Here is a 71,431-nt window from a genome sequence, read left to right on the forward strand (position 1 = left end):
TATTAAAATTTTCAAAAGCATTTTGCTAACTTCTATCAAAACATAACCTAAATTTATTAGGATTAGATAACATATATACTATCAACAAATGATTGGTTTAAGTGATTGGTCCTTGGACTCCTTAAGCACTTATTAAGGGTTTAAATTTTTATTAGTGTGTATAAAAAACCATTAATAAAAGGGGACAAATTCATCTATGAGTGCAAAAATCTTAGTAATCGATCGGGATACTTTTTTGCAATCTTGGTGATCAAGATATTAATATAAATAATATGTATACCATTGTAATTAGAATAAGTTATACTATTTAAACATTAAATTCATAATATTGTATTTTTTTAATCATATTGCAAATAATCCTTTGTTGAAAATCTTAATGATCATTTTTAAGGAGATTCTAATTATTTTTTGGCAAAATTACATTTTTCTTCACCTAGTAGTCTCTAATTTCAATTTTAGTTCTCTTTTAAATTTATTTATGAATTTAGTCCTCCGATTATGTCAAATTTTGTAAATATGATCATCAAGCCTAGATTTAAACGTTGACTATCACAAGAAAATATTGACGTCACACGTCACGTTCTGATCGAACATAAATAAGTGCGCCTAATTACTGACTCTAACATTCTTTTGTTTATCATCCAATCAGGACGTGATCGACACGTAATAATCAACGTTTTTTTCTTACAGTCAACATTCAAATCTGAACTTAGAGATCATATTTATAAGATTTGATATAATTGGGAGGTTAAATTCGTGAATAAATTAAATCAGACTAAAATCGAAATTAAATACAACCAGGAAATCAAAATTACAATTTTATCTTATTTTTTTCATACATGAAATTTAAATCTAAAATATTCATTAACGAATCTAAGCCTAGTTAACGACTCGTTGGTTCAAAATATTGTAGTTACCATATTAAGAATATTATCACAAAATCAATATTATACATAAAAATAAAATATTGTTCATTTACTAAATAAAGCTCCCGAAAATATGAAGCACCATTTGAGGGGTATCCCGTATCCATATCTTTAGTAGATCCAAATGGTAAGATAAACATAAATTAGTAAGGCAATTTAATTATTATTTAACTAACTTAAAGGATATGCTAACTTTGTTTAAGAAAAAGGATGCAAACTTCGATTTAGGTTTTGTTATTGTAGATCCAGGGTGTATATTAGTTTCGTATGAGCAACTTAAAGACAAGCGAAGACGAAAGCGATAGCTTAATTAGTCGTAACTTCTGTGTCGTGACTAGTGTCTTTTATTCTTTAAATTTCTAATAATATATACCTAAAATAATTGAGATGTACTATAAAATAGATCAGATATGCATTGGTTTATGCTTATCATTGCACATGTCACTTTCTTAATCAGTACGAACAGGAATGTCCATAGATAAAGTTGAAGGATGTCTAAATGTCAATATCTTACCCAACTTCATGATGTTATCTCACTTCTCTAGTGCACATATTTGCACCATCCATGCACTAAATATATGAAAGTTACCAATTGTCCAATAAAATCCATGTACAAATTCCAATCCAACTTTGACATAATCTGCCACTTCTTTTTCACGGTTTCTAATTATCTTGTAGAAGGGCATGTAAGTGTAATATTAAAAAAAAAACAGAGAAAGAAAGAACACAATTCTGCAATACCATGTATCTGGCCGGACTAACGTCCATCTCGATTCTCAAGTCTTTGAGATAAAGACAACGAGACAATCATACTAATTGCGTTGCTTTTGAAAATTATAATTTTATTTTCCAATGAAGTGATTGAATCTCTCCACTAAAACAGTCCAGGACCAGGTCTTTTCCATTCCATTATGTAAAAGATAAAGAATGGTATTCGTTGGGAGACAAGATCAAACAAACATATGGAGAATGACGAGTGGTTATTACTTGCCAAGTGGTGGCACCACTATATCTTAAAAAAAATAAAGTATAATAATAGAACACAAAAGAGATATAAGATGAATTAAATAATTAAAAGAAAAGAAGAAGAAAGATAAGATCGTGGATTTGATCTTCTAATCTGTTAATAAAATGTAGTCAATAAAAAAAAATAGAACACAAAACTCTTAACTCCAAATGAATGGATAATGTGATTGCGCTAACAGATTTGTTTGTCCGTGAGATTATTATAACCCATGACGTTTGTAGTTTTTTTTAACACTATGATTAGCTTAACATCTAAATCTTAGACAGTTGCTTCCTGCGCTTTCAAGTTGTTTTCTATAACTTTTTTAGAATATTTTTTTAATCTTTTGTTTGATCATTCCAAAACCAAAATCTGTAATAATTTCGGAATATAATTTTATATTCCAAAAATAAAAAAGGTTCATGAAATAATTTGAAGGTGTAAGAAACAACAGCCTAAATCTATACAAAATGAAATAATTTGAAGGTATAAGAAACAACAGCCTAAATAATTTGAAATATTTATATTATTTTAATTTTAATCTAACGAGATAATAAATAATTTTGAATTGATATAAAATTTTACATATTTGATCTATACAAAATGATCTTTCAATATAACGACAGTGAGTTTGATCATCTCTCCCTCTCTCTCTCTATCTATCTATCTAATTGCTTCCGTGTAGGCAATCCAGGAGAAAAATAAAATATAAGAAAGCAATTTTAGGGTGCAGGAAGTAACAGCCTTGCAAGGCACATGATAATATTGTCCACTTAAGTTTTTCTTACATAACACCAAATTTCCTTTTTTGTTATTATTTTCTTTCTTTTTTCTTCCTTTTTAATCAACCTATATTCATTTGCCCGTAAATTGCTAGAACATTAAGAATTATGAAGAAGAAAAAAAAATTAAACAATGGGCCGTAAGCATTACATAAAATAGAACAGATCCTTAAGACTTGAGTTTTAATAGCAAATAAAAAAATACATCATATTAGATTTCATAAAAAATTTAAACCATTGTCCCCAGATTCTGGCGAGGTTAGTTACTCGTGGTGGAAGTTCACTTCTAAGATTTTGGTGAAGATCGCAATGTCATTTTAACACTGTCGAATAGGTGTTTTGAGAAGAGAAGTGTTTAAATAAAAAGAGAAGCGGTTTTTTTTTATGTAAGCAAGAGCAGGAGATGCAAACAGCAATTGCCCTTGCATTCACCTCCCAACATAGAAAGTGAAATTTTTTATCATTAGAATTAGTTATTGGTTACTTTAAAAAACTGTGTTTATTTATTATTCTTTTTTATCTTAATCATTCAAAAAATAAGTGATTACGTTACACACTTTCATGCACTGACTAAAACATGTTTTCAGTACAAGACATAATGTCTAATTAAGAAGCAAGGAGTCTAATGCTCCAGCAAAACATTGAAAATATATAAAGAAAAAGAAAACAATTTAATTTTTTCCACCATCATCCTATTCATCTATAAGAGAAAAAAGTTAAGCAATTAAGAAATTACAAATTGGAAGGGGTACTTACAACTTATTTCTATAGATTTCCATAGGCTATGACCTCCCTGGTGTACACATAATCATCAAGCATCTGAATGTGAAGGTTAGGGACGACAAGAAGGTACAAAACACAAACAAAATGGATTTTTATCTTTGCATATTATTTCACCTCCTTTGCTTGTATCAATTGCTTCTAACATTTCCACCACCTCATGCATTTCTGGACGCTTCTCTGGTTTAGCATCCCAGCATTTTCGCATGATGTTTGATAAGGCACTTGGACAACTTCTTGGAATCTCTGGTCGTAAATGCTGTGTGCAAGAATACAAGAAAATATTATCATAAGCATTAAATTAGGAAAATATTTTATGTAGAGTGTTGTGTATATACGTAAACAGAATAAACAATTTCCGGAAAATATAAAGAAAAAAAATGATTGTCATAGATATACACGTGACATGTTGCAACAAGCAGATTATTAATTTACTGATATGTGATAGTAGAACTTGCATAAGTAAGTTAGGGGTATTCTATGACTAAAATGTTTTCAAATAAAAAAAAAATACATATTAATGCATAAAGTAATCATAATCACACAGAACCAGGAAAGAATTGAAGCTATAAAAGCGACCAAGGAACAGTTCAGATATATTCATGAAAGAAAATAATATTATGTGACTTTACAATCATTCTCAATTTCTCATTTCCAATGCATTTTTAATACACAAAAGAAATATGTAGTTCAAAAGATTTTCCTCCTAAAGAGTTTACCATAGGATGTATGTGTATGAACAAATGACTAAATCATGCAGAGTTTAGACAACACGGTGGGAATTTTAAATACTCAAAGATAGGGGAAGAATATGAGATGGGGCAGAAACAGTTCGTTTTATGAACTAACCTGATTAATAACTGCACGTGACACAGCAGCAAGGCTTAGCTTTGAATAAGGCCTATTACAGTAATAAATTTCCCACAAGCAAATGCCAAAGCTATAGACATCACATTTTCTGTTGTAAGGCTTGCCATTTAAAACCTACAAGAGCAAGATTAAAGAGAATTATATTTAAGTTATCAAAATAACACTTCCATATTCTGCCATTCTATTGAACTACATAACATCTAAAGCAAGTTTCAAAGCAATGATTAATTACCTCCGGTGCCATATATCCATAGGTTCCAGTTTCACCTGTCATCTCACTTTGATTTATAGCTTCTACACGAGCAACTCCAAAATCAGCTATTTTCAAATTTTGTTTGGCATCTAACAGCATATTGTCAGTTTTTACATCGCGATGAACAATTTTCTTTGAATGTAGATAACTAAGACTGCAATGGGAAAAAAAAGTTTCAGTTAGGGGGGAAAAGAGTATTAATATCAACAACTGCAAAGTTAAATTAATACAATGTGACTCACCTTCTAGAGAGGTCTAAAGCCAGCTGAATCACAACCTTATATGGAAGTTTGTTCTGCCTATTTTTAAACAAGTATTGTTTCAATGTTCCACCAGGAAGAAACTCAGCAATAACACAACATGCCTTGGAAGGAACAGAATTTTGACCACAGCTTGGTAAGGGAATCTTAAGATTTGAAGTGCCCATTGAAGCCCCAATGAACTGTTGGAGAAATGATGTGAAGAATTACAAACTTGTACTACCTTAAGAAAAACTAGGGAAAGAAGGGGGAAAACTAAGCGTGCTGCATGCAGATATTGCATGTAGTGGTCATGAATATGAATATTCAATACATGAGATGAGAGTGTAAAGACTATAAGCTTGTACTTTTGTGACATTTGGATGATCAAGTTTTTGCCATACAGTAACCTCCTGCCAAAATGATGCTCGTAAAGCAGCAATTTCAACAGCAGTGGCAACACCATCCTCACCCCAGTCCAAGACTTTCACTAAACAATTCAACAAGACGATAAAGTGAGAATTTCTTTAAACATAAAATGCTCTAAACCAAGACTGTTAAGTGTTTCATTTGCAGTAGCAGAAACATGATCTTGAATCAGTCAGAGCAATCTATTTTAACAAATGAAAATTAATAGTAAGTCATAAATTTTAATATATTAGATATATTATGATTTAAAATAAAAAAATTAAGTAGTATGTTCGAATATATAAAAACAGAAAAAACAAAATATAATTACTCAAAATATTTATTTATATTTTATTAAAGTGAGGGTTGCCTTTGCTCACCCTCAGTGTGGGAACAATATTTCAAATCAACGCGCACATATCACTTGAAGAAAAAAAAAAGAAGAATAAAAAGTTTTTTCTTATACAATGAAAGCTACAAAATTTCAATATAAGACTTCACACAAATCAGTATTGTTAAACAGCCGTTATGGCCCCGTCATGACAAAATGGTGTGGCGGATTTTTTGCCAACCGCCACAGGCAATTTGTGAAGAAAGGTTTGTCATGACAACGTCATAAGACGCAATGATGTGTTTATATGTGAGAATTTTGACCATTCATCATTGATAACACTGACACAAACTATCCAAATCTTTCGTCACTAAACCAAACCCAAAAACAATACCACAACATGCACAGAGCTTGAGAGAATAATAAGTACATTACTACATTCTAATCAGTATGAGAATGCAATACCTGCAACATCTTGATTGTCATAAGTACCCCTGTAGACAGTGCCATAGGCCCCATTAGCTACACAATATTGTAAATCCAATTTGGTCAAATCAATCTCCCATGACTCTTTATGCCTTTTTGCCTCAATGCTTTTGGAAAAAATCCTGTTGACGTGTTTTTCTAGCATGACATCCAAATTCATCAGATCAATTTTATCGGCTCTAAAATTCATATTTTTGCTGCTAAGGTTTTCACTACATATCATCTTTGAATTCGAAGGTACAGCTTCCAATCCCATCTTCGGTGTAACCCCACCTTCTGAATGCATCTCGATCCCCCCAAATTTGACAACCTCAAATTCCAAAAACGAATTTGCACAACTGGGACAATAATAAAATTAATTAGAAAAAAATACAATGTTAATTACGTCACTACATTCTTGATATTTGACAACCTCTAAATATTATAACTTTTACATTGCTCTGTTGCTCTGTTTGACAAAAACTAACAGATGGGGGGGTAAACATCGTACACTAACTAACAGAACAGAGGATAGCTACTGTTGCTAAATAATTCATGAACTAGCAAATTAACTTATAGCTGATAGCCAAATCAACAGTTAAAATAACTAATAAATATAAAATAATATAAAAATACATATTTATATGTTTTATATATAATTCTATTGATGTATACTATTTATTTTAAAATGTTTGTTATTTTAAAAACTAAAATATTGATTTTTAATTATATTTTTATATAATTTTATTAAATAAATAAAAATAAAGTGACATGAGAGTAAAAGGCACGGAAGAGATTTTTTGTTTTATAAGGGAGTAAATAGAAGAAAAATTTAATTAAAAAAATAGTTAGGGTAAACATGAGAGGAAAATAATAAATTATTTGCTATAAGTTCAAATGTTGCCTCAAATTACATCTAAAAAAAGAGAGAGATTATGATTAAAAACTTTTACTTAAGTAAGAAGAAGAGAATCTCTTATTAAAAAAAAAGCTAATCCAAGAGACAGTTTTATGAATAAGGTTGAGTCAAAACTTAATTCAAATTTTAAGATGATAAGTGTATCTGATCAAAATAATGTCTACAAGTAGAAGACCAATGATTAATCCAAAAATGTATTAAAGGGGAACAAATTTTCTTTTACATAATTATTTAAATATTTAAATTTTAATAAATAATTATTTAATGCTGTAAAAAATTAATAAATTATGAGTTTCACATAAGTATTTATTATTAATTTTATGTAAAATTAGACATAAAAATCACTACTAGAAGGAAATTAAGTAAACTATTCTTTTCTTCTAACATATACAAGAAGTCTTGAGGGAGGAAGGCTAAAAGCCGATGCTTGCTCCCTTGGATTCGTCACTGTAAAAAGATAATTCCCATTAGATAAACTAATTTTTGGGTTGAATCAATACTAAATTATACTATTTTTTAAAAATAAAAAATAAATGAAAACCGATAACAACTATTAAGGACACTCCCAGCAATCTATCCCGCATGATTCAAACCTAGAATTTTCTCCTCACCAACCACCTATTCTATTGACTATCCTAATTGTTAAAAGAAAAAAAAAAAACTGATTAAAGAAGAAACCAAAACTATCGATCGGAAATCAGTAAGACCCAATTCACACAACAACATGATCAAGACCTACAAGGTTACAACAAAGGAAATCAAGGTTTTAAGGGGACAAATAAAAAAAAAATGATTCATGCCAAAAATGTTACAAATCACAATGAAAAAAATGGAGTGGGATTTAAAACATGAAAGTTCCTATGATACCCGAAAAAGTTTAAGAATTTTGGAATAATTATTTGTTAGATTAATAATTAAATGAGTTTAAACACATTAAGAAAGAGATAAGAGAGACTGTACCTAAACTTTTACAATTTTGAAGATATTATTAAATTTCTCCCAAAACCCACTCGCATTCAATCAATGAATGTAGATCTCTTAAGACACAACACAAAAGAGATTGATAATACCGCTAAACAAAGAAGATGAAAAGAAACTATAGACAATAAATTCGCATTTTTAATGTGAAAAGAAAAGAGCATGAAGGGTAGGGTAGGGTACCTTGTAGCGCCAGGGTTGCTAAGAGTCAAAGGCTTTGGCTTTTGAAAGAAAAGTCAATGCGAGCAATGCAGAGGTAGTCATCGTCTCCAATTCAGTGTATGCCTATCGATAGAAAGAAAGAAAACACCAACTCTTGTGATATGCAACTAATAGAGAGAGAAAAAATAAAAAGAGAAACGCGTTCATATATCCCTTAAAATATGCCAGAGATCATAAGTTACAGTACTGTTAGTCTGTTACATATTCCGTTTTATAAGATATCAAATTTTTATCTTTTTTATATCCTACTCCCTTTTTAAAATTATCAAAAAAATGTATACACTACTATTTTACTTGAATACGCAATAGATCATTTATTTCCTTGGATTGGAATTTTCCTCTATAGTCTGCAATGTTCACACGAACTGTAGGAATAAGAGTGAACCATATGCCTATTAATTTATATTTAGTTATGTCCTTTTCTTTTGTGGAAGTCTTTTTTTCTACAAGGATTTTTTTTAATAACAATAAATTGGTTGGATTCTAGATTCCTAATCAAGCACTTTTTTCCATAAATGTTCTTCGAATTCAAAGATGTAGATATTTTGTTTTGTTTACAGTGACAAAATACCAGGGAGTTTCTACAATCTTATAAAATAAGGAAAATAACTAAGAGGAGAGTGAATTTCAACCGTAAAATACTGTTAGAATTGACTTTAATTAAAATAATTAATCATCAATAATATACTTTTCACCTCTCATATTCTCATTAAATAATAAATATAATATTAATATACTCTATAAATGACATGTGAATTTCATTAACCATTAATATTGGCTTCTTAACTCTTAACAGTAAAATTTGGGGAATTAACACATAAAAGTTAAAAGACAATATAGATAGGAATTTAATTCTAACTCAATTATTGGTTGACGTTGTTTTTTTTAACTATTATTATTGTTATTAAACATACAATGATTCTTCTTTTTTTTTAGTTGGAAATGATAAAAAAACAATTTTAAAAGAAAAATGATATGTTTAATAAATAAAAAGTAATAAAAGGAATATGAAGTTATCGAATCTTATATCATAAATCTGAATATTTATTTAAGTGGGAAATTTTTTAAGAATTATTTTGCAAGATAAACATGATTTTAATATTATTTTAATTACTCCCAATTTGAATTTAATTTAAATTTTTAATTTTAACACATCATAATAGATTCATAAATATAATAATAATTAATTTATCTTCGTTCAAATAACTTATTTCCTTAATTTTACCATAATTATTAGATATCTAGAGTGGGAACTAAAGAAAAGATGAGGTGACTTGATGAGAGTAATCTGTGAGCAGCTATGCAGATTTCAAGAGGATTTATATATTTAAGATAAATTAGGAATTCCAAATGCGTAAATCAAATTAGATTATTTTTATTATATTACAAAATGATATTTTAGTATATTATATATTTTCTCCCCTTGCAATTTGAAGTAAAGCACACATTGAATGACATATGGCATCATCTTCTCCCAAGAGAATACCAACAAAACTAAATCCAATGACGAGGATTGGGACGAGAAGAGGAAAACCAAAATTCGTGCAGTGAAAATAATTTTTTGGATGCATTCTGATTGAGGGTAAAGATGGTAGGAGAGAGTAAGAAAAAAGGGAGAAGAGGGTGAGGGAGAGAGAGAGAGTCAAGATGAAGAAATGGTTATTTTTATCTTCTCAATCTTTAGTACTTGGAACAAAAAATCATCCCATAAGTAAGTAACTAGGAATTGATTTTTTGTATTGTCCATCTTTATCTCATTTGTATTATTGCATGATAATTTTTTAAATTAAACATGGAACAGTTATATTTATCATTTCCTATACCATGCTTTTAAGCATGTCAAACGAATCTTTAGTTTGTTATTTATTGCATTTTATGTATTCATTTGGTAAAAATTATGATGAGTCAATATATGATTGATTTTGTCTGTGTAACTTTTTATGTATAATAAATATTTTTTTCCTATAATATCTTATTTTTTAGTAGGTGAGAAACAATTTTATTTTTTAGATTAAGATCAAAGCAAGAATTCCTCCTATAGCATTTTTTTCATACACAAAAATTTAAAAATTAAATCTAAGACCATTTGCTTGAGGGATTTTAATATGTTTCACTCGAATATCACGTGTTATTTATACATGAAAAGTATTAATAAAATACTTCCTCGCAATCTTTTTAGTGCGCTTATCATTGTTGAATAAAATTCATGATAAACCTATTAACAAAGGAATTAAAAAGTCATTGGTGACGAGTTTCATTAAAATGCAAATATATTAAATATCAAATATCAATACATTATATGTAATGTTAGAATATAATTAACAAAATTGATTCCATATTATATAGATACTAATATACTATATGTAATTCAGTTAACTACATTCTGTTTAAAAAAAAAATGTGCTTAACTAAATATATTGATGCAGCCTTTTTTTTCGTCTATTGATGCGGTTAAACAATTACAAAAAGAGAAGGAAAGAGTGGACCGGCCCACTTAGCAAGCAGAAACATTGACTGGGCTATTAATGTAATAATTAGCGTATAATTGGTTTTTGCTATTTACACTTTCTCTTTGTTAAAGACACTCTTCTTTCATGCAGGTTAACCTAATTTGAATATACATTAAGTCGTTAATAGTAAGAATTTGAATTAGCTAGACATGAAAAAACAAATTTTGTTGGAATTCTCTAGTCTTTAATCCTTGTTATTTATTATTCATGTGAAAGCTAAAATTCCCATGTACATATCCTATGACAAATTATCAAAAGTCCTAGAATCTACAACATGTCTGATTATTAAGGATTAAAGTAAAACACCTAGATTCGTAGTTGGTTTCTGATCAAAGTGTTCTTTGACAATCATTGAAAATCATGAACAGTCGATGAATAATGTAGTCGGCGACCTTATGGTTCTTTCTAAGTCTCTTTATCCCACAATAAAACCTTTGTAATTTTTCAAATGGGAAGAAGAAAAATTATGTACGACGACTCGTTATATTAGGAACTATAATCTTTTAATAACATGTTAACTTAATAGGATTCTCATCATTTTTTAATGGTCAACACTAACATCTACTTATTTAAACTCATCATATTATTAAGTAATCTAACGGTTTCACTTAACTTGACCATATAAAATAAAACTCACTTGTAATAAATAACTAATATAATTATTTTATAATATTAATCTATTGAAATACACCGATGTAATTGAGAGAATGAACACATTAAAATACATGTTCTTAGGAATGGAAAGTATATTCTTTAAATCCTTTGGTAACAAATCAGAAAAGCAAATTCAGAAGGAGACAGATTATCTTGAAAAGTTCATTAGTAACGTGACACTGAGAAAGGAAAGGACTCAAAACACACATAGGTTCACACATACCATAGTTCATAGAGAACTGTTACGTTACAACAATGTACCACTATGTTTTCTTTAGTTCTGACATTTTCCTCTTTAATATTCACCTTTCCTTTTGGCCACTTGCAAATTTTCAAGAGCATCGTCATAGAATATTATTGCATATAACAAAGTTAAAAAAGAAGTCTATGGTTTCAGAAGGAAAAATTGCACGCATCTAGTCAACTTTTCCTAGTTAATTTCAAAACAGACATCCTTTAAAATAAAAAAATAAAAACTGGTTTTGTAAGCCTTATTAGAATTAGACTGATTTAAGATTAGAATATATAATTAACTCACAAATTATATATAGATGCATTGCTAACCTCGAAACTTGATCATTTCTCTTTTGTCATCATCATGCCTATCGAGAAAGTCACCCTCTTTAGTAAAAACTAAAAGAAAAAGAAAGCAACACATTCAATGTTTAGCGATAAAAAAAAGAAGTTTAAGGCAGTTTATATATATTACTGTTGATATACTGAAAGAGAAAACAGGTAACTTTAACAGTGGTTCTTAACACTTTTCTTAGGAGAAGAAATCTCATGCAGACGCTACTGTTTCTAATTTCTATATATACAAACTAGCAACGACGTAAAGCTTAAAAAAATAATGAATTCCGATTTATTTTTCTTGTTTCTTTCAATAAAAAAAGTAAGAGAAAAATATGTTTTTCTGTGAAACCATGGCAAGATAAAGGTGCTCTAATGTCTTGAAAATACAATAATGTTTCACGGTGTATCCTATAAGCCCTAGTTATAGCTAGCTAATCCTTCCCTTAACCGCTATATGTAGACGCATTATTTGATTTTGTGGGCATCAAATTTCAATCATACAAGATTCATAACTCGTTATAAGCTATACCAATACGCATATATCAGTACAATTAAAGCGTCAGCAATGTTTGAGAGTTATATAAAAATTCATAGTGAATCTTAGAACAGCTTTAATCAAAGAAACTTTTCTTTTTCCTTCTCATTATTTACCCTCAATTAAAATAAATAAAAATCACATAGGAATCCGTTAAATCTCCTTTCCTTCGGTGTTGGGTAATCAATTCTTCTTCAAATAAAATTATTCACATCCACAAAAGATCACGAGGATACAATAAAAATTACACCGTGAGAAAAATAATAACAAATACAAGAATTAACGTGGTTTGACATTTCTTGCCTCGTTCACAGAATCGTCTTAAAAAATATTTCATTATCACAAAAATGATTACAATATTGTAACTCATACCAAACAATGTTTCGCTCTACAAACCTGAATACCCTAAGAAATGATAACACTTTTGTATAAAAACACATTTCTCTCAACAAAGTGACTTTGTTTGACAATCTCTCTTCTCACACACTCTCTCTTCATGTGTTATTTCTCCACCAATTGTATTTTCTATTTATAGTAAAAACTATCACCAATTATAATAAATAAGTTAATTTTTATATAGTAAAATGTAATCTTTCACTTTGCATTTAAGTCACTTAAACCTTAGTGATAAAAATCTAATTCCCAATATATATGCACCTTATCTTTTGACTTAAAACTCTACACTTTGACAATCAATCACTCTTATGTATATTATTAATATATATATATATAATTAAGATAAGAAATAACATTAAAGTTAGTGTTATATTTTGTTAGTGTTATATTTTTTTATGATATTAGTGTGAAAAATTTATTAATTCTTTACTAATAAAAAATTAAGTTAAAGCACTTATAGTGAGATTTTTTTCTAATCACTTTTTTTATTATTGACAAGATCTAAATTTAAAGACAACTCGACCCGTATCAACTATATATTAATAAGTTGGTATATGTTTTAAGTACTATTAGTTCTCCATCTTAGAAATATTAACATTTACATTGTAGCTTAACAATTCGTTGGGACGAAAAATGAAAAGGGAAGTGGTGATAAAAATGAAAAAGTAAGAATAAATAAAAAATGTGTTATTTGGGATAATAGAAATTAGAAAGAAAAAGGTGAAGAAATTTATCTCTATTTATTTAAATAAGAAAAGAGAGGATAACAATAAAAAAAAACTGTATAAAAAATTTAATGATTAAAAATATATTTTAAAAAAACTTTTTACACAATTATTAAAAGACAATTTGACATAAAACAAAAGTAAAGTAACACTAATTCCCCCCAAGTCGGTTCAAAATCATAAAAATTAAATTCATGTTTTTATCGTATATCTCCCCCCTCTACTTTTACTCAGGATTCTTTTTAACTGGAACAGGCAATTTATGCACATTCTAACCATTCGTGACAACAAACAATTTATACCATTGCAATTAAAACATTTTATCTTGGTATTGAAGCTCTTTGCCTTAGACTATGTGCGGAGAATACCAAAAACTTCATCTAATGATCTATATTTATTATTTTCATAATTATAATAGTTAAATATATATAACAATAATAAATTTGTCAAAAAAAAATAATTTATATTTATTATTCTCACCATAAAAATATTTCTGAATAGGAATATTATTATTATATATACGACAGGCTATGCGTGGAACAAATTATGCATCTATCCTCTTTCGAAATGTCCATGCACGAAACTTCTTTGAGAAACATACATGAAAAAAGACAAGAGAAGTAAGTGCAGTAAAACAAAATTAAATCTTCATCAAAATAATGGAATGGTTAGACACAAGTAATTAATATAATAAATTTAAAACTGAATCGTTTAAATAATACTTAAAAATTTTAATCCTTAAAATTTTTTTTACCGGATTTTAATTACTAATAGATTATATTCATATTCCCCATATCGAGATTTAATTAACTAGATTATCACTTCCCTATCTATCACAACCTAGGACACTTAACCCTTCTTGATCTTTGATATATTTTTCAATTAATTTATTTATTTATGAGGGCTTTGGTCTTTTTTTTTATTCATTAAGGTTTTTGGTCTTCCTTTTGGCTGTATCCATGTAAGAAACAGCATCCAGGAATCAAGAAGTGATGAACCCAAATAATCTCCATTATAATATTTAGTCAAATGCATTGTATTTTGTTAGTCCAGAGTCTCATCTTGACACTTCACCCGAAAACCTAACACTTGGCTTTTTTTTCTTTTTTTTTCCAAATAAAATATCACAAATCAGTGATTTTAGTTCAATATTTTATTATACAACCAAGATAACATGCGTTACATATACACTCGTATTTATACAGGTAGAGCCCAAGGGTTAAGCTCAACCTTGAACATTTGTCGGTCAATTTATCTACAAAAAGATCAAGAATCATGAAACCAGTGGTGGGAATGTGTAAAGTGCCAGCCATATAGCATGTGACAGAAAAAGTAGCCATGTTACTCAAATACAAGACACTATGATTTCACATGAACTTCACCTCACATAGAAACCAAATTAATCAAATTAAGAGACACACCACACCATGTTGGCATGCCTAACCCTTCACAAATTCATGATTTATTTCACCTTTTTTTTCTTCCATTAATTCAATGGGGTGGGATGAGTCACGTGACCAAACACGTCCCTTTAATGACTTTACTAGCTTAGGGTCTATTTGCCCTACTGAAGGAGGGTGACCCGTTTGTTTGGTAATGGTTTGGTATATGTTGGTACTCGAACTTTGAAAAGGAAGGAAGGTAACCGTGGATTCAGGGAAGACAGAGACACTTCACAAACATCTTAATTTTGCACCTCTTCCTCGCATAAATGTAGGTTTCATGGTGGTGATCATCAAGAGTATATGATTTGCCGCTTCTCCAATTGTTGGGGTTCAATTAATATATTGAGTCGTTATTTTTATCCTATGTTTGTTTTCTTTTAATTATGTTAGTTTATTTTATCTCAATTATTATTGATATGTTTGTTTTTATTTCAAAAAAAAAATTAATTATCATAATTAAAACATATTCCTCAATAGAAATTGTTAACAAAAATTGATTCTATCGATAAAAATAGACTTATCCCACAAGAATATTAGTTCAAATCTCGTTGTCGATGTAAAAATTTTATTACTATTATACATACGTATAGATCATCTAAGCACTTAATGAATTTTGAAATATGTCCTTGACTCTAATCAATCCTAAAAATGATTCACCTAAAATTTTAATAAAAAAAAAAGGTCTTTAATAGAATTTTAAAATACCTTCATAAATTTAAGTTTTTGATCCGGTCATAAGATTTATTCTCCATCCAACACTAAAATGCACTTAAAGTTTTTTGTTATCCTTTTAAAAATATGCATGAATTATTTATTTTCTTTTTATTTTATATATATTATCACTTACTTTATTCACGTCTATTGTCTTTATTATCTTTTTTTATATCTCTATAGTTATACATTCCAAAAATAGTATTTGTCATCATTTTCTTAGTATTTATGGAAGTCGTGAAATTAGTTTATGCACTTTATCATTTTTAATCATGTGATATACTAGTTTAATTTAAAATACAAATAAAATATTCTTATTAAACATTAATAAATTAAAAATCAATACTGAAAAAAATAGAACCCAATTTTAATAATATGTTAAAATTGTTCATGTAATACTTAAAATTAAGTGTTAAGTACAACCTCTAAACTAAGATTATTTTCATATCCTAACATATTACTATAAAAACTTGAAGTGAAAGCGCAATAAACACAACACTTTGGATTAGTTGTTAGATGGCCTTTTCAATTTTGCCCTGCGCCAAGGTAGCAGTCATTCCTTTCTTTCTATCTTTGCTTTGTTCAGATGGGTGACATCATCTTCGTTATCCAATCCAAACAGGCCGTGAAATTAAGGGGCTTTGTTCCAAGTTTTTTTCCAATAATTATGTAATTATGAATAAGAATAATGTGAGTTGACTTAAGTTTTTATATGAATTCTTCCTTCCTTATAGGTGTGTGTTTGTGTTTGAATCAATATTTCTAACATCACATTCTTCATTTAGTGGATAATTGTCGTCTTAGAGAGAATCTTTGACGCTTAAGAACTAATTGTTTGCGGTAAAACATGTACATTTATATAATGTATTTATCTGTATAAATTTATAATAGGGTTTAATTAGTATTTTTGTGTGGGTTTAATTAGTATTTAGTATTTTTTAAATAATTATTAAATTTAAATAGAAGAAATGTGAGAAGGGAAGTTAGTAACTTTTTAATTTTAATATTTTCGTGAGCAAGTAATATACACGTCATTTATCGTGAGAATAAAAAGGTCGGAAAATATGCAAATTAGTTTCTTGAAAAATAAGATATGTTTGTAATCTTTTAGAGAATATTAACTAGTTAACAAATATATTTAATTACGGAGTTAAAATTGAAAAAAAAAATGGAGCCACGTGGTGAACACAAAAGGAAAAAAATAAAAATTTAGAAGGTCATCTCCGATACAATGGCTTCCAAGTTACAATAGTTGCTTCAAATTAATCGTACCTATCTCTAATAAAAATCATTTATTATAAGTGAGTCTTCGTTGCCGAATTCTCGATGGCATAATAGGAATGGGATTATGCTGGATTTGATTTGGCAGAGAAACATGTTCATTTTTCACAATATTTTGTGGAGTGAGCTAGATGTGAATAGAAAATAGATCAATCTAGAGAGTGGAGTGAGTTTTGGGGATAAGCTTTCCAACTCTATTATGAAAATCAATCAATTTTCAGCTCATAGCATGATAAGATGAGTTTAAATGTTGATGGAGCTTGGTTTGTCCATGATCCCAAAGCTGCATGCGGAGGGATTCTGAGAGATCATGTGAAGGACAATTTCAAGGAGCTTTTGCATGCGGATTGGAAGTATATATGCTCTGTTGTGCAATCTGAATTATGGGTCATTTTTCATGGGATTAATTTGGCTAGGGAGCACGGGTTTTCATCCTTGGAAATCCACTCAGATTCAAAAGATGTTATTCGTATGGTTAAAGGCTTAAAGGATTTGCATGTCAGAGATAAGTGTACTGTGGATGCAACTAAGGCATGCATTGTGCCTCTTATGAATGTCCATTTTGTTCATGTGTTTAGAGTCCGTAATAAGGTGGCTGACCATTTGTTAAGTATGGTTTGTCCTTAGATCATGGTTTAGTTTCTTTTGTGGAGATACATTTTGTTTGCAGTATTTGCTATCCGAGCTGAGTTTCAAAGCTTGGTGAAATTGTGATGTTTGTTCTTGTTTTTTGGGCGTTTGCCCCTTTAATGCAGAAAAAGAAAACTATTTTTTTTTTTTTTACGAATTGTTATATGTTTTGTTATACATGTATCCCATCTCAAAAAATAAAAGAAAATTTAAATTAATATGATCTAATTAAATTTAAATAAAATAAAATATAAATTAATATGATCTAATTAAATTTAATTGGATTCAGTTAAAAATTAAGTTAAATCAAACTTAATGTAAACACTTACAATCCTATTAACTGTTCCTATTAACTGTTGTCCAAGAATTAAAAGAGAATTTTTTATAGGAAAATATAATTTTACGCATCCTATATAAAAAATACTTTTTATTTCCTTAATAAGAATCATATTAAAAGTATTGGTTAGTATTCATCAATTCTTATATAACATGACAATTAACACATTGGTTAAGAATTTATTTATTTATTATTAAGATACACAATATTATGTTTCTTATAATTTTTTTATATTCTCATATTATAATAAATATTTTTTTCTTGTTAATTATTTAATCAATATCTCAAGCACATTAACAAGATCCATGCATAATATAGGACAATGATATTTGTAAAGAAAGAAGTGTTCATATTACAGAATGTTATTACTTCTTAACACATTAAAGTGCCGACGCTCTTCCTTTTTATAAACACCTATCATGATCATTTAATGCGGCCACAACTATCATGTGATAAGGGGAATTTGATGCTTTTATGAGTTTCTATCACTGCGCACTAAACCAGAAAAAACCACTCTGCAAGCAGTGAGAATAAACAAATATATAATATACAATAACTAGTCCCGAAAGAAAATACTAAGAAATATGAAGAAAAGAGAGAAAAGAAAATAAGAAATGATGCGTTACAGTAGTGAAAAAAGAGAGAGAGGCAACATAATTTGAGGATATCCGTTTTATTTTTACTAAGTTGTCCAAGGGAGTGTTGTGTTTGTTTTATACTTTCATGGAATCCTTTAGATTCCTAACCTAGAGTTGAAAATATATTTTCATATCTAAATAAGGTAATCAAAATAATATATTTTTAGACATAACTTATTATTTCCAAAAATTTATATTATGTATATTTTTGTACATATTTCTATTTTTATATAAAGGGTGAGGACATGAGAATGTAAAAAATAATAATTTCTAATTTTTCTCTAATTTTAACTCAATTATTTGTTTAATACTTTTGTTTTTAAATTAAAACAAATCTAATAACATTCACATGCACTGCTGTTATTTTTATTGTATTTTTACGTATTTTTTATTTATCCTTTTATCTTTCTCCCTAGTACATCCATATTTTTTTTTTTACTTTACTTTCTATCTATTTCCTTTCCATTTTTTTAAAAAAATTTATTTTCAGGCTATTTATTTTCTATCTATAAGTAAATGTGGCAATAGGAATGAATAGAAGAGGGGTGGGGTGGGGTGGGGTCGGGGAGAGAAACTCGGTTCTCCCGCCTATCCAATTCTTGAATCCGCTAACCCCAACTCCTTCTTCCCTCATTTTTTCATTTTTCATTTTTCACACACAACACAACACTTTCGCATGTTTTGTTGATGTTTCCTCTCTCGCTCTCTGCAAACAATAATGGACACGCCAGATAGGAGCAAGATCAACACCCCTCTTTCCCAATTTGAGGTTTTCCTTCCTTCTTTGCATGCGCTTTCACCACTATTTCTTTATTCTTACTTTTCCTTTTTTAGGTTAAAAACGTTTTTTTTTTTTTAATTCATGCTCAAGTGCTTGTAAAACTCTCAGCTTCTGTGTTGTAGATCACTCCCCAACTTCAATTATTCAACCGCTTTTGTATTTCTAACCAATTTGGGGATTTTCTTTTTCTTTCTTTTTTGTTCGCTTGCTTTTGAGTATATGCCAGTAAAGAAAGCTAATTTTCTAACCCCAGATTCGACTGCTTCTGAAGTTTAAATTGTTTTTTTTCCTCTTCTTCTTCTTCCAAATCTGTTAAAAAAAAGTCCCATTTTGCCATTTTGGTCTTCATTTTAAGGGTTTTTCTTTTCTCCCTCTAAATCTTCTGCTTTGTGGTCAACGGTCAGTTCTCCTGTAGGTTTTGTGCTTGAAAATTTTCAGGTTTTCATTTTTGCCGTCATGCATCTATAACCTGCATTTTTTTTTTAAGTTATAATGAAAGCAATCCCTTTGTGATACGGTTTGTTAACCGATTAATTTGTAAACTATTTTCTGATTTGCCCTTGTCTTTCTTAATGCAAAATTAGATGAACTTTAATCAAGTTCCATGCATAAAATTTTCTTTTACTTCACCAGTTTGGCCGTATTTTTATGCAGGATTCGCCTGTGTTTAAGTATATCAGTAATCTATCTCCTATAGAGCCCGTTAAATCTGTTCACGTTACTCAGACATTCAACTCATATAGCTTTTCATCCCCTCCATCTGTTTTCACATCACCCCATGGCAACTGTCACAAGGAATCCAGATTCCTCAGGAGGTACCAGTGAAATCTTCTTCTTCTTTTTCCTGTTTATTGTTTTTGATGATTGTAACATTGGTCTCTATAGAATTGTAGATGTTTCAGTGACATGTTTTTGTATTGTTAATTTTTTAGGCATAACCTTTTGGAGACATCCAAACCTAAGGTTTCGTCTGAAGATGTAAATAATGTTTATTCATGTGAAGAGACTCCTGCAGATTCAGCTCAAGCATGTCATGAATCAAGTGAGCAACAGGAAAATACTGCTCAAAAGATTTCCGTTGCAGATGCCTCAATTGAGCCATGTAATGAAAATAAAAACCCAAATATCTCAATTGAGCTTCCACAAGTCTTAAAATATAATTTGGGTAGCCCAGGGTATGAACCTCTACTCTATGGTGATGAGGCTAATTCTCTTTTGGAATTGCCTGGCAATGGCAAGCCAGCATCAGATGTTGCTTCTGTTCCAGAAGGCTCTGAAAAAGATTCAATTGAGGGTGAAATGCATCTTCCGGGATTATGTCAGATTGAGGAGGCAAAAGTTGAAGGCCAAGATTGTGGTGTGGATAGTTTGATTACTGAAGCCTCTGATCTGTTAATGTTTAGTCCCCCAGAAGCTTTTAAGGGTTTAAATAAACAATTAAATCCTTCAATTGAGCTTAGCAATATTATGACTGTGATACCACAATTTGCCACCAATGATGGTCAACAAATGCACATTGGTAATGCAGTTGCTTCTGGTTCAGAACATGAAATTGAAGATCATCCTTCTGAATCAGCAGCTGCCACAGGCACAAGTCAGAGACAGGACAATCTTGGCAATCTTGCTTTGGTGACTAGCAATCCAAGTGAAAAGATGGATAATAAGGTAGGAACATGAAGTCTGTTTGACTTGCAGTGAATTGTGGGTATCAGAGCTTTTCATGATTTCTAGTTTACTTTCATATACACTATAACATGCTTAATTATACTTGTAACTTATTCCTGCATTGTTTATATATGAAACTTTTAATTCTAGGATAATGCTGTATGACTGTGGGTTGTTGTCAATCATTACTTTGAAAGCACATTGTATAAAAAATTGTATCATTATTATGATTTTTTCTGCATTTTGCATTCCCTAACAAATTTCATAGCAGAGTGTCACACAAATGTTTATAAATTTGTGATGAGACTTGAATATTTTTCTTTATCTCTACTTGTGTCATTGTGTTTACCATTGAACACATCAATCAATCTAAAAAGTACTTTTGTCTTTGTATTTAGCTTGTTTATGTGACACACCGTGGTATACGGAGACGCTGTCTAGATTTTGAAATGGCCAGTGTGCAAAGGAGGAACCCAGCTGATAATTCAAACACCAACTCAAGTACAGCAAAATCTGAGGAGAGGAATGTTAGTAATGAAAAGCAACTGCTTCCCACAAAACACAGTGGGGATTCACGGAGATGTGTTTTGCCAGGAATTGGTTTGCACTTGAATGCACTTGCAAGCTTAAAGGATTGCAAAAACATAAAAATTGACACATTGTCATCTGGAAGGCAACCTAATCTGCTCAGCTCTCCTTCATCTGTGCAACTCTCTCCAAGCCAAGAACATCAACTATCATTGGTACCTGCATCAGTGGAAAGAGATTTGGAGCCATTGGAGAATGAGGTTCAGCCTGGTGAAGATTGTACCCAGTCATTGGTATTGGTTCAGATGGCTGGTGAAGATTTCCAGCAGAATAGTCCGAAAAAGAAAAGGCAAGTACAATTGCTGATTATCTATTCTGCTTGATAATCTTCATTCCATTACATTTTAGCTTTTCCTTTCTTCGTTAGCCTAACTAAGCTGGATTTGCAGGCGCAAGTTGGAACCAGCTGGGGAAGGGGAGTCTTGCAAGCGTTGTAATTGTAAGAAATCAAAATGTTTGAAGCTGTAAGTTTAAAGAAACACTCCCCTTTTGTTTTGGGTTGGAATACTATCATATGTTGCAATGGCCTTTGATTTTTATAGTTTCTTTTACTAAACTGTTTTATTGTCTTTATGATTTCTTTTTTCGGAAAACAAGGAGTTTACTGTATCTACTTTTCTTCATGAAGTTATGAATTCTGGTTGTTGAAGATGTAAATGTAGACTGTCACTGAAGACTTATTTGTTGAATCAATTAAGTCAGGTAGATATGCATTTGCACTTAGAAATATAGTGTGCAACATTGCAATCCACTCAGCAAGGCATGCTGAACATTGCCTCATAAGCCTTTTTTCCGTGTTAAATCTAATCTGTAATCACTCAAGTGACTTCTTAGGACTTGGGAAGTATTAACAGCCTAAATTGGAGGGATAATAAGTTGTTAAAAGGATTAGTCGGTGTGCATACATACAATGATTGTTCTAGGAACTGCTATATATAATGGTCAGTCCTGGCAATTCGTGACTATGAATATTAACTGCTAGCTGGTAGTTAACTTGAAAATCTTGGTTATGGGATTTGGGAAGCTCCTTGTCGGTCCTGTCGTATAAAGACTGGCTAGAACATTTAAGGATTGACCTGGTTGATTTGGTTATGTGTTATGTAAATAATTTTGCCTTTGCGTAAGTGGTCAGGCTTTTAAATTGGGCTTCACCTGCCTCTTGAAATACAGAAATGCAACAGATAAACATTTAGCTGAGGAGTTGATCTGGTTTTGGGGAAGGAAAGTTCTTACAGATGACATCTGAGTCAAATGATTTTGAAATATTTTCTTTTGAATTAAAAATGTACATTTACTAAGTTTAGTCATCAAGGAAGGATAATTTTATTAGTAACTTTTTTGTGTTTGAGCTTATGTTGGTGCTGGTATGATTTTCCATAGCCATTTCCATCATGTTTAGTTTAAATTATAAATCTAGTTTAATGTGTAATCTCATGATATTCTCATATAATGTTATTTGGAAATATCCTTCAACCAGTCCCTTTGACTAAACCTTGAAAACAATGTCTGCTAAATTTTGTATACTCTAAATTTAAGATCACTTGCACCAAGTGAATTGGTGTTGGTTATCCATGTTATATTAGTCTTGCTTATGACTTATGAGGTACATGAATCTTCTCAATTTCCTTCAGCTTTGTGCATAATTTGTTCTCATACATGAAATCTTGAGAATAAATAAGGCTTTATTATCTTTTTAATTAATCTTTTTACCAGTTATTGTGAGTGCTTTGCTGCTGGAGTCTACTGCATAGAACCTTGTGCATGCCGCGATTGCTTCAATAAACCTATTCATGTTGAGACTGTTCTTCAAACTCGCCAGCAGATTGAGTCTCGTAATCCACTTGCATTTGCTCCTAAAGTCATACGAAGTTCTGATTCTGTATCTGAAATTGGGGTCAGCAAATTAATATTTAACTTTATTTTTCACTTTCTAATTTAAACCATGTTTTTTCATATATTAATTCTTTTTTTCTTGCAGGATGACCTTAACAAAACTCCAGCCTCAGCACGACACAAAAGAGGATGTAATTGCAAGAAATCAAGCTGCCTAAAGAAATATTGTGAATGCTATCAGGTTTTCTCCCCGCTCTTATATCATGCATGCCTCCAATTTCTCTTTTAACTTCATTTACAAACATTTTTTTATTTTTTTTGAAGGGTGGTGTTGGTTGCTCCGTAAGCTGTAGATGTGAAGGATGCAAGAACACATATGGTAGAAAGGATGGTAAGTCTCTGTCTTTTTAAAACCACCAACTTTGCTTTTTAAATCCCTATTTTCTATGTTACCCTTCTGAAAATTGTTTGCTGTTAGAGGGGACATTTTATTTATGGCAATTTCTATTCTATGTTCAGGTTCTGTTCCTTCTGGATTAGAAGCCGAACCTGAAGAAGAAACAGAAGCATGCGAAAAGGGTGTGGTGGAAAATGCTTCATGGAAAACTGAAACTCAGAATACCGAAGACCATCCCGACCAATCTCTTGCTACAACACCATTACCGCTTTCCAGGTTTAATATGCTGTGTTTTGGTCAGCTGAGATGATAAAATTAATGCCCATTATTGATCTTGGTTCATTTTATGTAACAGATCATTGCTTCCATTATCCTTTTCATCAAAGGGTAAGCCACCAAGATCTTTTGTTACTACCATCTCCAGTTCTGGATTGTTTGTGAGCCAAAAGCTTGGGAAATCAAATGCTCCGCGGTCTCAACATCAACCCAAATGTGTAAAGCCTTTGCAAACTGTTCCAGATGATGACTCTCCTGTCACCTGCATCAAAACTTCTTCTCCCAACGGCAAGAGGATCTCCTCTCCTAATTGTGACGTGGGATCATCACCTACTACTCGCAGAGGTGGGAGGAAGTTGATATTACAATCTATCTCTTCATTTCCTTCTCTCACCCCTCACCATTAGAATGAAGATCTTCTTCTTCGGCTTAAGTTAGCCTACCCCCACCCCTCTTCCCTTGGTTCACGTTTTCAGTTTGTTGCAGTTGGAGCTGTATGCTTAGGGTGAATGTACATGATTGAGTTTCGTTTTACTTTCGTAATATGTTTGTTCCGTTCATTTCATAATGTACAACTTCAGTTCAGTTGTATAATATCTATCTTAACTGATGGTTATCATCACTCCTAAGAGTACTTGGAGAATGATTTGTTATCAAGTCCCCATTAGTCATGTTGGACTATTCCTTTTTAATGTGTTACATGAAGTAAATGTGGTTGGTGCTGTGGAATTTAATGATGCTACGTTGGCAGTGAAATCGATCAAATTAAGCATATAATAGCTTTTCAATTAAAATTTCCTTTGTATTGGTAAATATTGCTCCTTCAGGGGAATAAAGTAGTTCCGAAATTTGTGAAAGATGGCATGTTACTAGCAACTTAGCACCACTTAATTGCTTGACTAGAGGTTACTTTGAGTAACCGCTAATCATTCTTAATTGCTTTTCTAATCAAGTAGTATTTTTTTCCTAGACGAATCAATGACTTGAGAAAAGACATCGGTTTCAGCTATAAGGAAGGATATGGGCGAGGTAAGAGGATACCTGAGACCATAATCCAATGACTTCTACTTCTTCATGACCACGATGAATAGGAGTAATAATAATAATAATCTTTAAAATACATTATTTTTTTATCACCTAATAAGAAAGTGTGAATGCTTCCTTTTCTGTTCGGTTTCATCAACAAAAATAATAAAAATGTAAGTAAATATAGGGGGAACACAAAATTACTCCCGTTCCTTTCCCTTGTTTACGTCCAAGAACAACGAGAGAACGAAAAACTAAATAAATACAACTTTTCATCTGTGCTTATTAAATAGGGAATAATCTTGATTTTCCTTCATTTCTAAACTCAGCAAAGTTGAAGGCATGGATAAATATTCAATATAAAGAAAATATTAGTTCATTCAACAAATATAATAGCTCGCTAGCTAGAGCATTTTGTCTTCCTCCTTTAAAGTTTAATTGGGACGTTCCGAAAATTCATTTAAATTTTAAATTATGATTTTTTTAGTTTTAATTTAATAAATTTCTAAAGGCTTTTATGTAATTACTTATATGTGAAAATACGTACAAGAAAAATGATTAATTCATCCACATATTATAAATTTTGTACCAACTCTTCATTTTTACCCTCACCCCTAACTCCCATCAACCCCTTGCATTGCACTGTCGTCCTCGTCTCCCATTGCCATCGCTACCCCCACCTCCACCTATTCTCAAAGTTGAAACCAGACCCTGCAACTTCATTTATAGTTTGACAAGACTAAGTTAGTTTATAGTTTATTTGATTACTTTGTTTGACCAAATAAGTATTTAATAAACTAACTTACTTCACTTGCTTATAACTTATATAGCGTGTTTGAGGTGGTGGTGTGCTGAAGGAAAATCGATCTCAATTTCACGATGAATAGGATGCAATTCATTGTTATTGTGGAAAAACTCCAATTTTTAATTACGTGGTTTTAATAGAGCCACCACATTTTAAAAGTTTTCCAAATGTTATATAATTTTCTTCAACTAGTTTAATTGTAACTTATAGATTATTAGTTTTTCCAACTTGCTTGTGGCTTATTAGCATATTACTTTTTTTTTTGCTATATTTATTCTTAATAGTTTAATACATTTTTACTTTTACCTTTTTTTTAATATTAGGTTAAAATTTCTTTTCACCTCTTCACCTAAAAGTTTCTTTTCATTATCATCTTATACCCAGAGCCTAGAGATTGACATTAATGTCTATTTCGTTAAAGTCTTTTTTTTATTATTATTATGTGTTCTTATTTGACTTATCATCCCTGCACTCCTTATTAGTATTGTTTTAGGGATATACCTTTCATTTCATTTTTTCAAAAGTTTTAAACTATTTGATGATCTCAAATGAACACTATTTGGTGGTTCTCTTAGTAAAGTAGATGAGTTTTAATTAAGATGATTATTTTTTTATTGTAAAATTTAATTTGTTTCTTTTCTTTCATTAATATTTTACTTCGCATTGATATCCAATACTTTTTATATGTTTGTGATAACTATTTTTTTTATATCATCATAAATATTTTTCACACTCTTTGATTATATATATCTACAATTGAATACGTATATAAGATTAATATTTACTTCAATATTGACATGAAACCTAAGTTTTCATGCTTGTTATCCCATTCTTCCATCATCAGGCTAACCCTAATAAATTTTTAATATTTTAAACATATATATTAATTTACTTTTATCACCATTAAGAATAGTTTTGCCTTAAATATTAAAGAAAACTATATTTTTCACATTTCAATTATATTTACCCTATTTCTTAATAAAAAAATATTTTCCCTACAATGCATAATATATACGTGTTAACCATTTTTATTCTTTAATTCAAAGTAGTAGCACTGTAACTCATCAAATTATAAGAGTTCAACTCAACTATCGATGAACCTTACCCAGTTACCCTACACATCGAAAATTTATTTCATGCTACACTTTTAGACAACCAAAGTAAAGTATTATCAGTACCACAAATAGAAAATGGAAAAGATAATGATACGCGTTAGCTGTTAGCACGTGAGGTGGTGATGAAAATAAATGGAAACATTGAGTCCCTTTTTGTTGTTAATTCATTCCTTTACAGTGTATGCCATTAATTTTTTAATACATGATAGAAAATGTTAGCATCATCGTCCCCAACATCCCCCTCCACTCTTTTCCCCTTTCCCCGAACTTTTAGCACGACAAATGCCCTGATGAATTGGCCAAGTAGATTTGATTTTGATGAGTTTATGGGAACTTTTCAGAATCTGAGGGAGGGAGATGGAGTGACCAAGCCTAGCACAACTAGTAAGAAACGAAAAAATAATATGATTTACATCTTTTTATGAAATAGCTAGGGATGGGACCATTGCGTCACCTTTCTATAATTCAAAGACAAATTGCACCTCTATATGGTTGGTGGGGGGGTTGTGTTAGCTAGTAAGTGAGTGTGAATTAAGAGAGCTAGGTAGATAAAGCTTTCCATGAGAAAATCAACATATATTATCTGTGTGTGTGGACTAATATGTACACGTCTCATTCATCTTTTTTTCACGACCAATAATGTTGGAGAGAGGGGGAAGAGTGGAGAAAAATCACATCATGTGGGTCGGTAATAATGATGTACAACCTCTGCAAGTGCTGTCTTAAAAGAATGGTAGGTTTGTTTGGGAGTAACATCTTAAAGAAAGAAAGAAGAGTGCTAGTATCAAATTTGTCTACTTTGCTCTCCATCCTCCAACCTATAGGAAGCCTATATGTTACATTGTTACTAATTAATTAATGTTAGCTTGTGTAGGAAATGAAGAGTTTAAATTTGTAAGTTTTATAACTTAAATAAATTAAAGTGATATCAACTATTTATCTAATTTATTCACCAAAAAAAATTTATTTATCTAAGTTTGGAAGGAAAGTAAGAGGAAAGAATAGCTCCCTCATATATATATATATATATATATATATATATATATATATATATATATATATATATATATGTATAATGCTATTGTAAAATTATTAAAACTTAACTTGTTGGTTTTTCTAATTAACAATTTATTTTAGAAGAATTAAATATGAAAAATATAAAAGAGTTCAAGAACAAGAATGGACAAATAATTGTTTTTCTTAGATATATATTTGATTGAAAAAGGAAAGGGATTATCTTAACCTTTTTGAGGGTTAAAAAAGGTAGAAGTCATCATAAACATGTTTTAAATTGTTGATATAATTCGATGATCCATGTTGACTTAGTGATAAAAGAATTTGAATAATTTGCATAAAATTTTAGGTTCAAATCTCATTATCTCTATCATGCACTCTAAATAAAAGTTATATCATCTCAATCTTATAACACACGTTTAGAATATGTATGTAATTTAATAACTAATAATTATTTAAATGGTATAATATAATTTAATTATTCGCAGACTCAAAATGAATTATTTCCTTTCTTTAACTTATCTCCCAAATTGATACAAAGAAAACTTCCTTTCGTTCTTTTCATTAATTCATTTAAGGGTGACGTAAGAAACTGTAAAAATATTTCAAACAAGTCAATGAGCTAGTGATATTTTCCTGTCCCCATTCTACCATTCATCCTAATCTAAATAAAAGACCTATTAATAATAAAAAATATATTTTTAAATAAAATTTTATTATTATTTAAAATTAATTATACTTCATAAAAAAATAATATATATTTTTCTGCAAAAATAAGAATACTACTTTTTCTGCAAAAATATTAAAAATTAAAAATCTAACGAGCCATGTGAATAGTTTGCCCCACACTTGTGCATGATTGTAAATAAAAAATAGTATATTTACACATTATTTTTCTTTGTTTTTCTTCACCTATATGATAATTATCTCTCGTATTTACAAATATTGTAGTATATATGCAATGTATGAATATAACTTATCAGAAATAAAGACACTAGGTCAAGATCCGCGTAGATAATTGCGCGTGTCATTCATTAAATTAACGATGTTTATCAAAGGACACATGGGGGGTGCCCACCTGTATTACGCTAGCAGAAAAATCACATGCAAAATGTTTGACTGTTCAAATCTCATCCCCAAAATAATTCAGTTTTTACATGTTATTTTTTTATAAAAAAATTTGGATTATTTGTGTGAGACTTTATCTTGAAAGACAAAACATCATACTTTATGTTTCATGATCATTTAAATATTAAATACTTAAAAAACATGACTTAATTAATAAAATATTCTTTTGTATAATAAAAATATATAATTTTTAAATGTTTCATTATATTTATATTGATTAAAATTTAAGTATTAGTAAAATAAATTAAGACAATTAAAAGCATATTTTAATTCAATAACTAATTAAGAAAGATATGAAACTAATTTCACATGTGTCACACAATGCAAAATACATACCTATGTGAGAAGAGAAGTTTGTAAAGAAATAATTTCAATTTTAAAATGATAATTTAATTTTATATTTAGAGATAGAAATAGGATTGTGTTCTATAACAATGTGTCTATTTCATTTTTTTCCTTAAAAATTCGAATTGTTATAATAAAGGGAATAAGATTTCTCATATATATGCAAATTGAAAATTAAGATGACTGAATTTATTTTTCTCCTCTCACCATTAATTTTTTCACAGCTTTTGTTATAACTTATTGTCTTCGTTTATAACAAATAAAATAGCTAATATAAAGGGGATATTAAAAACAATATAAGAGATTAAAATGAAGTACATTTTTATATATAAAAAATATGTATAATTTTTTAAAAACAAATTATGGAAGAAGGACCAGATCACCCACACTCGTCCCCTCTAAATCCGTCTATGTAAATAAACCTTTTTATGTACATGTGTTTAGTGCATGTCTATTTTCTAGCGTGCTTATATAAAACATGAATAACAAGATTATATATATAAATGAAAGTAACTCTGAATATTTGCTGAATAGAATGTTAAAATTATAGAAGGTATACAAAATAGGATAAACGTTGACCTTTGAAAAGTTACGATTTCCACCTGTTTTTTAATCGTCTGTCTTAACTATAATATACTTCATTTTTTTACTAATCATATTAATCTTAAATTGATTTATGTACCCAAAAGAAATATATTTGAAATTGATTTGGTTGATTTAGTAGCCTTCGTCGCGATACACAAAATATTTTCATTTAAAATGTTGATATTTGATCTTATTTAATTTCTAAACGACTAAAAATATTTATCATCGTAGACTCTAAAGTCAAACCCTCCTTAATATATAATATATCTTTTATTTATTTTTCTATTGTTTTGGGGGTTTAGTTCTCTAATTGCATTTATAATGATTTTAAATTCTGCCAAATCTCAATAATTATTGACGGCAAAAGGTTGGCTACCCCTCACCCCAATTGACCCACCACCAATAGTAGTACATTAGTACTTCCTTAAAGACACCTTCACTTTCTAACCAAACACCTTTTGGCTAGTATTATCTTGCGTGATCAAGTTCAATATTACTAATGAGGGAAGGATCTAATTATTAATTATTAATAATACACAATTAGGAATATATTTTATCTTGGAATATAAGTCAGAGTACTATATCTCCTATATAAACTTTGAAATTGAATATGTAATATTATACTACTCTACATATTATCTCAGTCATTTTCCGTGTGAAAGTGACATTACCTGTGCATGATGGAAAGGAGTAAGTATATAAAACAAGACAACTTTTTAATTAAATTACAAATATGATATTTGATTTGATGTGCTCTCCTTTTTTCTCACAATACCGCCCATATTGTCGGTTTTGTATGAAGTTTATGCACGAAGGTGGGGATGCTCGAACCAAGTTAACAATTATTCTATACTTTTAACAAAATCCAATTCAAGATGCATAAAACAGTAATCAATTTATAATTCTGTAATTTGTAGTACTCAACGGTACAGAAATTTAAAATTTTAATTTCCATTTACTTTTCAAACCCATATCATTAAAGACTTATGTTGTAATCACTTTGTTTTTAATCTGTTATCTTCAAAGGTCCGCTCATTGATTGAAAATAAGTGACTTTTAGCTGAACAAAAGAAATAATTTAAATTCCTCTATAAGAATTAAGATATAAACCTTCATAGTAAGAGTTAAATTACGATAACTATATTTATATTTAGTTGAATTGATTTATTTATTTTATTCTTTACTCCATGTATTGGATGCTTTAACTTAAGTGATTAAATAAATTGTTAATATAAAAAAAAGTGGTCAGAAAACTCATTATAAATTTGGTCAAAAGCTTAAGAAAATGTTAATTTTATGACCACAAGATTTTTTTTTATCACTGCTTTTAATAAAGTAAAACATATCAGTAGTAAAAAATTATAAAAGATAGTAGTATTAAAAACCCAAATCATATAATAAATATTATGTATTTTAAATATTTTTTAATCTCTCTTCATCATGATATTATGCATTTTATATCAACAACTATTATACACAGGTAGTAGTAATGTGTAGTAGTAATGTATGTCTCTTAGTGAAGTGATTAAGAATTTAAATTTTAATTAATAATTAAGTATAAAATAAAACGAAAAAAATATTAATTTTATGTTTGCTTGTAATCTCCAACCAAGATTATTCACAGCTTTCAATGGAATTACTTCATATTGATATTGATATTGTAGCTAAAGAAAAAATATTGCCTAATTTATTATATTATGTGTTTCTCTCTTTTTATTTTAAAAAATTGATTTATATACATTGACACTATCAAATAAACAGTTTCCTTAAAAAAAAAAAAATCAAATCAACAGTTATACATTCTGATAGAGAGGACAATTCACGGGTAGAAAAAGCACGAGAGAGTGGAGGGGAAAAAAGGAAGCGAGAAACGCGGGTAGAAAAAATAAAGGGTAAGTAAGGGTAGGTTAGTCATTTCAGTTTCCTCATTTAACTTATAATTTGAAAATAACGATGAAAGACAGGGAAAAACCTGAGGAATACGTTTCTGTTCCACAAACAATCAAAAAATAATTTACGTTTGACTGGAATATTATTATAGCATTTAAGTGCATAATCCCATAATTACTGTGGTCTGGCGAATTCACATTGCCCACAGATTCCCTATTTCAAAACAAGAAGAAGAAAGGAAATTGCCAAAAACCAAAATCCAGTAACTCTTTCTTTTTTCTTGTGTTGCCTTCTCTCTCTCTGAAAACTTGTCCTTTTTACAGTTAAGGACTCAGTGGAGTGTCAGAACCTGCATGCCCAGAATATAATGCCCATCTCCTAGAGAGAGAGAAAGTGCGACTTTGTGCCTTACAGACGTAGAGAGAGAAAATGGGGTAAGGTGTTCAGTGTTCTGTTTCTACCACATCTTCATACGAGGTTCTCACTCCCATTGCCAGATTCCATGTTTTTGGGGTGTGAGGGATGTGAAATGGATTAAAGTTCGGTGCTTTTTGTAGTTTTCTGGGTGCCCATTTGCATAGTTTTGTGTTTTCGTCTCATTTGTGTGGTCGGTGGAGTTGGGGTAGTTCATCAAGTTCGTTTCACTTGGCAAGTTCTTGATCTCGTAGGTGTTTCTGTAATTTTGCTGAGCTTATCCGTTGTTGTTTTTATCATGACATAACTCACGAGCGTGCAATGTCTTTGCTTCCTTTTGATGTCACTCACTGTTTGTTGCTTTTCCGTGTCTGTAGCCTCTTTTTTCTCTCTCTCCATGTTTGCTTCATCATGTCGTGGATACCATGGTTTAGTGGAAACAAATTTGATCAGTGATTATTTTGTGTTTGATTCTACCAAAGCTTGTGGTAAAGATTTTTTCTGCGGATTAACTGGTGCTTTTTGGTCATTTGGTGTACGAGTTTTTCTGTTCATCTTCAGGATCTGTTGGTTTGTTCTGCTAATTCCGTCCCCCAAAAAATGTAGAAAAATGAGATTTTTTTGGAATGCTTAGAAAAATGAGATTGTTGTTTAATGAATGTTCCGTATGTTCTTGGATTTGGAGAATGATGTTCTACAGTATTTAGGAGCGGGGTGTTACCACTGATTTTACTGTTCACCTGTTATTTAAAACTCTTTTTGGTATTTATTTATTTATGTTTTTGACAGTTGACGTGATTTTGAATTGTGGGCGTTGCTGGAGCAAGAAATTTAATAAACAACGAGGTTTTTGAGGTGTACCCAATTGAGCAGGTAATACAAGTAAAACATCCTTGTGGAAAGTGTATCCAATTTTCTTATAGATTAAACCGTAGAAGTAAAGTGGGACTTCATGAATATGAGCTATTCTTGTTCAATTAACTTTGTGATCATTTATTTGATGTCAGGTAAAATAAGAGGAGAAACGGACCTAAAGAGTCTGAAATTAGATCAACATTGGTGGTGGAATCTATAGTCTGGTCTGGATCCCATATCAAGCTTTTGCAAATTCAATCCAGCTTTACTGCTGTTCTTTGCTGGAGTTATGGGAACCTTGTTACATTCTGAGTCAAGGCGCTTATACTCTTGGTGGTGGGACAGCCACATTAGCCCAAAGAATTCAAAATGGCTCCAGGAGAACCTTACAGGTTTGCCTTTTTCCTCTATATCTTCAATTCAACGTCTACCATTGTGCTAGAAGAATCTGAATATATTTCTTAGCAGACTTTTTTCATAGAAAAATTGTAAACGTGTAAATTTCCATTTTGTTTTAGAAAACATTTGCTGGAACTGAGAATTTGAGATCACAATGGTGGTCCTACATTTCATTTTGCCATGCACACTAACCTGTGGCTCATTTTTCTTAAGAAAATTTTCATCAAAATACAGTGATTTACACTAACAAAATTCATAAAAATCCATGGTTCAGTAATCTTTAAGTGGTGTTATTAAGTGTTTATACTTTATGCAGACATGGATGCCAAAGTAAAAGCAATGATCAAGCTTATTGAAGAGGATGCAGACTCATTTGCAAGGAGGGCAGAGATGTACTATAAGAAGCGGCCAGAACTCATGAAATTAGTTGAGGAATTCTACCGAGCATATCGTGCATTAGCAGAGAGGTATGATCATGCGACAGGGGAGCTACGCCAGGCCCATAAAACCATGGCAGAAGCATTTCCCAACTTGCTGACTGATGATTCACCATGTAGTTCTTCAGGCACTGGACCTGAGCCACACACACCAGAAATGCCACATGGCTCACATCCAATTCGTGCATTATTGGACTCAGTTGACCTACAGAAAGATGCCTTTGGGTTTTCTTCAATCCAAAATACTTTAAAAATGAATGGAGAGAGTTTAGAAGAATCTGCAAATGGTCTAAGTCGAAAGGGTCTAAAGCAGCTAAATGAAATTTTTGGGTTCTCTCAATTATCAGCTGAAAAACAGAATGCGAAGGCCCAGATTCATGCTGATTCTGAGCATGCACAGAAAGCTGAAAGTGAAGTTCAAACCTTAAAGAAAGCACTGGAAGATATACAGTCTGACAAGGATTCTATCTTTCTTCAATATCAGAAGAGTTTGGAGAAGTTATGTGAAATAGAAAGAGAGCTAAATGAGGCCCAAAAAGATGCTGGAGGCCTTGATGAACGAGCAAGCAAAGCTGAAATCGAAATCAAAGTACTGAAAGAAGCCTTAGCAGAGCTTAAATATGAGAAGGATGCCGGTCTACTTCAGTACAAGCAGTGTGTGGAAAGGATAGCTAGTCTGGAGACTACGTTGTCTCTGGCCCAGATGGATGCAAAGGGAAATGATGAAAGGGCTGCTAAAGCGGAAACTGAAGCTAAAAATCTCAGAAAAGAACTTGCCACATTGGAGGCTGAGAAGGATGCTGCTCATCTTCAATATAAACAATGTCTTGAAAAGATATCTGTTTTGGAGGCTAAGATCACCCATGCTGAGGAGAATTCCAGGAAATTAAATGAGCAAATTGAAAGAACAGAGCTAGAAGTTAAATCATTGAAGAAAAATATTGCTGAGCTGAATGGAGAGAAAGAATCTGTAACTGTCTTGTACAAGCAGTGCTTGCAGAAAATATCTACTTTGGAGAGTGAAATTTTGCTTGCCCAAGAAATTTCTGAACGACTAAATAGAGAAATTGAGATTGGGGCTGAAAAACTAAAGACTGCTGAAAAACATTCTGATATGTTGGAGACATCAAATCGATCTCTTCAGCTAGAGGCTGATGTTCTATTGCAGAAGATTTCTTTGAAAGATGAAAAGCTTTTAGAGAAGCATACCGAGTTAGAGAGACTGCAGACTGTGATGCATGAGGAGCAGTCTCGTTTTCTTCAAATCGAGTCTACTCTGCATACTCTACAGAAGTCATACTCTCAATCACAAGAGGAGCAAAGATCTCTTGCTTTGGAACTTAAACATGGCCTTCAGCTATTGGAGGACTTACAGCTTTCCAAACAAGGTTTTAGGGAAGAAATGCAACAGATTGTGGAAGAAAACAGGACTTTGCATGAACTTAACTTCTCTTCCACTAGGTTATTAAAAAATCAGCAAACGGAAATTTCAGAGCTGAAGATGATCAAAGAGAAACTTGAACGAGAGTTTGCTGTAAAAGTTGAAGAAAGTAATCTCCTCCAACGGGAATCTCATCAAATAAAGGATGAAATCCAGGGCTTGAATAATAGATATCAGGCTATACTGGAAGAACTAGGTTCTGTAGGTTTGAATCCTAAATCTTTTGCACTATCTGTGAAGGATTTACAGAAGGAGAACACAACGCTAAAGGAGGCATGCAAAATGGAGCGAGATGAGAAAGAAGCTCTGCGTGAAAAGTCGAAGGATATAGATAAGCTTTTGAGCGAAAATGCCTTTATGGGATCTTCCCTGTCAAATTTGAATAATGAGCTGGGTGGATTAAGGGATACAGTGAAGAAATTTCAAGAATCCTGTGGTGTTCTGCAGGAAGAAAAATCCATTCTTGTCACTGAAAAATCATCTTTACTTTCTCAGTTACAAATTATCACTGAAAGTATGCAGAATCTATTGGAAAAGAATACCTTGCTGGAGAAGTCCCTTTCTGATGCAAAAATTGAGCTTGAAGGTTTAAGGGCTAAATCAAGTAGCTTGGAAGAATTTTGCAATTTACTGAATAATGAAAAGCACAATCTTCTGAATGAAAGAAGTGTCCTGGTATCTCAATTGGAGAGTGTTGAAGCAAAACTAGGTAATCTGGAAAAAAGGTTTACAAAGTTAGAAGAAAAATATTCTGATATGGAGAAAGACAAAGAAAGCCGAGTCAGTCAAGTAGAAGAACTCCATTCTTTGCTTTTGACCCAAAAAGAAAAGCATGCTAATCAAAAACATTCAAGTGAAGCCCGGATGGCCAATTTGGAGAATATTGTTCTTCGGTTACAGGAAGAACGCCGGTTGGGGAAGATAGAATTTGAAGAAGAACTTGATAAAGCTGTTAATGCTCAGGTTGAGATGTTTATTTTGCAAAAGTGTGTTGAAGACTTGGAGCAGAAGAACATGGGCTTATTAATTGAATGTCAAAAACACGTGGAGGCATCAAAATTTTCTGATGAAGTTATCTCTGAGTTGGAGAGTGAAAACCTTATGCAACAGATGGAGCTAGAGTTCTTGTTAGACGAAATCAGAAAGTTTAAAATGGGGATTCATCAAGTGCTTGCAGCTCTTCAGGTTGATTCAGGTGGGGGGCATGGCAAAGGGATCAAGCAAGAGGAAATGCCTATATCGCATATTTTGAATAATATTGAGGGCTTGAAAGGCTCTCTTGTGAAAACCCAAGAGGAGAAGCTGCAACTACTTGTAGAAAATTCTGTCCTCCTAACTGTACTTTCGCAACAAGAATTTGAGGGAGAAGAACTGGTGTCAGAGAAAAGGATCCTAGAGCAAGAGTTTGAAAATACAAGAGAGCAGCATGCAATGTTGCAGAAGGTTAAGCTTGAACTTCTGGAGATGAACAGGCAACTTAGGTCTGAAGTGACCAAGGGAGAAGAAAAGGAGAGTGAATTACGGTCCAAATTGGAAGCCCTTCATGTGGAGTTGATAGATTTGCAAAGAACCAATCTAGTGTTTGAGGAAGAAAACTGTAAGTTAGTTGAGGAGAAAAATTTACTACTTGGGAGTGTTTTGGAGCTCAAAGATGCAAAGTCTGCTGCTGAACAAGAGAATAGTGTAATCCTCCATGAGGCACTGGCTCTAAAAAACCTTAGTTTGGTTTATGAGTGCTTTTTCACTGAGAAGGTCTTGGAACAACGTGCACTTGCTGAACATCTCAGTGGTCTTCACTCTGTGAACAATGACCTTAAACGGGAGCTTGGTCTGTTAAGGGAGAAGTTTGAAGTGAAAGAAGCTCAGAATGTTTATTGGAAGGAGTCAGTTGAGAGGATGGACAAAGATCTGCATGAAGCCAAATCTGAAAATAACCATTTAAATTGTCAGGTTGAAAGTTCAGAGCATCTTCTTGTGAAGAAGAATGCAGAACTGTTAGAAATGGAGGAAAGGCTAAAGGCTGCAGAAATGTTGAGTGCAGAGTTTTGCAGAGATATTGAGAAATTGAAGATGGGAAAACAACAATCAAGATTGATCAATGAAAATCTTGAAAGGCAGATTCTTGAACTATCAGAAGGTTGCATGAGTCACAAAAAAGAAATTGAGCATCTTAACGAAGCAAACAGAAGTTTACTGTCAGAGATGAGATCCTTACGTCAAGAAGTTGAACAACAGAGGGCTAGGGAGGAAACATTGAGTTCAGAGCTTCTGGATAAAACAAACGAATTTGAACTTTGGGAGGCTGAGGCTGCTACATTCTATTTTGATCTTCAGATTTCGTCCATTAGTGAAGCATTATTGGAAAACAAGGTCACCGAGCTTACTGGAGTATGCATGAGACTTGAAGATGAAAGTGATGCAAAAAGCTTGGAGATTAAACAGATGACAGAAAGAGTCTGTCTACTGGAAAGTGAAATTGGAGGACTGAAAGGGCAGTTATCTGCATATAATCCAGTCATTAGTTCATTGAAAGAGGATTTTGCTTCTTTAGAACACACTGCCCTAGTTCGGATAAACAAAATGCCTGTTGAATGCAATCAAGAACAAAAGGTAATATTCCATTGACTTGTTATCCTGTACTTCAGTTTTGTTCTTTATTCTGTCTTATTAAATGAGGCAATGAGCATATGCAGGAAATATGAATTCTACTTATCCTTGTTTATCATGAATGTTTGTTTGTCCAGGATGCAGTAATTGAAACTTGTCTCCATGAAAATGGCTATCAAAGTTCAAGAGATAACAAAAGCACTTTGATACCAGATGGGGTTTCAGATTTGCTGAGTGTGAAGGCAAGGATTAGAGCGGTTGAAAAATCAATGGTGGAAGAAATCAAGAAGCTTGTGAAGGAAGACAATTTAACCACTAAAGCTAATCCAGGAGCTCTGACAAAGGCAACAAATGTGGAAGTTTCACCCTATGTGGAGAATTGCAACAGAAAAGAAGACAAGGTACCCAAGGATGAGAGCACACATGATGTCAACTCGTGGAGAACAAAAACTGAAAATGGGTCATTGATGAAAGATATTCCACTTGATCACATCTCAGACAATTCAGCCTCCAAAAGTTGCAGGAGAGAAAATAGTGGTACTGATGATCAGATGCTTGAATTATGGGAAACTGCCGAGCAAGATTGCTTTGCTAGTTCCATGATTAGTGAAGCAATGAAACAAAGTTCTGTTCCAACAGAGGATGTTATTGCATACCATCAGTCAGATCATTCAGGTAAATTCCAAAATACCTCTTCAGAATTGGATGTGGAAAAGGAATTGGGTGTTGACAGGCTTCAGTTGTCGAGAAGTATAAAAGAGAGAACTCAAGATGGCAAGAGGAGAAAGATACTGGAGAGGCTTTCTTCTGATGCGCAGAAACTGACCATTCTCAAGACAGCTGTGCAAGATTTGAAACAGAAAATGGAGACGAAGAGAAGCAAGAAGGGAGTCGAGACTGAATATGAAACAGTCAAAAGACAAATAGACGAAGTTGAGGGAGCTGTTGTCAAATTAGTAGATACTAATGATCAACTGACAAAGGATCTTGAAGAGAGCGCCCCATCTCTAAACAGGCAGACTTCAGCCGAGTTGGAAAAGAGTAGACACATCCAGAGAAAAAGAGTAACCGAGCAGGCGCGAAAAGGTTCTGAACAGATAGGAAGGTTGCAGTTTGAGGTGCAGAACATCCAATACACTTTGCTGAAATTGGCTGATGAAAAGAGCAAAGGGAAGAGCAGATTCACTGGAAAAACAGTGGTCTTGCTTAAGGACTTTATTCACAGTGGCAAGAGAAGTAGCAAAAAGCGCAACAAGGGGTTCTGTGGATGCTCAAGGCCTTCAACTAATGAGGACTAAGTGAGAAAATTTAGAATCATTTTGTTGTAAGTACCTTCTTTAATTGGTATGTGTCTAATCTTAGCATAATAATTTTAATTTTAGCTGTTAAAGATGCTGTTAGGCTTTATCTGATCACAGTAACTTATGTCAGATTTGTATGTTCTAGCTTTCAGAGGACATGTACTGAGCGACATTTTCGCTAAGGAGTTGCGCTGTCATGTTTGACAATGTTTAAGCTATGAAAGCACAGAGCAGAGAATAAAGCTTTTCACCCTTTCTTCAACATTTAATGTCTAGTGGGATAAATAGTTTTTTTCACTTTAAGGCAATCTAAATCAAGTTTTCACGGACTTATTCATGCTGACTGATTGAATCTTTATTAAAACGTTCACATTTTATCTTAATTACTTATGACATAGCCAGTGGTATTCACAAGAGAATAATCCCAATTTGGGTTTAAGTAGCCCTACTTTAGGGTTTATTTATTTATTTTTTAATTGTGAAGTCATGCATACAATTATGCAGTATTGTGATATCTAATGTGGGAACAAGCAATGTTAGGACTTTGGAAGGGGAAAAGTTTTTTTATTTATGAAATTCATGATTCTCTAGAATAATGAATAAAATTTGTTTGGTTGACCATTGAGAATCTTTAGATTAATTTTTTAGGAATAAAAAAGTTATGCATATTTTTATTGATTATTTTAATTATTTATCATATTATATAATTTAATAAAAATAATATGATATTTTTAGGGTGTTGTTAGGTGCACTCAGCACTTAAGGTGAAATGACGAAAATACTCTTGATCCGTAAGCTATTTAAGTTGAATCACCGTAAAAGGCTTACGGATCAATTTGATCCGTAAGCCTTTTACGGATCAACGTGATTCGTATCAACCTTACGGATCAACTTGATCCGTACGATTTAAGGACCACCCTCACACTCACTTATCACAAATGCGAAAAAAGTATAGGGACAGTTTTGGTATTTTAAAAAATGTTGGGTGCATCAGTAATAATGCTAGCTGCACCTAGCAACACCCATATTTTTAATGTAGAAAAAGAAAAATTAAACTGGAAAAAGTAAGATTGTTACTTTTCTCATGAATTTTTTTTAAAGAAATTGATTAAAAAATATTTTCGAGAAACATTATTTCTTGAGGAATATTTTTTAAAATTATATCAAACATGAGAAATTAAATATTTTAGCTTATAATTTCTAAAAAAAATAAAAAATATTTCTCTCCTCTCAAATTTTACCTTATTAAAAAAGAGAATAAAGATGTAGGCAATATTCTATGATTATTCATTAGTTACCTTTTACCTAGATTCCTTTTCCAGCGCATGGCTTATAAATCCAAGAATCATTTAGCAAGCTTATTTTACCCTGATTCCTTAAAATTAACTGCGTAAAGCTTCTTTTCTTAGTGGACATTATAAGAATTGTCTACAGAATGTTGCAGTTGCACAAGTTCGTAACTCATGCAGACCAATATTAATGGACTTTGTATTTGATAAATATAAATATAATAATGCAAATACTAAATATAATAGCATTTTTAGGCTATTTATTTATTATTGAAATAACAATATTGAAGGTAGGATTTGAATCCTATTTTGCGGTTGCACCAACGAGGAGAGAAAAACACAGGATTTAAGTGGAATTCACTTTTAGTTTTTTTTCTTTGATGAAGGTGTTGCTGCTAGAGAAATACAAGGTAGTTCAAGATAGGATATAGTAATCAGTGTGGTTTTTCAATTAGAAATAATATTTAGATTAATTTATTTTATATTTTAAATAACATAATTAATTTTTTAAGGGAGCATTTTAAATAATGTAGCTGTTTCTTAAAAATCAAACGAATCGGTACCTAAAGTTGGGAATTCTAGTTAGGCATATTCATCAGGCAGTTTGATTTTGTTTTTAAGACAAACTCATCTGAAAAAAAAAATAACAATTACAATTTAGTTTGGTTTGATTTGAATGTAATATTAAATATGAACCAAATAAAAAAAATATTTGGATCAGTTTAGCGATTTAAAAAAAATAATTTATTTTTGTATAACTTCAAAAATTATATTTTAATTTGATAATTAACAAAATAAATTGATCAATACAATGTACACTTTAATAACTAATTGAATCATGATCTACCTTTTGTTTTTTTGGTGTAAATCATTATGTACCTTTCAAAATGACATTTAATAACTATAAACAATGGAGCAACAAAAGATCACACGTGATCATTATTAAATTACAAACAGCATAAAAAAAAAAAGAAGTACGCTGCAAATCATTCATAGTAAATTAATTGTCAATGTAAAAAAACCATAAAAACATCTAGCTTAGTTTATTAAACAATATGTGCGAGGTTTTGTAAACTCTTGATATTTGAATTTGAATCTTATGAAAAAAATATCAAAAACTTATAAACTACCCAACACATAAAACCGAAATTAAGTTATATCTTAGGACAATGAGATTATATATTTGAGATAAAAAAAAAATCAATGAAATTATTATGTGTTGTTTGGTTTAATTTTCACACTAGGAATTGCAAACAAAGACAAATCTCAACAGAAAAAAGTGATTTTTTTAATCTATTTGTCTTATCAATTTACATTTTTTGATCGATTTAGTGATTTAAAATGATTTAGTTCGATTTTAAACACTCTTAATTCTAATTTGGTCAATATGTTGTGCATATAATTGAATATTTCAAATGATTAAAGTCTCACATTGGATGATTTTACATGTTTTCATGCCTTTATAAATTATCCTTTACTTGATTTATATTATAATTCCAGATCAATTCGTGGTTCGTAGTTTTGGTCTAAACAAAAACAAACTTCTCTATTCCAGTCAAGGTGAAACTATGTCGACTATGGCTCCCAATGGACGTGGCTTGTAAACAGTGTAGCCTTCTTAAAGGAGCACTTTAGTTTTAAATTAAAATTACATACACTCAGACATGATTTTCGTTATTAGTCAGTTTGTAGGCACTTCCACAATTAATAATTCCATCCCGCAAATAAATTGGAACACCTAGAACCTATTAATTCATAGTAAATAATGGCGGCTAGCAACTATATTGTAATTTAGTGCATAGTTTTTCTTGATCCCTCCCTACTCCAAGCATACCATTCCTCCACGTTAATTCCTTTATGTATTAATTTTTCAGTGCATAATAAGTAGGCCAAAGCTCAAAGCTTCTTCCCAAGCAACATACTCTATCTTGATGGAGGGAGCTGCTATATGTTCTACAGCAGACGCCAGAGAAGAGGGTGTTGATTTGACCCAAATCTCTCTTCGACCCATTAGTCTTGATGATCTTGATGATCTCATGTTGTGGACCACTGATGAAAAAGTTGCAAAGCATTGCACTTGGGAACCTTACACTAGCAAAGAGGGTGGCATCAACTTCATCCATAATATAGCAAGCAAAGCTCCATGGTTCAGAGCAATTTGCATCAATAATCGTGCAATTGGGTGTATTGATTTGTTCTCATCTGAGAGCCAGGGATTGCAACACATGCTGTGAAACAAGTGGTTAAAGCTGCATTCAGCGAGTTTCCACACTTGGAGAGGCTTCAGGCTTTAGTCGATGTGGAAAATGTGGCTTCTCAGAGGGTGCTGGAGAAGGCTGGTTTTCAAAGGGAGGGTGTTCTCAGGAAGTATGTGGTGATTAAAGGAAAAAGTAGAGATATGATTACGTTCAGTGTTCTTCCCAACGATCCTCTAAGTTGATTTGTTCTAAGCATGTCAACTTGGTAGATTTGGAATGTGTAGATGAATTGAATATTTGCATATATGCTACAAACCAGAATATGATCTTATGCTAGTTTGCACATTTCGACTATAATAGCGTAGTTGATTTTGAAGACGACATGATATCTTTCAAGTTAGTGTAATGAAATGTTAAATTAATGATCAGTTCAAAAGTAATTATAATTTCAAATCGCCAAATTACAGTGTAAAGGTAAAACTCTGCTTAGTCGAGAAATGTTAATGGCTTTTTCCCTGCCACTTGTTAACTTCATTAACTGAAATGAAAAAAGATTTCTAAGATCATGAAAAGTTTCACTCCCCATTTCACAAGTTCCCATAATATTTTAGTTACCATGCATCCCTCTTGACGTTATAAGCCTTCGGAGGGAGTGGCCTAATTTCAATTAACACAATAAGCACTTGGCAGATGAATTTGAAATCCACGAAACAAAATATACAAGTCGATAATGTAATAGAAAATACATAATAATATAATGTGATTATATAAGCAAGCAAATCTGATTTTGGGTTCTGAACAAAACCCAGATATATTACGCGCCAAAAATGTCTTCTGATTGTCTAAACAAAACTGTGTCACTCGGCTTACACAGAAACATTGGACAGAAGTTTGTAACTTAATTTTCAATGATAACGTAAGAAAAAGAAAACCTAGAACAAACTGAATGCATCATGAAATCAAGCTCCAACAATTTCAGTGGGTTCCTCTGCCACTATTTCATCAGCAGGTCTGTCTACCTTGGCACCAACATCCTCTGAGTAATCTCCATGAACCTACAAGGACCAAAAAGCAGAGGCATCAAACCAATCCACCAAACATGGGAGCACATCATTTATTTGTGAGACATGTTATTTGGAAAAGATTGACCAATCATCAGTTCAATAAAGGAAATGAAGATAATAGAAAGAAACAAAAGTGTGCTATATTTCTGTTCAAGTTTACATAATAACGCATCATAAGGAAATTGGTTTTATCTTTTAAACAGAACAATCATAGAATATACTAGAACTAAAAAAGAAACATCAGATGAAATTATGCGCCAGCTGATCCTTCTATTCAAGCAAAGAATGCATGAACCTAGTGCAACAATACGAATAACTAAGAGCATGTTTGGTTTACAATTAGCACAATTACCTAGCATGCAATAATAATTACTTCTTAAAATAACAAGCATTGGGTTATCTTCTAATGGAAAACCAAACTCAGACTGGGCAACCAAGTTTAGGTAACAGAAAATATTTTTCATGAGGCATGATTGAGAAAAAAATCAAAAGAACTTTATTATCAAAAAATTACCTCCATCAGTTTCCCAAGATCAAACTTAGGGGCTTTCAGGATCTTGACTTTACGAACAAACACATTCTGCAGAGGGTAAATACTAGATGTCGCCTTCTCAATCTCTTTTCCAATAATCTCAGGAATAAACTTGCGGACCAACTCCTTCAAATCACAGGATGTTGCCTGGTTGGTCATGATCTCCCTCATCTTCCTACGAATCTGAAAAGATAAAGGTGTAATTTTAATTACTAATATGCAATATTATATAAAAAAACACAACATACTTTACAGTTAAAAGCCACTAATTTCTTCTCGTTATTATATATATATGCACTTCATTTGGAGAAGTGCAACTAGGAGCATGTGTTAAGGATACCATGTTGACTTTGTACCACAAGTTTCTGAATGGAAAATTAACGAGATTGTTAGTAAACAGAAGTAGCATCTAACTACCAAACATTAGTCCACATACCTGTCTAATCTGGCTTGATTGTGCATAGCAGGTTCTCTTCACTTGGTTAGCTCTTCTCTTGGTAAATCCAATGCAAAACATCCTCAATGTGTAGTTATCAGTTGTCTTCACATCCACATGGGCTTCAATTAGAGTTTGCCATTTTCGCACCAATGACCTCAGCTTGTCAGTTGTGAAATCCATTCCCTAGAAATTCAAAGAATAAAACAAAAATTCAAAATTGATGAGTATAATAATGCAATACAATATTACAATCAAAAGAAGCTTCATGCATCACCCATCATACCCAGAAATTTGTCAGGACATTCTTCCCTTGCACATCTTCAGCTCTCAACCTAATCTTCTTGAATGCATGATCCTCATCCCCTTGAAGATCAGCCAAGGAGACCTCAAACACTCTATGTTTAAGTCCTTCAGAAGCAATCTGTCATTTGAAAGAACCAGTCTAAATAAGCATACAAAGTTCATATCACCAAATCACACACCATAAAACCCATGAAAATAGGCAACTTGGAAGATTCTTAAACCCTCGTTCTCCCATTGAAACAAAATGCATTAAGCACACACTTCAAAACAAATATTATTTTTTCCCATATAACATAGAGATCTGACGAGAACAGCAAACCTCAAAGAGGTAGCTACCATTCTGTTTAGCTTCTCTAAGTTCACTTAGTACATCAAAAACCAAAAAAATCAGTCATTCCAAGAAACGCATTAAAACAGAATAGAAACAAAGTCCCGTAGCAAAATGAAAGCAAGCATTTATAATAGATGCAATTCAAAAATCAGAACACAAGTCGAAGCTATATCAAAACAAATTTCTGATTTTGAAGACCCATACAACAGACCCACAACACAAAACCAATAAATTCACAATAAAAAAAGGAAAAATCCCAATTCTCTGTTGAATATTCGACAAACAATACCTTGGTACCCTGCGTACGAGAGACGAGGGTTTTGCCAACATTTTTCACTTGAAAAAGAGAAGGGGCCTTAATGTCATACCAATCCTTCTTGGCAAAGGGATCAGCTCTGCACATTCATACAAAAACCAACAAAACCACTGAATTTTGAATGATAACGCAAAAACACAAATGAAACAGAATAAAGGGGAATAGAAACGGAAGATACTAACGCCTTCTTCTTGCCACCCTTTTTCCCTTTGGAGATGCGCTTGTTCTTTCCGACGGCCATGGCTCACTGTTTGTTTGCGGTGCGAATAACAGCAGCTGCGGATGATGACAGCAACAATGGCACCCAAAAAACCCCAAACCCTAACCTCTTATATACCTCTCTCTCTTTATCTTCCGTGTGAATAATTTAGGGTTTTTCTGATTCCAACATTGCATGGGCCTGGACCTCGGCCCTAAATCATGGACCTCATCAGAAGATTGTAAGGTCCGTTTAGGAAAGCCTATTTTAAATTAAATTTATTGTTCTAAAGATCACTTTCTGACCCAAAAGTAAAAAAAGTTACACACGGAAAGTAATCATTCGCAGTTATAAGGTACATAAATTTTTCAAAAAAAAAGGGTACACAAATTGTTTGTAATTTTTAGGGTTTCAGTTTTGCTGTAATACAAATTTCAATAGCCACCACAAAGCAAATTAGAAGACACAAATCTCCGTGGAAAACACTTTGCTTTGCTACAATGGATTTAAAAATAAAAAGTCCCTGAGCAATCTTTGTGTTATGCTGAAATCATTGGACCCCACAACAAACGCAAGAATGTTGCTTCCTACAGTTTTACTATTGTTTTCTCAGACGTCCCATTTGCATTCTGGACTGGATTTTATAAAATGCAACCGGACGCACCGAGAAAACAATTGTAAAAGTGCAAGAAAGTTTTAGCCCAAACACAAGTCAGAGTCCAATCATGCTTAAGCCCAACATCACGAACATTGTAATTTCCATCAGGCCCGAAAACATTACTCTACCGGAGATTCTATTTGCACCTCTTTTTATTTATCTTATATCCAAATAGTAATATTTTTCACTAAATTACAATTTTGTTCTCCTCCTATTTCCAAAAAACAACCACTAAGATAATTAGATTTATTATTTAATTTTTTTAAATACTATTTTAAAACTATCATTTATTAAGTATTATTAATTTTTTTAGTTATAAAATTTATAAATTAAAATAAAATATTTAATAATTAAATATATTTAATATTTAATTTTACATGTATTTATTTTTATTATAAATTTTATTTTAAGATAAATTAATCAATTATTATATATAAAAATTTTTTCTTATCTGATTATAGTTTTAAAAAATTACATAAACTAATATATATATTATTTAGAAAAATATCTTATGAAATTTTTACAAAACGAAAATTTAAAATAATGTTTAAATAATCTAAAAAAATTAAAAATGTATTGCTTTTTATGATTAAAATATTTTTTTATTATTTATATATAAAAATAAATTTACATTATTTTTATAAATTATATAAAATAATTTATATAAATAATTTACATATTAGTTTATGTAATTTTTTATTTAAATAATTTATATTAAAAAACTTATATACTAAATAATTTTTTATAGTTAAAATGAAAATATTAACATGTAATTTTCCTAAGTATTAAATATTAAATTTTTATTAATTTATATAATTAGAATAAAAATAATTGACATATTGAAATAAATTTATGTAATTTGTATAATTTACATATTAATTGATGTAATTATATTGATTTATATAATTATAGTAAAAATAATATGTATATTAAAATAAATTTATAAAAAAAAATTTGTAAAAAAATTATATATTAATTTATGAAATTTAATTATAAACTGGTAAAATAAAAATAAAATATGTAAATTATTCAAAATAAAATTATATAAAATTGTATAAAATATAATTTAGAGAATTTATATATTTAATATTTTTCAATTTTTAATTTTTTATAATTAAAAAAAAAATTAGTATTTAGTGACTAATGATACATAGAAAATAGTATTTTTAAAATTAAATAAATAAAATAAGTGTCTTAGTGATTTATTATATTATTTTTGTAGACTAAATGTATGATTTAGAAATAAAAAGAATAAAAATTAAAAAATTAAAATTATAGAGGAATTAAAATTACCATTTAGTCTTTTGTTTTGTTTGATTTCCATTTTATCATTTCATAAATTAAATGGGTCTTTCTTCCCAAAATCTGTTGATTCAAACATGGCTTATTGGTTTTAAAGGCCAACAACTGCCAAACAAAAAGCATTTATTATGTGAAAATTTCAAATTGACTAAATTAACCACGTTCTAGTCAAATCATCACTCTCGGTTTGAACCGAAATGAAAATGAAAATAAAAAATAAAAACAAAAGAGAAAATAAATAGAATTTTAGTTTATTTATATAAGAGAAATATATAAAAATTAAATTAATAAAAGGAGAAGAAGCAAATTTTTTCTCAAATAAAAAAAATGCTCTGATAAATAAAGAATAAAAAAGTAAGAATAAGACATAGAGTAAGAGATATACTTGCTGATAAAAAAAGAAAGAGCAAGAGATATACTTGAAAATGAAAAGGCGTTAATTTTTCAAAAGTAGCCTTTTCAATAAACTAATTTTATTACAAGTGTAAAAATAAATAATTTAAAAATAAAAATGTTAATAATATTGCAAACTTCTAAAATGATAAATAAATAATAAAAAATTATTCTGAAGCATTATTTAAAAAAATAATAACAAATTATAACTTTCTAATTAAATCTCCAGCCACATGACATGCAGTCACTTATTTGTAAACGTCAACAATATATAGTAAAACTTTACAAAACTGGATTAGTATATTCTCAATCAGTTCTATTACATCACTTTTGATCATTATAGGAAATAACTTAATTACATTCGTATTCATTATCTTTATATCTTTATTAACTCTTAAAAATGTAGTAATGGATTCAAACTTCAAATAGCCCGGGGTAAGTATAAAACTATAATATAATAAGAGTAGCAAGAATAACATATTCCTGAAAAACACAAAAAGGAAGAAAGTGACTTATTATGCATTTCTAATTAAGGGGAAAACAAGGTTTAGAAATATTAGTGTTGGTCTGAGTATTTGGCTGACCAAGTTTTAGAATTATTTGACGATCGAGATTGAATTCAAATTATGTCATATTTGAATTAGTTCGCTTAACTATATATAAAAGAAACATTGAGAATTACTAGTGGTAAACTGATAAGGACTCCCCATCCGACATTTATAAGATAGAGATAAATCATTGTTATTGACTAGGCAAGGGATGAATTTGTTTTGAATAGCAAAGCAATAAGCTATTTAGTACAAAGAAATCTTGCATGAAAATTATGATGAAAGATATATATAGCCACTTGCTATTAACAAACATAACCGGTAAAGTAAAAAAAAAAAAAAAAAAGTAAGAAAGTAACAGAACTCTGACCTAGTTTCTTCGTCGAACTTCTTTCTTTTAAAATTTGCATACTATAAATCAATTTCCACACAGCAAAAGTACTCGTAGTTTTTTACCTCTAAAATGATGGTTTGGAGATCCCAATCACGAATATCCGATCCTCCTCACATCGTTTTCAACAAATTTCCCTTGATATTTATTATTACATCAATGAACAAACATGAAAAAGGTAACAATCGAATTCAACTTTTCCTTCCCACTTATGCAGAAAAATTAGATACTACTGATAGTCCTTTTTCTTTTAAGAAAATATTTTCGTTAATAACTAGAGAATATATATGTCACGACCCATAACATCCCAAATGTTCTCAAACCAAACCAAACCTCTTTTAAAAAATATTTTCGTTAGTAACTAGAGAATATTTTCAAATGAATAGTGGAAATAGCTCATTTCCACACTTTTTTTTTTATTATTTTTACAAGGTAAACTTATGACCAAAAATGAAAACTAATTGTAATCATAATCACCAAGCTAATCTTCACATCCCCAAAAAATAAAGAAACAAACTCATCAGCAAAAACTAAATTAAATATTACAAACTTATGTTTCTCATGGCTCCTCAGGGATAGTGGTGGTAAGATGCTGGTGGTGGCGGTGGCGGTGGTGGAGGCGGAGGCGGAGGGGGAGGTGGAGGTGAAGGGGGTGGTGGCGGCGGCGATGCACAACCAAAGGCACTACAATGAACAGGATGTGCATAAAAAGCCTTACACTCATCAGGTGACTTTTGCAACGGCCTATAAGGAATACAATTCTTGGTATCATCCTTCTCCTTCAACTTGAGACATACTGGAGACTCACTGCAGAAGTAGTTATAAGAGTACGTGAAATTCTCCAACCTCGGCAACATGCAAACACTCTCAGGAATCTCACCAGACAACATGTTATGCGCCACATTCAGCTGCTCCAACCTCTTCATTCTTCCCAAAGACTCAGGCAATTCTCCAACCAACTTGTTGAAGCTCACATCAAACACAGTCACCTTGTCCAAATCCCCTATCTCACTAGGCAAACACCCCGTTAAGCCACTGTTGGTGATGATAATCTCGTTAAGGGTACCTTTCATTTTAACCAAACTCAAAGGAAGACACCCTTTTAGGTCATTGTTTGCAAACACAACAACAGAGACAGGACTGTTCCCCAAGTTCTCGGGCAAAGAGAATTGGAAATTGTTGTTATTGATGAAGAGTGCATCGAGTTTGACGTCGAAGAGGCGCGAGGGAACGTTGCCGTGGAAGTTGTTGAATCTGATATCCAAGTATTTTAAGTTAGGGATGCAAAGAACAACCTCGGGGAATGGTCCCGAGAATTGGTTGTTGCTGATGTCAAGTTCATGGAGGAGGTGGAGTTTGTCGAAGCTGTTGGGAAGAGAACCACAGAAGCGATTGGAGTTTATGTGAAAAAGTGATAGGTCAGTTAAGAGGCCAAGTTCTTCTGGCAATGAACCAGATATGGTGGCATGGTTTAGGTCAACTCCAGCAACTGTGTAGATGTGAGGGTCATCTAGGGCAGGTGCACAGTATATGCCAGTGTAGTTGCAAACATTGGGGCCACACCAGTTTAAGGTGAAGTTTTTGGGGTCTGAGGTGATTTTGTATTTCCATGCTTGGAGTGCTGTGTAAGCTTTGGTGAGTCTTGGGTTTAATGGGGGAAGAGGGGAAGAAGGGTCTTGTTGTGAAGGGTTGATGATGGAGATGAGAAAGGCAAGGAATAGTACAATATTAAGATAATGGCCTTCTCTATTGGGAGAATGAGAGGCCATTAATAATGATGATGCGTTTTATTTGTTTTTGTTGTTGTTGTTGTTTACTAGTGATTCTATGTCATGGGATGGAGCTTGGATTTATATATATATACATCAAGGTGTAAGGGAAATTTCGGAAGTTTGGTGAGATGCAAATTGACGTTACTCTCATAAAATAATGGGACATTGTTTTGGTTGGACATTTACACGGACTACTACATGACATCTAAATTCTAAACTGCTTTTGATAATTATGACTTTTATTTTGAAATCGATAATGGCTAGTATAACTTAGACATAAACATTGTTGCTTTCTATAATTTAATTTCTAATTCAATCTCCCCCTAGCTATTTCTAGGTACATTATTTTCTTACTTTTATGTTAAAAAAAAGTTTGTTTCCTAATGCTTACAATTTATTTTATATTCAACTCGATCAAGTTAGTCCTAAATTAGGTTCAAAAGGCGGCATATTCATCATTGACAAAAATCCTGTTCAGTTTAATTCTTCAAAAAAGATTCAAAAGGCTTTTGTGCTAGTTTCTCCCTCTTTCATGAAAGTTCTCAAATTGAATTTAAATTTTAGCTATACGAATGGTTTCAGGACGTGTCTTTATTTTTTTAAGCTCTTTTTTATATGATTTTTTTAGTTTTTTTTATATTAATTAGTAATTTTAGTTCTTGAAAAATTAGTAAACAGTTTATTTTAATCATTAGTTATATCAAGTTTTGTCCTTTTTTTTTATCGTGATCCATTTTTACTTTTATGTAACTTATGTTTGTCCTTGTTTTTCATTTTTTTTTTAAATTTATTAGATGAGCAGAATTCATAAATTATTATAAATCTTTTGATATTATTTTTTATTTCCCATATAAAAAATAAATATTATTATGACTTTTTCAATGCACCCACATATATTAGTATGATTATGATCCAAGTTCGTTTCAGCAAAAAACTATAATCCTAGTTCAAGATGCTAGAATCAAAGTATTACTTGTTCCTTTCTTATTCTGTATACACTTTTTTTTTAATAGTATATCATGGCAAATTGGCAATGAACTGGCATGCATTGTAAAATATAGCAAGTACTGATGTTTGCTGGTGGATGGAAGGAATTTGGTGGCTGATCTCACCCAAAACACGGTTTTTACCATGTTTATTCCCTTTGACTATAAAACTAGCCATTAATAAATTGAATCTCCGCTTGCATTGTATTGACCTAGCAAATGGGCCGGGCATATTTCCACATTGGCTGTGAGATAAACTATTTGCTAAGAAATTTCCGGATTAAGTTATATTATAATTATATAATCAATTTATTGTTATGTTATCTGGAGTAATCCATTAAAGTGTAAACAATTTAGTTTAGATTCTAAATTCAAAGCCCATAAGTACAACAACAACTTGCTGCTGTAAAAAAAAAATGAACAACATGCTTCCCAAAAGCAATCGATAGTGATTAATTATATTCCTGTTATTATAAATAAATAGGCCTATGAGGCTAAGAAAATATATGTAAAGGATAACTAAACTTAAAATTAAAGAAGCGCTCTATCTAATAAATATTTCTTATATAGTACTGATCTTAAAAATGTCATTTTGTTTTTCCATTTAAATAAAGAAAAGAATTTAACTTTTTCAAGGTGAGAAGAAAATTGAGTAAATAAAGTTCTCACATTCTCACGTTACACATAATCTCATTCATTTTAGAAAAATCAAATAAAAAAGGTTTTTTTTGCGTTATAAATGACATTCTTAATTAATGGTCATTATTTTGTGCATATGAAAAACATCTGATAGAAACCCCGCATGATACAGTGAATGTGTACCGAAAGTCAACAAATGTTTATGCTGTGTCTGAAAGCAAAACTATGAGGTTGATAGGTTAGAACTGATTAGATCGTTTTTACGTTCAATTAGCACTCTCCAATTCCATGTCCCTATTGTTCAAGTACCTTTCAGTCTTTTCATTTCTTCCTTCAGCAAGTTAGAGTTAGAGTAATATATACTTGCTAATTGCTACATTTGTTGCCTTGTTATATTCAATGTGACCACTTCATGTAATTCAAGTGACATAAATAGAGGTGTCGTTTACTAAAATTTTGTATAGCTCAATTTATTTCAAAATCATAGTGAAACTAATGAAATCAAGTCTTCATAATGAGTTAGACTTAAGACGGTAGAGTATGTAATAAGATACAATATCCGAATAAAATTTAGCTACATGGTCTATTATAGCATGCTTGAAATTTAAGGGGGGAAAACTAATCTATAAGGAAATCATTTTCTCGTGATATGAAACCCGTTTAATTAATTTTATCCCACTTGTAATATGAAACTTATCATAAAGGATATAGAGAGCCACTCAAAGTCAAACAACACAAGATAGCCAAGGAAGGTATCATATCACTTCTCATCGTTTTATTTTATTAAAAATCAAGGGCTCAGAAGAAAAAAGATAAACACTAATAATGAACCAACTATACATCAGTACATCATACTGACATTTATATAATAATTTGTACAATAGGAAGATTGCACTGCTATATACGTATGTTTGTTTGTTTTTTTGCTACAGGGGAAACGGAACGACAAAGCTAAGGCACTACAACCCGAGGAAAAGAGACACTCCGGGCATGCTATATACATATGTTAAATTGCCGTCCATATATAATCTCAAAATAATATTTTTCTTAAATATATTTTTATCATTAAAAATGTCACCTTTTTAATCCCTATAAAAAATTATTTTCTTAAGTTCTTGTATTTTTAATGTGATTTTTGTCACTCTCCAGGACCCATTTTTTAAGTGTATGATAACAAAAGAGGCCAGAGTATAAAGCGTAACCATGTTATTGTTTAGTGATACTTAGATATCATGGTAGACTATATATATAAAGTATTTGTATTTTTTTGCAAAATACAAGAGATAATTACAAGGGCACAATAAAAAAGATGGTGTATAGTGCCGTAGGTTTTCTAGAATGTTGCTTCCCCGAAGTCAATGTACCATAACAGAACGACTTAGACTAAGTAAAACACAGACAGCACGATGTCAGCTATATCACTAAGTCTTCGTATTAAAAATTTCCAATTAAAAACATGACAATAAACAATTTATAAGTGAAAGAATTTTATAAAATCATGATAAACGGGTATGGAAGTTTGAGGCAGATTGATATATCATATATGGGTTCGGTAAACATAAATAAAGTAGTCGTTGTCCAATCGAGTAGGTGAAAAATTGAATGGGAAAAGCGAAAACTAAGTCTAAGATGGGAAGTGAATACCGTAGGATGAAAAGGCTTCGATAATTTCCATTGTTAACTTTTTTTTCTTTTGACAATTTTTATACATTATTAGTTGGTAGATAGCATAAGAATCTTTCAACTCACTTTTATTTTTATACACGAGAATTGCCATCAAAATCTTTAGAGCATAGTATATATAAAGTTATACACTTTTTTTTTTGACGATTAAAGTTATAAACTTATACTGCACTCTATTAACAACTACATAGCGTTTTTCTTATATAACTAAGTAAGAAAAGATGCTCCTACCCCTAGAATAATCTAACATATATAATTGATGGGCCACAAGGGATGGCTTTAGGCGATAGAATGGATCTGCTTTGGAATGGTCACAAGATTATAGTTTCTTGTTCTTTGATTCGAGACAATGAAAGGGATAGGAAGAGCACTTCAGATCAGCAAGAAACATAACATTTTGTAATGTTTCCATTCATGCGTTTCATGCCACCTGCCATTATATACGTGATTCCAGATTTTCTAAAACCTTAGAAAACTGGATTGAGGTGTAGTTCATGCAGTGTGAGTGTAAATTTTAACTGAATAGCTATTTATAATAATCTTAATATGATCCATACCGATACGGTCTCGAGTAATAGAAGGAAAACATCAAAAAAGAATTTTAAATTATTAAGATAAAATTAAAGTCTATGGAACTTAAACGATTATCTAATATTAGAATGTTATTAAAAAATATGAAATTAACGGGAACGACCATTTGATAATTCATGCAATTTTTTTATAATGAAAATCCCTCAACTCCAGAGGATGTCCTCATATAAGTTGTAACTAATTTTTTACTACACTGCATATTCTTCGATCTGCAACAAAGACATTGCAGAATTTAGACGAGTCAGCGGCTTTTTTGTTAAACATGTGGCTAAATGTTTTGACTTTTTTTTATGTTTTAGAACAGATTGAGAATCCAAGCACATGACTTGAGCAAGGGAAGGTTAGGCAAGTGTTTTGACTATTGAGTCTTTTTACACTTGTTACACCACCTGCCTCGTAATTTCGATTTTGATTACATTTTCCCGTTTGTCTAATGTGTAAATAGATTTGACTGAGTTTCTTACATGCATTTCTTGAAGATGACGTGCTCATATAATTTATTCCATGAACTTGTGATGTACATGTAAATTAGACATTTACATTTGATTCAACTGTAAAGCTGCTTGTTGCCACAACCTATACTAATGTAAGATAAATCCATTTTTTATCAGTGGTCTTAGAGACTCTGATTCTCAATCAGCAATTTTCATGACTTCATCAAGCATGTTGGTAACTTGGTACCACTTGTATCAACTATCAATGCAATTAATGGCTGAGAAGTTGTTGTGTATTTATTAGGAGTTTCCCACCGCTATGCAGAGTGAAAATTAAAATAGAGGACAATCTGGTTCATTGCCATTGATATGCCAAAGTTAGTGCGGTAAATCAACATGGAAATTAGTTACTACATAACTATCTGGGTTTTAAAGACCAATGTATTAGCATTCGACGGCCTTTATGAATTGTTATTACGAGCATCATTACTCCCATTGGTAATATCTCACTTGGTAAAATTTATACAGACCAAAAGCCGTTACAGTGTTTTTATTACAAAGCAATCCACAAACATGGCAGACAACGAATAGAAGAAGAAACTCTACAATCATTGGACTTTAATAAATCCCTGGCAACAACTCTATATTGTAAAAGCAGAGTTATTATTTTGTTTTGAAATCTAAAAAGGAGAAAAACTCAGCAAACTGAAATTCTCAACTCTAGATTTTGGTGTTCTTGCAAAGTGGCTACTATTTGGTGTAGCACAAGGTGCACTCTCAGTAGTCAGTACCCATCTCCACGTGACTGCAGTCAAAGCAATCAACGAAAAAACATTGTCAGATCCAATAAACAATAATGTTACTAATTAAGTGATATGAAGACTATACACACATATATACTATTAAACAATAAACATGTTTACTCTTAATTATTGTTCTTGTTCATCTCTAGTATTCAATTTTTTTTATAAGAATTTATGCATGAGAGATGGTAAGTACTCACGCCATATGCAACAAGAGATCTGCAATAATTAGTGTTAGTGAGCACTGTACTTGTAGAGCCACACTCACTATCTTTGAGTGAAACTGCGGATCTATCGAGCTTTATTGACCAAGGATAATGGTAGTTATGGACAGTGGCACCCACATGTGAAGATGATCTCTGCATCCTCATTGGCCTTGGGACATTTCTTCCCTCAACTGAAGCTCTTCGCCGGCTTGGTTGCCTCTCGAATGAATCCGGTCTTTGTTTTGGTGCACTGTGTGACCTGACTTTAGCCCTTGATGATTCGGTGTTAGCCATGTAATTTGGAAACAAAGGGTAGTCATAGGACATGGATTCTGCATAAGCTGGCCTATGGAAAGCAAAAGGGTGCTTTGAATCTTCTGATCTTGACACTGCAGAGTAGAACTGAGGGTGAGGGCTGCTTTGTGCTGTGCTGAAACAGTCATCAAAATGACCACTGCAGGCTCTTGGACTCGACTCTGTCAATGCTGATGGAGCCGGTGATACCTTGTACTTTTCTTCTTTTGTGTAGGAACCATTTGTTGAATAATGTGTGGAAAATCTATTGTCATATTGTTCTTGATGTCCATGATGATACACACTGCTGCTTCTGGAGTTAACTTTTGATTCACAAACATCCATCTCTACAATCTTGATGTTGTCTTCCAAGCCTCTGTCCATTTCCTAGAAGCACAAAACCCATATTCCATATCAATGACATCATAACAACATTTGCTAGAGTGCTTTAAAATATAACTAAAAATGATATTTATTAATTTCTTTATCATGCTGAAAGATACTGCAAATAAACAAAAGATTTCACATCATCATGTATATTGTATATCACATCAATTCTGGAAATTTCATTTTCAACAATCATGCTACTATAAAAAAAGATAGCAGTTATGAAACTGACATTATATATATGCCTGAGCAAATCATCTTCGGCAGCATTTCTGTGCTTTTGATTGGCCTTTCCTTCTGACCCCATTTGGATCCTCTGAGCACGAGCTCTGGCTTGTGCTGTCACCAAAGCCTGCATGCATCTCAGTGTTGCCTTGGCCTGTTTTCTCACCAAGTGACCCCTTACTAGTGCCTGCAACTTCACTAATCCTCTTAGAGCACACAATGCTTTTTTTGCCTGTCATAGAAACATTGACACATATCATTTGACATACTCAAATATCAATACCATTCATTCCCTTGAGAATGAAAGACAAAACCAGATTCCCTAGAAAGTGAAATACCAAGTGAGAGCGAAAGGCAGATTGGATTTTAATGGCAGCAGCCTCTTCAATACTTTTGGATGTTGCATTGGAAGTAGAAGTCAAACGGATCACAGCAGCTACAGCCTGAGCAGCTGCCACTGCAGCATCAGCTGCTGCTGCAGTGGCTGCAGCCACAGCCATGACATGCTTCCTCTGCTCATTCTGAATATCAGTGTCAGTTTGCACTGTCTGTGAAGCAGTCACATTTGTTTCTACAAAATTCAATTCCTTGGAAGTTGTTGTTGGTGTGGTTGTGGCAGTAGTGGCAGTGGCTGAGGCTGATGATCTTCTAAAACTCCATCTCTTTTTCTCCTTTGGGGTTGAGGAAGTTGGAGTGGTTGAGTTTTCTGTTCCATTTGAAGAAGAATTCAGCTTGATTGTAGATTTCTCCTTTTCCTTGTCTTTCTTACCTGTTGTCAACAAGTTTCTAAGCCATTTGCCTGTCTTCCCCATCTCTTTCAAACACCACCTAGTAAGCTAATATTGGATACTAGCAAGTAGCAACAACTTAAAAGAAAGTAACAGAAAATGATTTGTATGTAGATCTCTTCATGTCTACATTTGTTAAGTTGCTTTCAACACTATGGCCCCCCTTATTAAAAATAGATAACGCTATTTGACAGCCTAAACTCACTGTCTCATCACATCTTTTCCGTACTAAATATTATCCACCATCTTTGAGAATATGTTACTTTTGGGGGTCTCTCTCTATGCCATGTAGTAACAAGGCCTGGTAGTGTAAAATTTTTTTTTTATTTGGTAACCATGTTATTGGTACAAAATATCCACCGATTTTGCGGATGACTAATCTATGTTGGGAACCTGGCTGGTCACTTTTATTGGAATTCTCCTCTCCCAACCACATTTTTTCCGTCCCACTCGAAGCCAAGATTTTGCTTAAGGGGACCAAATTCAGGACTACTTAGACCAACTTGTTGGTACCTGGTTGTGTGAAATAAAGCAAAGAGGAAGCTCCCCGTATAAGCCACTTGCCACAGTCTGGAGCACTAAGTAACTGTTACAGATTAAGATAACAAGATTCCTTACCCTCCAAAGTCTAAAGTGGAAAAGAATTTTCAGTTCCCATGCTGTCCCTATAGGTATGTAACCCTCTTCAGTGGCTATCAAGGGTGTTTTGGTGATTTCAGTGTCGGTTAATATGGAACGAGATGGATCAGAAACCATGTGATAATAGATCAAGAACATGTAGCATCCGTGTAAAATACTCATATATGGGTAGGAGAGTGTCCAGTTGAGGGTCATGAACTAAAGAAAGTTAAAAGACCTTACAGGATCCAATAATAAATGATTGAGTAGGGGTTCTGAGGATGTGCACGTGCCCATCTTATCCGTGTAGTTAAGACAGAAATAAATATTCTGGTGTTTGCTTTTGTTAACCACTTTTTCTACTTAATTCTATTTTGTTTGTTCTTTTCCCGGTTGGTCCTGCCCAATTTTGTGTACTGATACCAAGCCCTTGCGAGAAGTCATCTACCTTTTACATTTCCTATAACCAAAGGCTACATGGGTTCAAGAGCTTTTATGGTATATGTTGAGCAGAATGTGTTCATGGTTCCCTGCAAGATTGTTTAATGAACTTGGATAATTGCATAAATGAACTTAAACAAGCACTGTAACAGATTTTAAGTCGTCAAATCAAATTATTTTACAATTTCAGATTATGTGTGGGCCACTGACACCAACGTTTATTAAGCAGCTGAATTGGTTGGCTTAGGCGGTGACTAAATGTAGTGATGTGTTTGATCCATGTGTCAAAACTCTGTTAAGTAAGGAAGTATACCCTTACAGCTTATAATGGGTGGATTTTTCATATTGAGAAATTGATATAAGAAAGTGAAAATTCCATGTTGTGTTGTACAGAGATGAGGCATTATCCGCATCTTACTTGGCTAATGACATATATGCAGTAAATGAATGAATAAAATTATGATTAATGTTTGATAAATTTCATGCAAATAATGCATTCCAACAAAAGGTAACCAGTGGTTGCTTAATGCTTATACAAATACGTGAATATGAAATTAATAGGGCTATGCCCCATCTTACCCATCATAGACCGGTGATTTGCATGGTTTTCAATGACATCTTTTCATAAACAAACAACGAGTTGGCAGTCACATGGCATGCTTATATGCTCCCCATTTGTCTAGGTGTTCTGTTAGGGGAAACACCGCCTTGGGATTTGGCTCATTTCCTTCTATAATTCTCTACTTGATTCCTTAATCATCGTTTAGTTGAACAAATAAATTCACCTATGACTTTATCTATCCTTAATCCTTGAAAATTGCGAAGGACAATTGATAGGGCAGATATTTATTTAAAACAATCAAAAGATATAGATGAAATCAGAAAACTGAATTTCCTATCCAAACCCATCCCTAGTAGTTGTACATTGTTCAAATAGAGTAATATGGAAATGACGATATGAGTAACTCTAACTGAAACAAGGTAAAAGTACGGAGTAATACCAGTAACTCCAGCAACTATGGTCCTAGGTTATTTAACTTAATCGAACATCATATTAATAATTTATAAGAAGGAGGAGGAGACAAAAACATAGCACAATAATTTGATTGGTGATAAGTTAGTGAAGAAGGTTGTCTTTTATGGTTAAAATATTAATCGATAATGATTCAACGAATCCAACCCAAAACCATAAAGTGATGCACTTGATCTGTTGATCGTAGGACAGCAATGATGTATTTTCTTGGAAAGTTCTTACATTATCTAATGAAGGAAAAGATATAAATTTCCGGAGTTGACATAAAACATGTAAAGACACGTTTACAACATCAATATCTAAAAAAATTTAATTAATATGATCTTTGATGCAGGAGATCCTCTAGGTGGGGCCTATAGGAGTGTCTATAGTTTTCAGTTCTCTTCTACCTTGATTGCTCCACATGTGGAATACAGTCCACATCCCTTCAAAGACATTCTGTTATTCATCACGTAATACTTGATTAATAACAAAATGGAAGAAAACACAAATTAGAAGCTTGTTTCTTACATGGTTTAGTACATGTTTTGATTAAAATTTGCAAATTTAAGCTCGAATGAACTTCATTTTGTATATTGAATTTGCAAAAGCAAATTTCTTTCCTTCCATTTCAAACTGAGTCTTAAGGCAAAATTAAGGCAAAGCTTAATCTACAATAGGATCCAACTGAAAATCAAACAAAGGGCTTTTTCAATTTTACTTTCTCAATTGAAAACCAAGCATAGCCTTAGAGTACAAAATTATGAGGTAGAAGCATTGAAGAGAATATCTTAATGGTTCTAGTGCTGTTCACATGGATTTCAAAGGATATAGCAGTGCATGGGAAAGAGCTTTAATTGGAGATAGATCCTTTGATTCCTTTAAACTTTTGGCTTATATTTATGGTTCTTGTACTACTGCCAGCGCATGCTTCACCTTTTTGTTATTCTTTCCCCACGAGAAACTACCAAGTAATGTGCTTCATTGATAAACTTTGTCAAAAGGGGGGAGGATAAAGAACAGGAAGAAATAAAAAACAGAAAATAACAGTTTGTTGTTTAGACCTGTCACCTACCTAACTTGACTGTGACAAAGTTTTAGATAAAAATTGGAGAAGTATAACCAAAGAAACTATGATTGTCTTCTTGGCTCTAAGCAAAACAAAAATGAAAACATTAGTACTTCAGAATGGTGAGATGTCAATATCTTGAATTCCTTTTTTGTTGTCAATGCTCTCAGATTATGTTGGATTCACTCCATTTATGAAACTGTTTTTCAATTTAGAGTAGGCATGTTAAACCTTAGCTTTGGCCTCTATAAATGGAGTTCCATTTCTAGCAATACTAATACGGTCTCTTACGGAGTTATTAGTTATATTCAAAACCTCTGAGACATTTTGTGGTCTATGTGCACTCTGAGACATTGTATAATCAAGCAACCTTGGACAATATTATCGGAGTAAAAATTTTGGTGTTTAAGTTATATTACAAATATTGGTATTAGGAGGATATAGATTTTAGAGTCCCGGTGTGGGACTTTGTAATGTGCAACCAAAACGTATTGTAATTCATTTGGCAGGACTCAAGCAACTTCTCATAACTTGGATATGATAATATTGTCTAAAGTTTGATTCTCCATCTCAACATCTATCCAAGAAATTATTATTTAGTTTGAGACTACATGGTTCTAACTAATCTTTACAGAGAGTGAATAATATATCACGTAAAAATTAGTCGGAAATTCGTTGTTTCAGATCATGTAATAATCTACTGTGCATATGTTTGTGAATGCTATGATGATACACTTGCATATAAGAAGTCAAGGTTGCTTGATTAGCTATATGTAGGATACTCTACTGTGCTCACAATGGGTTGAGAGCACAGTAAGCAAACTGCACTTCTAGTAAGCGAACAAAAGTTCGAATAGAAAAAAAACTAGCGCACTAAAGATAAGCCTCGTTTAAAGCCTACCAATCTATGACCACATTGTAGCAACCTTGATGGGCCAGTGAAATAGAACTCCACAGCTTTCATTTTCTTCATGCCTCAATAGCTGTCACGATCTAACAGTTGGGAAATACTATTGGCCCCTACACTAATTACTGTCTACCCCCAACTTTAAAATTCCCCACCCCTCTCTCTTCCCCTTCCTAGCAACTCTTTCCCTTTCTTCTTCTTCATCTTCGTCCCAAACTCGTGTCCCTTCTCCTTCTCCTTCTTCCTTCCTCCTCCCCAACCCAACCCAAACAAACATTTTCCTTCTCCTCCTCAACCCTTCCGTTCTCTCTTTCCGCGTGTCCCCTTAGATCTGGTATTTTTTTGGGGTTTTGTATTCAACAAAATCGTAATTCTGTTACTTTTCTTTTTGTTTTTGCACACCATAAAAGAAATGATTTTGTTTTGATTATTAAATTTTTATTATTATTTTAATAAATAATGTTTTTTTATTTTTTGTTATTTTTTATCAACAGTTCAATTGTTTTCCCTTTAATTTTAGATGGTGAGGACCAAACATGCTTTATACGTGGATGGGTGTGATCCCTCTCATGAGGGCCCGAGCCCCTCACATGAAGGGGATGATGATGGAGAGAGGCATCGAAGGCTAACTGTGTCAGCACACAGTCGACAACATCCGTCAACAAAGCCAAAACCATAGGCAGAGGCACGTCCATCTGACAAGATCATTAGACCTCCATTTTGGAGGAGGTCCAGTTGATTTATCATTGATTCGATCTTACAAGGACCACTATGTTGGTCATGTATGGATCCGACAGTCACGACCAGAGATGAAGTTGGTTAGCCACGGTGGCCAGGTTTTACCACTTCCCATTGAGCCAACAGTGGGGGTTTATATGTTGTGGTCGGGATTATCATCCCTAGTTACAGCGTAGTACCCTACCACAAACAAGAGCTTCGTGAATGCCCTTATGGAGAGGTGTCACCAGGAGACCTCGTCCTTCCACCTGCCTGTCAAAGAGATGACTATCACTCTAGATGATTGTTCGGAAGTCGGCAAGTGTATCGATTCGCACAAGTAGTACAAACGGTAAGACCGAGTATCGTATCCTCAATGAATTTGTTTCACCTAGACCATGTATATTCAGTATGTAAACATTTATACGGATTAAAATAAGGCAAATGTTGAGTTCTGTACTAGAAAATCTATTTGAACATAAACAAAATATCTAAAATTATAAAAGATGAAAACTATAAGTTAAGAGAGTTGGGGAGTGTTCTACTGAATTTCTCTTGATGTATAAAATGTGTTTTTTTTTCTATTTATCGTTATCCTAGTGTTCTTATGCTGAGAAACTACTTAAACCATGATTCCTCACATGAATAAGCCTAACTCTCTTAAGACATTGTCCTTGATCCCTCAACAAACTTGTTCTAAAAGAGTTGCACTAAGCCTACAGCATAAAACGGACTAGATCACTGCACTCCATTCCTAGACATACAGATTTCTAATTTGCTCTATCAAGTTCTAAGGTTTTAAATCATTTTCCAATACTAAAAAACCTAACTACACATTCAAATGGGCGATCAAGCCACAAGCATGTAAAATAAGCATAGATAGAAGCAATGAACACGGCAAAATAGCATTAAATAGATAGTGAGAATATTACATCAAGATTGTTCAGTAGAACTCCCCAACAAAGAGACCTCGTCTTCCATTACAAGCAAAGCTTCAAAACTAAGAAAAAAACTATTTTTGGTGAAAGAAATTGGAAGAAGATGATGGAGGATGTCTCCTCCAACCTCTAAATCCTAAATCTCTCTATTTTCCTGAACTAAGCTCCCCTGTTGCTCAAAAACTCATCTCCCTTTTGAAACTCCACCAACCTCAATGTTTTTAAAGGCTCTTGGACTCTTCAGCTTTCGAAGGCTCGTTAAGCGAGCATGACTCGCTAAGCGAGAGTTAGTGAATTTTCGCTTAGCGAGAGTGGGCGTGCTGAGCGCGAGAAGAGATAACGTCCTCGTTGAGCGGGCTGGCTGTGCACTGGACGTGCAGATCTCTGACTTATCCTCTTTTAGGGTTTCCCATCCGCTAAGCGAGCTGGATGTCTCGCTAAGCGGATGCATCTCGCTGAGCGGATCTACCTCGCTAAACGAGTCATCAGCTGCTTAAACCTTCTCTTCTTTGGCCTGAAACTAAGTTTGATTCAACATTAAGTCACAAAAATGGAGTTTTTACTCTATAAAATCATACAATAAAGAAAAATATGTATTATTCCTATAAAAAGAACCATAAATTGGAGGTACAACGCTATTTCCTTGCAAATATTTAATACCAAACTAACTCATGAATAGCAACTAACAATGATGTGTCATGTCTTCTACATTTGCTTGTGATAGGCAAACTCATTAATCATGTCCCCGCTCCACCTTCAATAGAGAAGCCATGAAGATTTTGCTCATGACTCACCTTAGCTTTAATTCAGAGGAAAAGGCTATAACAGCGATCACCGTAGGTGCCATGGTTAGGTTGACGTGGCTAGCAGACCTTGTTGGACCTTAAAGCTTTGCTAGAGGGTACAAGTCATTATCAGACCACACAAAAAGCTCTACAATTATTGCAGAAGGGCTTCAAAGCTGGGTGTAGCTTAGAAAGGCAAAGGAAGAGGACTGCCAAGGATGGTGGCAAAGGTGGAAAAGGCGGATGATTATTTAATTATTATTATCATTATTATTTGTTCAATTTTTTGTTGTTTTTTCATTATTTTTTTAGTTGCTGGTGTGTTTCATTTACTTATTTTTTGTGTTCGTTGACTGTTTAAATAACATGCGCCTAATAGTAACAACAACTCTTCAATTGATTCATAAAATAAACATTTGAATAAACAATAACTAAAAAAAACACCGATAATACAAATTTTTTTTGAAAATAAAATAAACAAACAGTGTACGATTTCGATAAGGTAAAAACATGACTATAGATATTTAACACACTTCAAAGCAATAATCTCAGCAGGAAATCTTGATTTCATTGGTTTGCACAATAGGACAAGAATTTCATTTGGAGATCAGTCAAAATTTGCATTCATCTTAATCAGATATTTGCTACTAAATTCTGAAATATGAAAAATATGTTTCCCACGTCATCGTCACATTTAAGCTTCATACACTTGTATTCAACACAACCATCACCTATGTAAATTGGTTAACAACAAAAAAGATCAAGTAAAATTACAACCTCCTCATGGCGTCAATAACTATTTTCCTAAGGCATCAAGAGACATGTTGTCACTTATTGTGATGACTTGAGGACCACTAGGACATTCGAACAATATTCCTTCGGATGATGGAATTATGTCACCATCGCAATACATAAAAGCAAATACACTCTTCATGTTTTAATCAATATGGTGAATATCAAACAAAGGTGTTGAGTTGCGTCAAACCCCCATTGTTATTTATATTAGATGATTTATTGTTCTCTCGTGACCCATATCATATCAACAGTTGAGATGACACCAAAAAACATAGGTGGTTTAAATTGTGCCTATATTTGATACAGTTGTTATGCGTATCAGGAAAAACGATTGTTCATTAAATATGTCTTGGAAAAAGTCATGTTCGATCAATGCGTCTTAGAAAAAAACAGTCTCAATGAATTAATAGGCAATAAATGCAACGTTGCAGTGTTCAATAAAAAGAAAACACATTTAAGCTTTACACAAATGTTTTTTTTTCTTCTTCTTTTTTTTAAAAAAAACCATCACAATGGAATCATAATTTTGTTGTGAATATTTTTTTATCCCAACAGAATCGCAATTTCATCGTGTTACAAGGGTGTTGCTAAATATAACAATAAAATCATGATTTTATTGTTATGTTTGGGGCGACAAAAAAATATACAATGAAATTGTGATTTCATTGTATTCATATATAACAAAATCACGACTTTGTTGTGTATAAGAGAGACGAAATAGCTTCGAAACAAAATTACAATTTTATTGTGTGTTTTATACAATAGAATTATATTACGTGGAAAGGGTGTTTAAAAAAACTCTCAAACCCTTAATAGGAGTTAAGAGCATTAAAATGGAACCAATAGTAACTCCGTTTTTAATCGTCCTCATACATATAGTAGCACAATTACATTGGTGGTCTATATGTGTTGTTTGGTTGTTGTGTCATTTTTATATAATTTATGTTAGAGACAACTCACTCTCATAAAAGATTATGTCAACAAACATTTCAATCTATTTCTCTACCATAAATTGCATCGTTCAAGCTTCGTGTTTGGTGTTGGAATATCATCTATTTTACTAGTTCCTAAGCCTAAGAAAATGAGTGTTTGGTTTGCAGTTAAGAATATTGATCCAATTAACTTGTGTTTCAATACAAATCTAATGGATAAAAATAAAATAAACCTAAAAGAAAAAAATCTTAATCTGTTGGCAAAATTATTTTTGTCTCAAACTTAATTTTGCACTTAAAAACCAAACAAATTAATGTTGTTAACTGTCACTTGCCAATTGGAAGTGCCAATTTGTGAAGATCTCCAAATTAAATATCCATACCCCAAATTTTCTATACCTTAAAAATAGGAAGTGCTTGGGATGAAATCAAAATAATGCAAACTAACACAAGATCCAAGTGCCAATTCTTGAAGATTGTTGTTCCTTAGGTATCTTTCTTACCTCTCTTCATTTAAAATTGAAATTTTATCCACAGTAATTTACTCATTAAATACCAGGGAATTATTAAAAATCAATTCAACAAACACCCTATAATTTTCTCTTTTCTCCTTTTCCCCTCTTATTTTACATTACTATATTTGTTAAATGATTCTAATTTCTCTTATTATTGAAAAAACATATTCTCCTAACAATCCTGTTAAATAGTGTTGTGTTAAAGGATTCACGGAAAGGCAACAGATCTGAGTAATAAAGATACTCTATGACTTGGATTCAGCAGTAAAATATGACTCTAACAAGTTTAGTTAGAAAGAATGAATCTGACGGAAGAACGTTAGACAAATAGTGGGATGTCATAGACAAATAGTGGGATGCCATAGACAAAAGAGAAGCTAAAGTGAAGAAGAAAACCTCTCATGGTTTCTCTCTTTCGCTAGAGGAAACAAAATAGTATTCGTATGGAGAGTGTGGACTGTGGGAACTGGGAGCACGTTTTTTTTTTGTGTCAACAAACTTAATAAACAATCAACCATAGTTCATAGACCATAGTGCTTCAAAAACATTAGTTTATTTTTCTTAAAAAAATAAAACAGAAGTCCTAAAAGAAACAATAAAAAAAAAAATCAAACTGGGTCTCCAAAAGAAGAAAAGACAAGTGGGCTCAATTGGAAATACAGCATGGATGGGCCTCCTGTTACTATTATGTTATAATTTTTTGGAATAGTTTTTTTTTTATAATTGGCACAAAGCTATTTACAATTTCTATTATTTTACACGTAGACGATGAAATTTGAGGATTTTAGAAAAAATAATTTTTTTGTACACAGTTTATACAAGAAAAAATGATATGTAATTACGTTAAAAGAAATAGTAAACATAAAGAATAGTTTTATTTAGAACAAAACATTATTTCCAAGTTAAAATAGGAACTTAGTAGGTTGGACTCAAAGATGAACAACGGACCCAAAAACCCAAAATTTAGAAGCAAAGGCTCTTAACTTGGGACCGCTGGTCCTTTATTTAATTCGTCTGAACTCAAATTTAATTAGGCAGTGATTCAAATTTGCTTGATTATTTCTTAATAAAAACAATTTCATTTGAAATATATAATGTTGTAAATTTTCATGGGTCAAAAGAAAATTCAAAATTATTCGAAGGTTACGGTGAAAATATTATTATAGGTTAAAAATGGGACAACACAACTTAAATCAATCTTCAAATTTTATATAACTGTTTAGATTTGAAATTAAATAAGCCTAATTAGTGGTGGTACAAAGTACATGATCTATTCATTGGTGCAATATAATTTTGAAGAGGCAAAAGATATTATATATAAATAACAGTCTGAAGCACAGGCAATAGAAAAAAAGTTAAGAAACTACAATTATTTTCTCTTGGTTGCAAGTTAATTTCAAAGTCCCCTACATGGCACGGGTCACACTAAAAAGAAAGACATGTTTGATTCTCATTCTCCCTAAACCCCAATCAAGTTATGATGCAAGTTCCGATTCCATAACAATGTTTGTCCGTTTAAGGTGACCTATTTGGGGAACTACGTGTTTGATTTGTGGACACTAAAAATCCTCCGCAATGCATCAATGATTAAACCAGTAAAAATCCCCGGCAGTGTATTTACCAAATTGCCACAACACAAGACACTTTCATAGTTCTATTCCATGCTCTTCAAAAGCCAGCCATAGCTGTCATAAAATGCACATGTATGGCACATAATTGAAATCATTAGAAACGGCTAGAGTCATGAGAATTGAATGGGCCCTCTAACTTTTTATATTTACGAAGAGGTAACAAAACAAACTCCCACTGACCCATCATCCATCTATCTGATACTGATGCATTATTTGGGTGCCATAAATTGAGATAAGAATAAGCAGTTGAAGGGGTTAATGGCTGGTAGGTTGCCTGGTGTTGGGTTGCTTGCAAGGAAGAGAACAGAGCAGAACCATAGATATGAACACCAACACCATGCCACATGCCGACAATCCTATCACCTTGGAGAATCATCATTGGAACCACCATGGATACCACTCACTGTCTTAGATGAAACTGCTCTCAAGGCCAGACAAAGGCTTCACAAGAAGCTTGGACACTTCTTTTCCTCATACAGGTATATATATTAATTAACTTTTCTACCTACTACACTTCGTTTTCCACCAGTTACTTATGCGCACACACATGCCTGATTAAATCAAGTGTGTTCGGATTCGGAGATTCACATGATTTTATTTGTTAGATTCGACATGGTTCCTCGGCAATCAAACTCTATCTGGCTATATACAATGATTCCTTCTGGTCTATAGATAAAATATCATAAAAGGCATATTTCATAAGTGATATATCCACTACTATCCAAATATAATGTACTAATGTTTAGATACACCCACGTGATGTCCTTTGAAACTCGAGAGAATCTTGGATACATGAACATGAAGTTAATTTGATCAATTTTACAAAATTGTAAAAAACGTTTAACCTTATCAATTTTACTATCTATATTTGGTAACTACTATATTAGTATAACTTTTGACTTTTATGTGGAATTTCAAGATATTTTGAGATTCGATTCTTTATACTGGTCATAAAGTTAATTTTGGGTTACATTTAAAACTTTTTACCCCAATTTAAGGTTGTGTTATATGAAAATTGAATTCCAATTTAGCCCCTTCCCACAAGCTGTGAACTAAATTACATTAGTTGAGTCAAATTTACTTTCTAACTAAGTCTACTTATTAAAATTTGAAATTGACACACGTACGTGACCAAAGTGGGATTCCTAGACTTTGTACCTCCATTTTAAGAGGGATCTTTGTTAAGATGATAAGAGGAGAGCCTGTAAAACAAAGAATTTTGACATTCAAGTAAGTATATCAGTTAGGAGATAAAGTATATATATATGCATAAGTATAAGTTTGAGTAAGCGTTCGAGAGATAATAAGTGTACATGTGTGTTTGCTCGTGTGTCCGTATGTGTTGAGAGATCGATGAAACCTGATATTTATAAGAGTGAAGTGGAACTGCTGGTTCTTGTTTGTGAGGGTTTGATGAGGACATGAGGGTTCACATCAGGGTTGTTATAACTTTTACAAATAATTAGTGGCTTATAAATAATAGCTAATGGCTTATAAGATAATACGTAGCTTAGAGATAAAAGCTAATAAATAATTGATGACTTTGTAGATAATTAAATATCTATCAAGAAATAAAAGATAACAAAATATTCAAATAATAAGATGTTAGAGGTCATATGTCAGTTAGGGAGTTCGGCTACTAAGGATCAAGTGTTCATGCTCATGTTTTAGGACTAACGGAAAGGATTGACACGTGTTTCAAAGTGTCATGTATATTTTGTAGACCTTGTACAATACATTAAGTATAAATATAATAAAATAAAAAATATTTTTATACGTAATGACAAGAAGAGTTAAATGCAAATACAATTTATCTTATGTGGCTATTGAGAGAGGATCCGTGAACCTTACAGCTAAGAATGTAATGGAGTCCCGAGTTTAAATTTATGGGAAGGTCATTGCTCTGCTTGTTTGAGTGTGCACTAATGAATAATTAATTGATTATCCCAGTTGCTTAATACATACATTACAGGTCAAGTGAGAATCCAAGAAAAGAAGGAAAAGTAAACCAAAGCAGCTACGAGAAGAAGGATGGAGGAATAGGTCGGAAGTTGTTAGAGAGTTCATGGTTGTTGCGTGGCAACAAGTTTAAGAAAGATAGAAAAGTGTGTGCTGTGTGCCTAGAAGATTTGGGGCAAGAGCAACAGGTTATGAACCTTTCATGCTCCCATAAGTACCATTCAGCATGCCTTCTTCCCTGGCTTGCAGCCCATCCCCATTGCCCTTATTGTCGAACCCCAGTTCAGCCCTGACCTCATATTCAAGGGTCAAGACTCAGTATATGGTGCCTTGTAGAAAGGACAAAAATATCAAAGTTTTATCTAGTATTGCAATTTGCCGCACATTTTTCTTGTTACTGATTGCCTAGGAAATTTGATTGCTCTTCTCAGGTATTGGTGGATATCCCCTATTGTAATACACCATGCTCTTCAAAAGATTGAAATTATACACTATCCCCCAAGAAGGCAATAACTATCCCTTCTTGCTTGCATGAAAAAAAAGGACCATGTTTCTAACTCATCAATGCGGTGAACTTTGACCACGTTTCTTGAGCTATTTTCTCTTCACAAGCAATATACTTATCGGGCAAGGGCAAACCTAACCTAACCTAACCTACAGCAAGTTAAACATTTCCTTTGAGTCCAAGGTTCCCAAAAATTTACCTTATCAATATTTTTTCTTCTACAGAATGTAATAAAAAAATATTAATATTAATATATAATTAATGTCAAATAATTATTTCTTTATTTTTTAAAAAATTAATACATTAATTACTAATGACTT

The 71,431-nt window shown here is 32.1% G+C and overlaps 7 protein-coding genes and 1 pseudogene across 12 annotated transcripts; 4 read left to right on the forward strand and 4 right to left on the reverse strand.

The window, feature by feature from the left end:
- Positions 1–3,347: 3,347 nt before the first annotated feature.
- Positions 3,348–8,281, reverse strand: LOC100807899 (serine/threonine-protein kinase STY13). The gene is made up of 7 exons (XM_003555301.5): positions 8,141–8,281; positions 6,061–6,419; positions 5,225–5,346; positions 4,860–5,059; positions 4,597–4,771; positions 4,344–4,478; positions 3,348–3,753 (listed from the first exon to the last, which is right to left on the reverse strand). The coding sequence occupies exons 2-7, from the start codon at positions 6,365–6,367 to the stop codon at positions 3,547–3,549; spliced, it is 1,146 nt and encodes a 381-aa protein (XP_003555349.1). The 5' UTR covers positions 6,368–6,419; positions 8,141–8,281; the 3' UTR covers positions 3,348–3,546.
- A 10,870-nt stretch (positions 8,282–19,151) lies between these two features.
- Positions 19,152–24,776, forward strand: LOC100811662 (protein tesmin/TSO1-like CXC 3). Its single transcript, XM_003556013.4, has 10 exons — positions 19,152–19,383; positions 20,050–20,210; positions 20,328–21,060; positions 21,459–21,937; positions 22,038–22,112; positions 23,362–23,542; positions 23,627–23,722; positions 23,806–23,872; positions 24,001–24,154; positions 24,234–24,776. The coding sequence occupies exons 1-10, from the start codon at positions 19,333–19,335 to the stop codon at positions 24,559–24,561; spliced, it is 2,325 nt and encodes a 774-aa protein (XP_003556061.1). The 5' UTR covers positions 19,152–19,332; the 3' UTR covers positions 24,562–24,776.
- Positions 24,777–32,259: 7,483 nt separating this feature from the next.
- LOC100812191 (protein NETWORKED 1A) lies at positions 32,260–39,778 on the forward strand. 5 transcript variants are annotated; one of them, XM_026127531.2, is made up of 6 exons: positions 32,260–32,726; positions 33,266–33,349; positions 33,484–33,723; positions 34,047–38,218; positions 38,353–39,559; positions 39,662–39,778. In XM_026127531.2, the coding sequence occupies exons 3-5, from the start codon at positions 33,621–33,623 to the stop codon at positions 39,511–39,513; spliced, it is 5,436 nt and encodes a 1,811-aa protein (XP_025983316.1). In that variant the 5' UTR covers positions 32,260–32,726; positions 33,266–33,349; positions 33,484–33,620; the 3' UTR covers positions 39,514–39,559; positions 39,662–39,778. The 5 variants fall into 5 exon arrangements, with proteins under 5 accessions (XP_025983316.1, XP_006606072.1, XP_006606071.1 ...); XM_006606009.4 differs by having other exon boundaries at positions 38,353–39,539; XM_006606008.4 differs by having other exon boundaries at positions 32,261–32,539; positions 38,353–39,778.
- Positions 39,779–42,423: 2,645 nt separating this feature from the next.
- On the forward strand, positions 42,424–43,929 carry LOC102668718 (uncharacterized; annotated as a pseudogene).
- LOC100813273 (40S ribosomal protein S3a) lies at positions 43,696–46,337 on the reverse strand. Its single transcript, NM_001254501.2, has 6 exons — positions 46,171–46,337; positions 45,962–46,067; positions 45,322–45,459; positions 45,036–45,221; positions 44,582–44,782; positions 43,696–44,058 (listed from the first exon to the last, which is right to left on the reverse strand). The coding sequence occupies exons 1-6, from the start codon at positions 46,227–46,229 to the stop codon at positions 43,963–43,965; spliced, it is 786 nt and encodes a 261-aa protein (NP_001241430.1). The 5' UTR covers positions 46,230–46,337; the 3' UTR covers positions 43,696–43,962.
- Positions 46,338–49,850: 3,513 nt separating this feature from the next.
- Positions 49,851–51,316, reverse strand: LOC100813811 (leucine-rich repeat extensin-like protein 6). The gene has a single exon (XM_003556016.5). It carries the CDS (start codon positions 51,246–51,248, stop codon positions 50,049–50,051), a length of 1,200 nt encoding a protein of 399 aa, XP_003556064.1. The 5' UTR covers positions 51,249–51,316; the 3' UTR covers positions 49,851–50,048.
- Positions 51,317–55,991: 4,675 nt separating this feature from the next.
- Positions 55,992–59,048, reverse strand: IQD65 (protein IQ-DOMAIN 65). Of its 2 annotated transcripts, none has more exons than XM_006606010.4 (4): positions 57,838–59,048; positions 57,507–57,731; positions 56,656–57,274; positions 55,992–56,389 (listed from the first exon to the last, which is right to left on the reverse strand). In XM_006606010.4, the coding sequence occupies exons 1-4, from the start codon at positions 58,309–58,311 to the stop codon at positions 56,265–56,267; spliced, it is 1,443 nt and encodes a 480-aa protein (XP_006606073.1). In that variant the 5' UTR covers positions 58,312–59,048; the 3' UTR covers positions 55,992–56,264. The 2 variants fall into 2 exon arrangements, with proteins under 2 accessions (XP_006606073.1, NP_001344562.1); NM_001357633.1 differs by having other exon boundaries at positions 56,129–56,389; positions 56,588–57,274; positions 57,838–58,872.
- Positions 59,049–68,835: 9,787 nt separating this feature from the next.
- LOC100527548 (uncharacterized) lies at positions 68,836–71,243 on the forward strand. Its single transcript, NM_001250737.2, has 2 exons — positions 68,836–69,126; positions 70,620–71,243. Exons 1-2 carry the CDS (start codon positions 68,906–68,908, stop codon positions 70,897–70,899), a joined length of 501 nt encoding a protein of 166 aa, NP_001237666.1. The 5' UTR covers positions 68,836–68,905; the 3' UTR covers positions 70,900–71,243.
- The last annotated feature ends 188 nt before the right edge of the window (positions 71,244–71,431 follow it).

The sequence above is a fragment of the Glycine max genome, chromosome 20, assembly GCF_000004515.6.
Source record: "Glycine max cultivar Williams 82 chromosome 20, Glycine_max_v4.0, whole genome shotgun sequence".
In the NCBI taxonomy this organism is placed as follows: domain Eukaryota; kingdom Viridiplantae; phylum Streptophyta; class Magnoliopsida; order Fabales; family Fabaceae; genus Glycine; species Glycine max.

Bases quoted from the DNA above. Each gene is read 5' to 3' on its own strand.
- LOC100813273 (NM_001254501.2), bottom strand. From the start codon at position 46,229: ATGGCCGTCGGAAAGAACAAGCGCATCTCCAAAGGGAAAAAGGGTGGC. The intron at 45,460-45,961 runs GTATTGTTTGTC...TTCAAATGACAG, and splicing joins CTCGTACGCAGGGTACCAAG to ATTGCTTCTGAAGGACTTAA. The intron at 44,059-44,581 runs GTAATTTTTTGA...TGGTCCTTGTAG, and splicing joins ATCTTGGGAAACTGATGGAG to GTTCATGGAGATTACTCAGA.
- LOC100807899 (XM_003555301.5), bottom strand. From the start codon at position 6,367: ATGCATTCAGAAGGTGGGGTTACACCGAAGATGGGATTGGAAGCTGTA. The intron at 5,347-6,060 runs GTATTGCATTCT...TGAATTGTTTAG, and splicing joins TGACAATCAAGATGTTGCAG to TGAAAGTCTTGGACTGGGGT. The intron at 4,479-4,596 runs GTAATTAATCAT...TTGCTCTTGTAG, and splicing joins ATGGATATATGGCACCGGAG to GTTTTAAATGGCAAGCCTTA.
- LOC100813811 (XM_003556016.5), bottom strand. From the start codon at position 51,248: ATGGCCTCTCATTCTCCCAATAGAGAAGGCCATTATCTTAATATTGTA.
- LOC100811662 (XM_003556013.4), top strand. From the start codon at position 19,333: ATGGACACGCCAGATAGGAGCAAGATCAACACCCCTCTTTCCCAATTT. The intron at 19,384-20,049 runs GTTTTCCTTCCT...ATTTTTATGCAG, and splicing joins CCCCTCTTTCCCAATTTGAG to GATTCGCCTGTGTTTAAGTA. The intron at 23,723-23,805 runs GTTTTCTCCCCG...TTTTTTTTGAAG, and splicing joins AATATTGTGAATGCTATCAG to GGTGGTGTTGGTTGCTCCGT.
- LOC100527548 (NM_001250737.2), top strand. From the start codon at position 68,906: ATGGCTGGTAGGTTGCCTGGTGTTGGGTTGCTTGCAAGGAAGAGAACA. The intron at 69,127-70,619 runs GTATATATATTA...CATACATTACAG, and splicing joins CACTTCTTTTCCTCATACAG to GTCAAGTGAGAATCCAAGAA.
- IQD65 (XM_006606010.4), bottom strand. From the start codon at position 58,311: ATGGGGAAGACAGGCAAATGGCTTAGAAACTTGTTGACAACAGGTAAG. The intron at 57,275-57,506 runs GTCAGTTTCATA...TTGTGCTTCTAG, and splicing joins TGCTCAGGCATATATATAAT to GAAATGGACAGAGGCTTGGA. The intron at 56,390-56,655 runs GTGAGTGTGGCT...CTTTGACTGCAG, and splicing joins CGCAGTTTCACTCAAAGATA to TCACGTGGAGATGGGTACTG.
- LOC100812191 (XM_026127531.2), top strand. From the start codon at position 33,621: ATGGGAACCTTGTTACATTCTGAGTCAAGGCGCTTATACTCTTGGTGG. The intron at 33,724-34,046 runs GTTTGCCTTTTT...TACTTTATGCAG, and splicing joins GCTCCAGGAGAACCTTACAG to ACATGGATGCCAAAGTAAAA. The intron at 38,219-38,352 runs GTAATATTCCAT...TTGTTTGTCCAG, and splicing joins AATGCAATCAAGAACAAAAG to GATGCAGTAATTGAAACTTG.